Genomic DNA, 72089 nt, shown 5'->3' on the forward strand with positions numbered 1-72089 from the left:
CTTTGTAAACTTGGGGCAGTGAAGACAATTTCTCAACAGGAAATGGATAAAATTGAGCCACGTATTTCAAAAAATCGAAGTGATTTTGCAATAATAAAGGACAGTCGTTATCGTCTTAAAGGTGGGGTCTCCAATGTTTGAGAAATGCTTTAGAAAACTGAGTCAGGACGACAAACTAAATAAAAATCAAAACAAACATGTAGCCAATGAGCAGAAAGGGGCGTGTCTTGTCAATATGGGCAGAGAGAGTGTTCAGTGCGCATGAGTGACATCAGCAGAAAGCGATTTTAACATTGACATGGAGGATAAAAACAAAGAAAGAAAGCGAAGAAAGTCTTACGATAAGACAAGAAGTAGGACGTGTTAATATAGGATCAGCTTTCCAGCGCTGGAGAGAACTGAAGGAGCAGGAAGTTGGTCACATATTCACAGATTTGAGTTTCCAGAGTCAATAACTCCTGAGCTAAACGCTGTTACTACACAAATAACACCTCTTTTCTATTGTAGTAATGTAGAGACACAGCTACAACCGCGTTTTGCTAGTAACAGTGTTTAGCTCAGGAGTTATTGACTCGGGAAATTCAACTTTACTTAAGACGCCGAGGTGTTTTTTCCTTCTCGATAGGTGAGTAACGTTGATTTTGCTTTGTTACACAGAACTAATATATGCCGTCCTTTGCATGATTATGCTTGTGTGTCATTTTTGCTTGTTTGTTTATCTACAATCGTATTGTTCTTCCCTTCAGCTATCATAAAGACATTTCTTTCCATTAGTTGCCTGGGTTATGTATGTATGTGTGGGCGGAGCTATCAATACAGGGGTGGGACCCGTTTGGGTTAGGGGCGTGTTTGTTTTGGTGATTTCAAATGTCAACATTGGCTTTCAAACATCGGAGACCCCACCTTTAATGAACATTTCTTTAAAGGTGTTTGCTCAGGAATATTTCTTTTTGCTAAAAGTGGATACATACTATACACTGGAAGTATTTTAAATAAAAAACAGCAACATCTCAGAAATATATATTTTTTCACCTCACTGTGCATAGATGCTATAATATATTGTGAATAAAAATGTCCTTGTTTTGTGAAACATAAACATATTGGACACAAGTCTTCGGTTTTGTAACAGTGCTTCTGAAGCTGCTCAGTGGAAACATTTTATACTCCTTAGCAACTTATACTACGTCTACATCACTAGACAAGTGTATTACATGACGTGTCCCTGGATTTTTCTTCTTCTTCTCCACATTCCTGAATGCTGATACTTTATAAAGAACCGAACCGTCATTAAATTGTAAACTTTCATCAGATGCAGTCAAACCTCAACAGTAAACTCCTGTGATATAATGAACACCTGAAAAACTGACAATTTCTTTCTGTCTTTTTGTTGCCGTGCTCCATTTAGGTCAACCACATCCTGCACAAAGACAGAAACAGCACGATGTGCTGCAGGAGCACACAACACTCGTTAGTTTTTTTTATATAGGTGTTATAAACGAAGTCGCAGGATTTTTAAACAATATTGAAGTGTTGTTGTGAATATTGTTGTGTAGTGTGTGAGAGAGATTCGTCTTTATTATATCTCACTTCTGATGTGGTCAGTGTGTCGTGTGTTTAAGTTCCCCGAGGAACTTGGTGTCATTGTGAATAATTCACCGAGGTCAAAGTGACAAAGAAATGACTGACACACACACACACACACACACACAGCAAATCAAAGCTTAATATTTTCCATTTCAAGAGCAAACTTCCACTTTACATCTGATTTCCTCGTTGCGTCGTCACTTGATATCTGCAAATTCAACTCATTTAATCTCTTATCAACATTTTATCTGCCATCCATCCATTTCCATCCTGTTCCTATTAACTCTATTAATGTTATTCTCCATTTTGTAATGATACATAGATAGCTGTTTAGCATCTAAGCTCCACTGACAGACAACAGAGTCACTGAACTGCTCAATAAATCAATAAACAATAGACTTTTACTTTATACAATAAATACATGCAACATGTGATATCTTGATCTTACTGGAAGTCCGTTGATTATATTTCACATTTCAGTGTTTAAAACAAAAACACTTGTTTGAAAAAACATACTTGACACCTTGCACTTGCACTTTTTTTTTTTATGTTTTCCGCTATAGACTTCCTGTAGGTCTAATAAGACTGGTGACCCTCAACAGGCTCTTGGATCCTCTTTTTAATACAGAGAACACTGAAGCTTCTTTATATTCATCTATTTGTTCATAAACTCTGCTCTTTCATTCAAACCCAAATTTCAAATGAGCTTTCCACAAGGATTAAAAAAACCTGCCAGTGGTAACCAGATATTTAACACAATTCATGACAACACAACATATTCATAAGAGACCCAAAATTTCAATGATCCACAATCAGACTTTAAAGAGGAGTTTTGGATTGATTTCTTTGTATCCAGTCACTTGTAGTGTTAATGATGCTAGATAAGCTCCCAGTAGGAGATTCTTACATCCAACCTTATTTTATCCAACAGTTAATTACTGGAAATAGATACTTTGCCACTTGATTGTGGTTAATAATACTAATACTAATACTACTACTACTACTACTACTACTACTAATAATAATAATCATGCTTACATATATTTATGCCCATGATACCTGACTACTGGATTTCAATAACCTTTCACCACTTCTGAGAAAGCTCTTTATTTCCCATTATGGTGATGAATAATAAAGGGATTTTCATAATATGTAAAAAACAGGAAATGGTAAAAGGTGAAAACAGAAACAGTTGTTTAAAAAAATATTGAGAAAATTCTGATTTATTAATTTTTATTAATAAATAAAATAATTAATTTATTAGGTTTTTAATGGTAGTGATTTTCTCTATATGACAGTTGACACTTAATGTTTATATCATCATATTTTCTTGTTAAACTGTCAGCTGTATATACTGTAGTTTTGATACGAACGAGGACTGAAGCACATGAATTTTTATCTCTTTACACTTCCGAAATATCTTTAAAAAAAAAAAAAGCTGCTTCATTGTCATTTTCTGTCATCGACTATGACGTTTCCTGTCTGTCTTTCATGATTTAAAAACTCCCCGATAGGATTATTAGTTTCAAATTAAACCAGATGTCGAGTCGAATGAAAGAAAATGTCACTTTCATAATACAGAGAAGAAATCTGTAGTAAAGCATGAAAGCGTGCTGATAAATGCGGAGTTTACATAAGCGAGGCCTTCTTTTACTGGAAGTGGTCTAAAAAAAGTGTGTTTCTGCTTTAACCTGCCTAATGTATTCAAATTTCTGTTAAAAAAAAAAAAAAAACTTGTTCCCTTCCCATATTTGAGCTAAACGAGTGTATTAACTGTTGAGCAGCTTGTCAGAGCTATTCTTAGCTGCAGCTTGGATACAGATTCAAAATGCAAAATAAGACAGGAAGTTCTTTCACTGATCATGCACTGCTTGAGCTTGCATTGCACGCACACACACGCACGCATGCACGCACACACAGACACACACACACAAGCACACACAAAAAACGCACACACACAAGTGCAAACACAAGTACAAAAAAGGAACAAAGAGACAACAAACAGATAGAAGAGTATTAATTACAAAAAAAAAGTTTAACTTGTCCTTAATCTCACCCTTCGGTTGCCTTAACGGTGCGGCCCGTGTCGTCTCCTCCGTCGAGTCATCCATCCCTGAGCCACCAGCAGACATCAGTGTGTATATCTTCACCTCCTCATTACTCCATCAACTTCACAGAGGATGCTGATGATTCTCAGACAGGTTTCCGGACAGATCCGAGATCCAAACTCAGCAGCACCGGGGTCACCCTTCAGATTTGCGCTGACATTTGAGCAGGCCCTGAGGCAGACATGTGACACATTCTCTCATTTGTTCTAAGTGCACTTCTCTTCCTCTAAAGCCGGAGGTTGGCCAACGCGCTTTCACCATCACGTGAAGAGGAAGTGTGTCTCGCTGTCACTCGAAGACACACCTATTACACTGAGCTAGTGTGTGTTCAGCACAGAGCTGAGTGTGCAGTAGGCAACACTCATGGTCTCAGCAGTTATTAATACACCAATGGTTAGTGGATGTGGTTTGTGTGTGACTTTTAAAGCTGGAATTGATATACAACATCGACGTCACTTCTATCTTCGGTTCATTTTACAAGAGAATCTTTCCGTTCTCTGGAAGCTGGAGGAGTTGCAGTTTAATTTTTCTTGCTATCATTCGTTCATGTGTCTCTGTGGTTTCCACTCTGATATAAAGTAGAAGAGAGTTGAGTTGGAACAGAGGTCAGGTCATCAACAGACATCGCTTTCTCCAATCATCAAGGTGCAGTGGTGTTAATTACTCTGCACATGCTCAGTAGAGTCATCTGTCTGTCTGCTAAAGGACAGCAACTAACATTTATCACAACTGTAACGTGTTCAGAGGATGTCTATCACACCCGTATGTGCATCTTCCCTAAACTGTTACTATAAAATTTACAAGCACAGAAGTATTTAGAATGTGTTTGAATGTTTTAGTATTAAAATTTATCTTCACTGGAACTAAGAGGCTCAAACACTGTACACAGCTCCTTGAAGACATGGTGTGGAGGTGAAGGTTGGAGTGGAAGAACTCGTGTGTCCTGCACTGAGCCCTGACTCTGACTCAACCCCACTGAACACCTCTGAGATAAACTGGAACTGGAACCTGATCTCACTAATACTCTTGTAGGTGAATGAACACTAATCCCCACAGCCACGGTCTAACGTCTACTGCAAAGCCTTCACAGAAGAGTGAATCTGATTAGAACAACAAAAATGAGACAAATGTTGATGGGTATCAGGTAATAATTATATCAGTAAATCAGAGTTTGTTTTAAAAGTAATTTTACACATTGACACGAGTGAGCTAACATTTCAGATGACAAGATTTTTGGCAGTTTGACATTAATACTGTTACTATTTCAAGCATTTTACAAGCATTACAAGATGTTTAAAGGATTTGACTTAACTGAAATTTTCTTTCCTGCAAAACCTCAAGGCAAGGATAAAGCTCAAATACAATACACCATTATACAGTCATATTCAAAAGTTTAGGAACCCCTGACAATTTCCATGATTTTCATTTATAAATATTTGGGTGCTTGGATCAGCAATTTCATTTTGATCTATCAAGTAACTGAAGGACACAGTAATATTTCAGTAGTGAAATGAGGTTTATTAGATTAACAGAAAATGTGCAATATGCATCAAAACGAAATTAGACAGGTGCATAAATTTGGGCACCCTTGCCATTTTGTTGATTTGAATACCTGTAACTACTTAGCACTGATTAATTGGAACACACAATTGGTTTGGTGGCTCATTAAGCCTTGAACTTCATAGACAGGTGCATCAAATCATGAGAAAAAGTATTTAAGGTGGCCAATTGCAAGTTGTTCTCTTTGACTCTTCTCTGAAGAGTGGCAACATGGAGGCCTCAAAACAACTCTCAAATGACCTGAAAACAAAGATTGTTCAACATTATGGTTTAGGGAAAGACTACAAAAAGTTATCGCAGAGATATAAGCTGTCAGTGTCCACTGTGAGGAACATAGTGAGGAAATGGAAGACCACAGGCACAGTTCTTGTTAAGGCCAGAAGTGGCAGGCCACGTAAAATATTGGAGAAGTGAAGGATGGTGAGAACGGTCAAAAACAGCCCCACAGACCACCTCCAAAGACCTACAACATCAGCTTGCTGCAGATGGTGTCACTGCATCGTTCAACAATTCAGCACACTTTGCACAAGGTGAAGCTGTATGGGAGAGTGATGCGAAAGAAAACTTTTCTGCACACACGCCACAAACGGAGTCGCTTGAGGTCTGCAAACACACATTTGGACAAGCCAGCTTCATTTTGGAATAAGGTGCTGTGGAGCGATGAAACAAAGATTGAGTTATTTAATCATAACAAGGGGCGTTATGCATGGTGGCAAAAGAACACAACATTCCAAGAAAAACACTTGCTACACACAGTAACATTTGGTGGAGGTTTGGTGTGGCCAGTGCCGGTACTGGGAATCTGGGTAAAGTTGAGGGTTGCATGGATTCCACTCAATATCAGCAGATTCTTGAGAATAATGTTGAGGAATCAGTCACAAAGTTGACGTTACGCCGGGGCTGGATATTTCAACAAGACAACGACCCAAAACACTGCTCAAAATCGACTGCTCAAAACACTGCTCAAAATCGACTGCTCAAAACACTGCTCAAAATCGTAAGTTTCCATTCACAAACTATACCAACCTCTTCAGGGTTGTCTGACTTGTTAATGTGTTTTGGGATTTGTTAATTTGTTTTGGGATTTGTTAATGTGTTTTGGGATTTCTTAATGTGTTTTCGGATTTGTTAATTTGTTTTCTAATTTGTTAATGTGTTTTCGGATTTGTTAGTGTTTTGCACTTCCCGGCCACCGTAGAATTGGCTGTCCATGCTTGGCAACCATCAAACCTAACTGAACTGGAGATGTTTTGTAAGGAGGAATAAACCAAAATACATTCATCCAGAATCCAGACACTGATTACAGGCTATAGGAAGCGTCTAGAGGCTGTTATTTCTGCTAAAGGAGACTCTACTTAATATTGATGTGATTTTTCTGTTGGGGTGCCCAAATTTATGCACCTGTCTAATTTTGTTTTGATGCATATTGCACATTTTCTGTTAATCCAATAAACCTCATTTCACTACTGAAATATTACTGAAGTGTCCTTCAGTTATTTGATAGATCAAAATGAAATTGCTGATTGAAACACCCAAATATTTCTAAATGAAAATCATGGAAATTGTCAGGGGTTCATAAACTTTTGCATACAACTGTATATACACTACTCTCACTCACTCATCTTCTACCGCTTATCCGAACTTCTCGGGTCACGGGGAGCCTGTGCCTATCTCAGGTGTCATCGGGCATCAAGGCAGGATACACCCTGGACGGAGTGCCAACCCATCACAGGGCACACACACACTCTCATTCACTCACGCGATCAGATACTGACAATTTTCCAGAGATGCCAATCAACCTACCATGCATGTCTTTGGACCAGGGGAGGAAACCGGAGTACCCGGAGGAAACCCCTGAGGCACGGGGAGAACATGCAAACTCCACACACACAAGGTGGAGGCGGGAATCGAACCCCAAACCACGGAGGTGTGAGGTGAACGTGCTAACCACTAAGCCACCGGGCCCCTGTACTGTATATACACTACATAAACCATTATTTATATGACTGATGTACACTATTTGTGTGAGATGTGATGCCCAATATGTCTGCAATTATATTTTAGCAAAGAAACTGTACCAACACTGTACTGCATAAGTATTCTTTTATTAATAATTTCAATTCATTTTTATAGCACTTTAACAATAGACATTGCCTTGAAGCAGATTTACAGAAGCATAGACGAAGTATAATATTTGTCATTATTTTTATAAGGTTATTTTAATTGTTACATTCATCTACCATTAATAAAATATTAATACATAAATATATATTTCTACAAAATGTAAAACATTTTGATACTTGGCATTTTGATACTTGACCCTTTCATGCCCTCTAGTGGCCAATACGGATATTACACATTTAGAGAACGTTAAAGAATCTTAAACCAAAAGCCACCCTGTTCATGTAATCCACCGGAATTACTGATATTGTAGGCTAATACTATTAGATGATATAACAGTTAGACAGCCAGACAAATTATAAATTCGTCCACTGTGTTCATCTCTGAGGAAATTTATAGATTACAAAATATAAAAAATGGGACTGACCAACAGGTGATCTATCTTAATACTTAGTTGTCAAAATACAGTTAATATCTCTACAGGTGAACCCTCAAAAACACATTAGGAAGACACCATGTATTCTACAATACCAAAGACAAATACACAGTTGGCTTACACTTTTTAAAATGGATGAGATAGAGTTCAGATGTTGAAATGTCAAAAAAAAAAAAACAGAAACAAACACTCACACAAAATAAAAAAAAGGCAATAACTAGCAGTAACAATACAGTTTAAACATTCTGAATATTAATTGAAATTCAGAAGCTTTCAGTCTTCCATTGTTATATTTTGTAATCATCTTGGTGGTTTTGTGAGTTTTACTTTTCAATATAAATGTAAAAGTTGCAGAGACAAGCTTTGTTTTATCAACTGAGAAAAAACACAGAGAGTAACATGGGCAGATTAGTGTACTGTCCTAAAAATGAAAATTACTGGTAGCCCTGTTACTGTGTTATTGTATGAGTTTAAATGTACAATTTAGAAATCTCAAAAATCTAATTCCAATTTAAAATCTCCAAGACTCCACTTTTTTTGGAATAAACATTTTGGTATTTGGAAGCATTTTAAATTAGACTGTTAAGTGTATAATCTCTGGAAAATTGTCCCTAGTGTGTGATTGCGTGAGTGAATGAATGAGTGTGTGTGTGTGTGTGTGCCCTGCGATGGGTTGGCACTCCGTCCAGGGTGTATCCTGCCTTGATGCCCGATGACGCCTGAGATAGGCACAGGCTCCCCGTGACCCGAGGTAGTTCGGATAAGCGGTAGAAGATGAATGAATGAATGAATGAATGAATGTTAAGTGTATAAGTATAAATGTAGAGAGTTTGCTATGTTGTCTGGACTCCTGGAAAAAATATACACAAAAATAAACATGATCACTTCTGAACTGTGATTCAGTTTTACTAAAGAACCAGAATATATTTAATACATAATCACAATGTAAAAGTCTCTTACTCTCTCAGTTCAGAAGATAGTCAGACTTCTTCTTGTGGATTTTCTTCAGAGGCTGTAAATGATCCAAAGTTAATATCTGGAGTAAACATTAAAAATAAACAATTACATTTTATTGTTGACTGATCAAAGGCTCACTCACGGCTCATGTTTTGTGGAACTTGTTTGAAGTCTGAAAGAGAGATGATGGACAAACTATTATTATAAAAATGTGCATGCTGTATTTGATCTGAATAAGATTCACTATACTGTAGATAACATCAGATTAGTGTTTAGACTGAAATCCAAACATTTCTAAATGTGTAATCTGAAAACACAACTTCTGCCTTCTCTTACCAGACTTGTTCTTCCAGAGGAGAAATCCAACAAAAGCAACAAAAACCACAAAAACCAAGACTGCAGCAAGAAAACCAATACGCAGTGCAGCAGATCCTCCATCTGTTAAATCACCAGAGACTGTATTATTTAAGATCTTCACTATCTCCTTGTCCAGGCTGCTGTGCTGAACCACACAGGTGTAGTTGTGTTTCTGCAGATCCTCAGGTGAGACTCTCAGTATGCTTCTTTTCTGGAAGCTTCCATCCTGGTTTGGTAACGTCTCTCTGAGCTCCACATTCTCATGCATGACCTCTCCATCCCTCTGCCAGGTGATATTTACTTCTTTAGGGTAGAAACCTGTAGCGTGACACACCACAGACGAGTGTTTGTGGAAGACAGATACCTCAGGACGAGCTGTAGAGACACACAGGGACACTGGTGTTAACACAATGAGTTAGTGTAATGAGGACGTTAATGTGTAAATATCAGTGTGTGTTGTAGTGAAGTTGTGTGTTTGTGTGAGCAGCAGTTGCAGCTAATGTAACATCACAGACTTTACCTTTCCTCTCCAGAGTCTCTCTGCCGTAGGTCACATACTTCTGTAACCACTTAATACAGATGTTCTCCAGATAGAATTTTTGAAAAGGAGCAGCTCCTGTAGTATTCAGTTTGTTTTTGGTGATAAGAGCCTGAGGTTTATCTGCAGTCCAGGTGACATGTTCCAGATCCAGACTGATGAAATCTTCTCCATCATAAGCTAACTGCTCATAACCTCTAACAGTCCCATCATCATGGAGCTCACATCCATATATTCTCTGTAGTGTGTGAACCCCTGTAGACACACACACAAACACACATGGTTCAGTCTCATTCTACACATTCTTACTTCCTTATTTCAGCCAAATAAAGACAAGTAAACATATTTGTTTTTACCAAACAATCGCACTTGAAAATGTCTAGGTATCACACCCAGAATCTCACCCAAGTAGGATTTCTCTACATTCAAACAGGTAAATCAGAGCCATATCCATTTGAATGTAGAAAAACCTACTTGGGCTTTTTATAGTGCATTAATGTTATTATGCAGTTTGGAAGGACCGAGGTGCAATTTTAATGTGCCACACAAGGGGGCAGGAGTGTGCAGGTTACAGTTCAAGCAGCGTGGAAAAGCACAAGAAAATGTGAGAAATGACATTTCACTAGTTTGAGGTTAAAAATGAAGATAAACAGAGAAACTCAAGTGCAAGGGGACTTTCTCTAAGTGTCTACATGCAAAGGTTGCTAAGATATATTTTGGCTGTAATTTATTGTGTTCAAAGACAAATAGAACATTAGTGTAAATACACAGTAGAGTTAAAATATGTGTGTTTCAGTCTCACCTTCAGTCTGATTAAAACGCCTCATTAGTGTAAACACATTTTCTTTGTAGATCTCCTGTGCATCATTCTGAGTCTGTGTCCCACTGCTCCAGGAGTCTGGATCATCATCAGTGATCTTCTTTATCCACTCAGTTTTTGGGATGTATTTCTTTATGTTACTGTCATAGTACACAAATGGCTCTCCATCAACCAGACCAACATCAGTGTATTCTGGTAAATCTATTCCTGGTGTAACTGCAGTTTGGATGTACTGCAGTGTGTGTGAGACTGTAACAGAGAATGGGGGGTGGGGGTGGGATAAACAAAATATAAAAATGTTACAGTATATATATACACAGATGTGATAAACCACAGTTATGTTATGTTTGAAGAGGGGGCAAACAATTTTTCACACCACTGTATCTCTCTCTTTTTTCTCTCTCTCTTCTGGAATATGTTGAGAGACATATAGATTTTGAACCATCATCTTTAAGGACATGTAATCTGGAGTTATGAATCACACTTCAATATCTCTCAGTCTAATGGACGGATATTAATTGTTTATTTCTTTTGTATCGGTTGTTCTTGTTGAGCAAATATTCAATTTTATTCTAAAAAAATATATTACATATAGTAATTAAGGTGGGCACTTTAACATGTCTAGTGTCTACCATTCCAGTCGAACAGAAAAAGTAAGGGGTGATTTAACAGAGGAAGTGATAATCCTAATCTTTTTTTATTTAATGAATAAAAAGTCAAAAGATATTATTTACATAAATTTGAAGGGGGAAAAAAGTGCTATAATATTATAATTTATTAGTCTGAGAGCGCCTTTGTTACGACCCCAAATGGTGTTTAGGGGTATGGTTGGGATGTAACAATATGAAATGATTATAAAGTTAGATTTCTGGTGTGCATGTGGCAATCAACGACAAGGACAACAAATAGTGGGCAAAACCTGTCTCTATTATCATACAAATGGTGGTGACAAAAGTGGTAATATGTATGATATCTACCGAAACAAGATAACAAAAAACACAAAGGGGAAAAGAGCCATGAGCGGTGCCAAAACAAAGAAATTAGCAAAACAAAACTGTGCTAGCTTGAACATAACCCTCTAACCTGAACTACAAAGAAAAGTAATAAAAACAAATCTTCAGCGTCGATGACGCCCTAACTAACCTATACTTCCTATAAAAACAAAAGATACAGAGGGTGGCACGCGCTCCTAACCTAGTGTGTCTAATACAGAAAAGCTTACCTACGTGTTGCACAATGTATGTCACGTGACGTACTCACCTGTCCAGTTTTCCCCAAAATAAACAAAGTTATATCCACAAAGCGAAGAACACAGGCATCCAGATGCAGAACGAGTGACCCGCAAGTCACATACACAAAGTGACCCTCAAGTCACATACACAAAGTGACCCTCAAGTCACATACACAAAGTGACCCTCAAGTCACATACACAAAGTGACCCTCAAGTCACATACACAAAGTGACCCTCAAGTCACATACACAAAGTGACCCGCAAGTCACATACACAAAGTGACCCGCAAGTCACATACACAAAGTGACCCTCAAGTCACATACACAAAGTGATCCGCAAGTCACATACACAAAGTGACCCTCAAGTCACGTACACAAAGTGACCCTCAAGTCACGTACACAAAGTGACCCTCAAGTCACGTACACAAAGTGACCCTCAAGTCACATACACAAAGTGACCCTCAAGTCACATACACAAAGTGACCCTCAAGTCACATACACAAAGTGACCCTCAAGTCACATACACAAAGTGACCCTCAAGTCACATACACAAAGTGACCCTCAAGTCACATACACAAAGTGACCCTCAAGTCACATACACAAAGTGACCCGCAAGTCACATACACAAAGTGACCCGCAAGTCACATACACAAAGTGACCCTCAAGTCACATACACAAAGTGACCCTCAAGTCACATACACAAAGTGACCATCAAGTCACAAACACAAAGTGACCCGCAAGTCACATACACAAAGTGACCCGCAAGTCACATACACAAAGTGACCCGCAAGTCACATACACAAAGTGACCCGCAAGTCACATACACAAAATAACTAACAAATTGGGATACATGAACAGTCTGACATACTAAAACCGAATGAACAACAATAGAGCCCTCTAACTAATTAGCAGACATCTTCTCTCTCCTTCTGTTTCTGTCTCTGTTTCTGATTCTAATCCTGATTCTGATTGATTGGTGGTTCGACGGGTGATGTCACACAGGATAATGAAGATTGACAGGAGATGTCCAATGGTAGGATCTGAAAAGATAGTGGAGCAAAGAGAGAGAGACAGAGAACAAAAACAAGCAAAACAGCGAACCCACAAACATAGTTCGTAACTACAGTATTAATAACTATTAATACTGTAGGTGTTGAAGGTGTTTGCTATGGATTTTTATAACTTAAGGAAGCTCATAAAGACAAATTGCTCTCAGATGCTTAATTTTACCCAGTCATAGGACAGTACCATTGCTACAAGTGAAGTTTTTTATCTTGTTGGATCTGCCCCCGGACTGTAAAAGCCATTAATGTGAGCTCAGAGCTGCATAATACTGTTGTGCATAAATAAATATAAATAATAATAAATATTACACATAGTAATTAAAGTGGGCATGTTAACATGTCTAGTGTCTACCGATCTAGGCGAGCAGAAAAAGTAAGGGGTGATTTAACAGAGGAAGTGTTAATACTGAGCAAAACAAAATCACTTGGGTGTATTTTTATTACTCTTTTCAAAGCAGCCTTACATTATCAAGATTGTTAACATTAACACATTCTCTTTAAAAACACAGATCAGTCTACATCCCCACCTAAAACCACACCTTTGTCTTGCAAATAGACATTTATTTTATTCTTTTCATTATCAAGATTGTTAATGTTACTGAACTCACCTGCATGAGACAGATGAACAGAAAATGAATTCCAGAGCAGAACATGGAGTAAAGTCCAGTGAACCATTGTGTCTCTAACCCCGTTACAGACTGATAATAAGCCGCAATTATTTAAATGACAGGCGAAAGCGAAGTTGTGGTGTTAGCATTTGCCCGTTGCTCGGCTTACAGTATAGCTGTGTGGTGTGGCGGGGTGACTCTGATTACGTCACGCCCAAAGAGCTATAAAAAAGAGGAGCATGCGGTTACGATGTGTCACTTGTGGTTACTTGCTTCCGGAACGGCGTTTGCCGTGAAAGATTCCATTGGCTTTCTATAAAACGTTGATGTCTGCGATTGGTAGGCATTTAGGCACACATGTATTAGAATGGAGAACATATCTAACAGAGTAACAGTCTCCCTTTGTTTATAGGTGTTGTAACGGCTCGTAATTATTCCAGTCGGCGTGCTCCGCGTTTGTATGACTGCAGTGCTGTCCTGTTTCCAACCGGGTTTCCAGATCTGTTTAAAAACCTGCTTTCAAGTTTATCTTTTGTTTTTCTTTTTGTGGCTGTTCCATATTTGGTCTTTTTTAGTTTTACAATATATTATTTTTGAAGTATTTCATTTGAAATTGATTTGATTCTTTGGCTTGTTGTTCTTCAGTTGCATTTGATTTTGTATTGCTTCTGGGGTTTGAACAGTTAATCTGGATGTCGTGATTTCTTGTTTAAGTTACTTTTTATTTTAACTATTGGATTTAGTTTCTATTTATATAATTTGGTTACAAAGTTTATTTCCTTTTTTTATATTTTGTAGAAGTTGATTTATTGGAGCAACTATTTACTGGTTGTGAGAATTTATTTACTTTTGTTTTCTTGAGTTGACTCAGTCTTTAATGTGACTGTGGTTGGTGTATGTTATCTTTTTTTGGCAGGGCCTGAGCACTAGGGGCAAAGGACTGGCTTTTGTGTGTTGTGACTATCTCACTGTGTGTGTGAGTGTGTGTAAACAGTGAAGTGCAGTGATTCACCTATGAGTGTGGCCTTTTGCTCTGTTTTCCTGTGCTGGTAAGCTTTAGTCCCTGTCCCTTAATTCGTTCAAGAAAGATCTGTAGCTCGGTTGGCTGAGGAAGGTTTCTTTATTTATTTTAATGTTTTAATGAAAAGGTCAATAAAGAGAACTTTGTATCGTGACCTATGTCTCTGACTCTAATTGGTGATACGAACTTGTGTATGCCAGTTGTAGGTGTCCCTTTCAAATTCTTTGGGTGAAATTGCCAAGGCGGCGTAGTCGAAACCGATATCTATCTTGTTTGTATTTTAGTAATTGTTTTAGAACCCTTTACCCCCCTCCCGCCGCCGCCACACAGAGTCTTTCCACTGTTCAATGGCCTTCCCAGATGCTGGACAGTACCATTTTACCTTTAATTTGAGTATGGCCAGTAAGTTTGTTCTTTGACTGACCACATAATTTACAATGGTAGCCTTCTTTTGACAGAAGCTTTTTTGGTGGCTCCCCTATTGCCACAAGATCTGCCTTTCACAGTCTTCATGCGCGTTGTCGGTTCTGAGACTGTGGAACTGGAGCTGTTGGCTGAGGATCTGGCAAAATGATAAAGAACCCTGAGACGAAGGTGCTGGCACTGATGGGTGATGACCCTGCCGATTTGAAAATCCAGGCCAGTTAACCCACACAGGATCATGCTTGACATTAGGCCAGAAAGAAGATTCACATGCCACATGAGTCAGGCTGGTGCCAGGTGCAACTACATCTGCATGTGATACCGCAGTCTCAGTTCTAGCATGTTTGCAGTGGCGAATTACTGCCTCACCCTTAAAATTTTCAGGCTCCTGGAACTCGATAACAGCATGTCCATGTTCCATGGGTGCTCTTGGAAGACCTAATGGGTTTGGCAGTGAATGCTTTGCCACACTGATCTTCTGGGGAAGCTACGCTCCTTGCAGCAAAGTGTCCCAGTCAGTTTTCTTTTGCCGGTCAAGCAGCCTGACAAAACAAATCCATTTTAGAATAAAACAACTGCACACAATTTTTAAAAATACTTAAAAAAAAAAAAGTGAATATTTATTTACTTTTTAAAAAAAGTATTTTAAAAATCATATATTTATATGATAAACATATATTTTTTTTTATTGTTAATAAAACCAACTTAGTCCTGTCCATCAGTTCTCTACAGTCTTCAAACAGCTGATTGATGTGACTGTATGTCATCACAACTGACACAAATTCATAAACAGTCTGTGGATAAACAGATGCATTGTTTGTATAATGAATGATCAGAAGTTCAGTAGTTTCAATAACAGCATCAACAAAATTATTCTAAATATTAATTCAGAAAATGCCAATAACACACTACCTTTTTTATTTTAGTTTTCACAAAAATACAATGTTTGTCAATTCTCAAATAAAAAATCAGTTATAATAAAATAATATAAAGGTGTAATTACAGTTACAACCTGTCATACTGATACAAACCCGATTCCAAAAAAGTTGGGACACTACAAATTGTGAATAAAAACAGAATGCAATGATGTGGAAGTACAACACAGATGACATATCAAATGTTTAAACTGAGAAAATGTATCATTTTAAGGGAAAAATAAGTTGATTTTAAATTTCATGGCATTAACACATCTCAAAAAAGTTGGGACCACTGTGTGGTATCCCTTCTTCTTATTATAACAGTCTGCAAACATCTGGGGACTGAGGAGACAAGCTGCTCAAGTTTAGGAATAGGAATGTTGTCCCATTCTTGTCTAATACAGGTTTCTAGTTGATCAAATGTCTTAGGTCTTCTTTGTAGCATCTTCCTCTTTATGATGTGTCAAATGTTTTCTATGGGTGAAAGATCTGGACTGCAGGCTGCCATTTCAGTACCCGGATCCTTCTTCTACACAGCCATGATTTTGTAATTGATGCAGTATGTGATCTGGCATTGTCATGTTGGAAAATGCAAGGTCTTCCCTGAAAGAGACGACGTCTGGATGGGAGCATATGTTGTTCTAGAACTTGGATATACCTTTCAGCATTGATGGTGCCTTTCCAGATGTGTAAGCTGTCCATGCCACACACACTCATGCAACCCCATACCATCAAAGATGCAGGCTTCTGAACTGAGCACTGATAACAACTTGGGTTGTCCTTGTCCTCTTTAGTCTGGATGGCATGGTGTCCCAGTTTGCCAAAATGAACTTAGAATTTTGATTCGTCTGACCACAGAACAGTTTTCCACTTTGCCACAGTCCATTTTAAATGAGCCGTTAACAGAGAAAACGCCTGCGCTTCTGGATCATGTTTAGATATGGCTTCTTTTTTGACCTATAGAGTTTTAGCCGGCGACGGCGAATGGCACGGTGGATTGTGTTCGCTGACAATGTTTTCTGGAAGTATTCCTGAGCCCATGTTGTGATTTCCATTACAGTAGCATTCCTGTATGTGATGCAGTGCCGTCTAAGGGCCCGAAGATCACGGGCATCCAGTATGGTTTTCCGGCCTTGACCCTTACGCACAGAGATTGTTCAAGATTTTCTGAATCTTTGGATGATATTATGCACTGTAGATGATGATAACTTCAAACTCTTTACAATTTTTCCCTGAGAAACTCCTTTCTGATTTTGCTCCACTATTTTTTGCCGCAGCATTGGGGGAATTAGTGATACTCTGAGAGGCCGAATTTGACCGAATAAGTTGAAAATTGGTCCTCCAGCTGTTCCTTATATGTGCATTTAACTTTTCCGGCCTCTTATTGCTACCTGTTCCAACTTTTTTGCAATGTGTAGCTCTCATGAAATCCAAAATGAGCCAATATTTGGCATGACATTTCAAAATGTCTCACTTTCAACATTTGATATGTTATCAATATTCTATTGTGAATAAAATATAAGTTTATAAGATTTGTAAATTATTGCATTCCTTTTTATTCACAATTTGTACAGTGTCCCAACTTTTTTGGAATCGGGTTTGTATATTTACACAAAATGTATAATTACAGTTACAACCTGTCATACTGATATATTTACACTTATAAACAATATAAAGGTGTAATTACAGTTACAACCTGTAATAATGATATATTTACACTTATACACCGTCTCCTACAGTATGGAGCCTCCCTAAATGGCATCACAAATCCCTCTGCATTAGCATTTTTGGACAAGGACAAAACTGTCACATAAACAATCTTACTCAGTAATGAAATATTGTTGTTTATTTTTTCATTTACAACCGATTGTTCGCGCCAAGTGACTAAGACAATGTTTTGGCCAATTGACTGTTTTGTGTTGCAATATTAGAGGTGCAATATTAATGTGCTCCACAAGGGGGCAGGAGTGTGCAGGTTACAGTTCGAACGCAGTGAAAAAGCACAACAAAAAGTGAGAAATGACATTTAACTAGTTTGTTGTTGAACATGAAGATAAACAGGGAAACTCAAGTGCATGAAAGTGTCTACATACATCAGTTGCTGTTGAGATATTTTGGCTGTAATTTACTGTGTTCATAGACAAATAGAACATTAGTGTAAATACACCGTAGAGTTAAAATCTGAGTGTGTTTCAGTCTCACCTTCAGTCTGATTAAAGCGCCTCATTAGTGTAATCACATCATCTTTGTAGATCTTCTGTGCATTATTCTGATTCTGTGTCCCACTGCTCCAGTAGTCTGGATCATCATCAGTGATCTTCTTTATCCACTCAGTTTTTGGGATGTATTTTTTTATGTTACTGTCATAGTACACAAATGGCTCTCCATCAACCAGACCAACATCAGTGTATTCTGGTAAATTTATTCCTGGTGTGACTGCAGTGTGGATGTACTGCATATTGACTGCTTATATTATTGAAATGGGAAGTGAGAGTCTGCACAGTAGAGTCACTGTAAACAGAACATGCTCTGTAGATACTTTACAGAGTGTCTACTTCTTACCACACCCATTTAAATGAGTCTTTTCTTTTGAAAGAACATTTGATTCTGCATGGTATTACCTGAAAAGTTTAGAGCTTTTAGTCAGATCTGACTGAAGTACTATTCGCTAGACAGCTGACATTAGTCATATTTTAATCAAAATAATGTAAATATATAGCTAATGTAAGGTAATAACTTACTGGTAATCAGTCAGGATTTGAACAACACAACATATTAAAAAAAAAATCTAATTCAAGATTTATAACATGTAAAGCATGCTTGAGATTGTTGAAAGGTGCTATATAAAATAAACTTAATAATAATAATATTATTATAACAAATCGCTGCTATCCAAGATTTTCACCTGGCTCTGTTTTTTTCCTATATTATTTTTGTCTTCTTCTGTTTACTTGCTATACTGTATGTGGTGCCAACAGCAGGAATTTCCCTTGCTGCATAATCTACGTATATTTGCATACAAAAACCTACACAATGACCTTTCAATGATTTGAAAGGCCATACAAAGCATGTGGTAGGTGACTGTGATAAACACCCCGACAGAAAGGTCCTAATTTTAAAATCTTTGATGCACAAGCTCTGGATCTTTGTTTCAGATCCCTTCTAATGCACAACATGGGTCTAAAATATGACCCATATTCATTTCCTATGCCATTTCTTTCTTGGCTGTGTTTTTTTTTTTTTGCTTCATCTTTTGAAATCAGTTAGTTTCAAAGTTAAATATTCCCTGATCTATTAATTCCATGATACATGAATAATCAGTGTATTTAATTTCACTGCCCACAAATTAACATTTTATTTTTTGTCGTAGGTTTTGTGTTACTACATCAAGGTTGCACAGATGTGTCAAAAATGACCTATCGATGCATACAGGATAAACAAAAGAATAAAGACATTTATTTTAACATTTAGTTACATTCAGCACCTTTAACATTTTAAATATGTTTATTTGCCACTTTGTCACACACAACATACACATCACTGATAACAATGAATTTGAACTGTATTGAAATCGAACTGTATTACTGTATATAAGACAGTGGATCCAAGTGGAAGTAAAGATTTTATTAAACAAAACACAAAGTAATCCTGGGAAAGGCAATGACAAACCAGGATGAGAAACATGAACACACGCAACAGCCATAAAGGAACAACAACCAAGAACATGGGAAAGGGTTAAATACTGTACATACAGGGAAACAATGACCAATGGAAACAGGAACACATGACTACAGTACATCAACCAATAAGAACATGACACAAACACAAGGCAGGAGAACATGAGGGCAAGGGAGGCAAAACACAAGAATCAGGTTACAAAATAAACAACATTAAATACAAAAAAAAACAAGACAAGACACCAAACCTATGTTACACCTGAGTAGGGGGGATGCTCGATCCAGTAGGACCCCAGAAATCCTTTCTTAAGCAAAAAAACCTGACTGTATTTACACATTTATGCAGCAATCTAACTAGAAAGAAGTCCAGTTGACACGACTTAACTTCTTGATGATGTTCTCTCTTTTTTCATTTTATTTTCCTTTGTTACATTTTCAGTGCTTGTGTCTGATCTTTTGAATTTTCTGAAAAACACCTTTATTTAATTTGCCTTGGATTTTTTTTATTTGCATAATCAGTTTCTGAATTTGCATAATTTCTGAAAAAAACTACCTGCTTCTGTTTCATGTAACATAAAACAACTACAACTTTGTTCTGCTGTGAGGTTTATAGGTTTATGTGAGGAGATTGTGTTGCATTAGATATGTTCATATGTTTCATAGGTTTTATTTTGTAAACATATTTTGTAATCATATAAGTTGCTGAAGTTTAAAAGAGTCATTTGTACAGTGTACAGTGTATAGGGTAAAGTGTGTAGAATCAATCTTGAATGTCATATGTATGTGAGTAGCTTTATTTCATTACCCCATATACCAGTATTTGTTTTTTTAATCATGTTCCCATCCAGAAAACACGGCTATTCATTACACATGAATCAAGAAAAAAAAAAGAAAACAAAAATCAAATTCAAGATTTATAAACAAATCGCTGCTCTCCAAGATTTTCACCTGGTTCTGTTTTATTTTTCTATATTATTTCTGCCTTTTTCTGTTTACTAGCTATACTGTATATAGTGCCAACAGCAGGCATTTCCCTGCCAAACCCTTGCAAATCTTTATTTGCACATACAAAGACAATATTTGCATATACGCAATACCTTTTGATGATTTGAAAGGCCATATAAAGCATGTGGTAGGTCACTGTTTTACACAATGACAGAAAGGTCCTAATTTTAAAATCTTTGATGCACAAGCTCTGGATCTTTGATTCAGATCCCTTCTAAAGCACACCATGGGTCTAAAATGACCCATATTTATATTCTGTCATTTCTTGCTTGGCTGTGTATTTTTTGCTTCATCTTTGTTTCAGCGTTAAATATTCCCTGATCTATGAATTCCATGATACATGAATAATCAATGTATTTAATTTCACTGTCCACAAATTAACATTTTATTTTTTGTCCTAGGTTTTGTGTTACTACATCAAGGTTGCACAGATGTGTAGAATCAATCTTGAATGTCATATGTATGTGAGTAGCTTTACTTCATTACCCCATATACCAGTATTTGTTTTTTTTATCATGTTCCTATTCATGTCCCCTATTCATTACACAGCAATCCAGTCACCAACACACAATTGTAATGGTTTAAGCATTACGTAGATAATTGTTTGTGTTTAATAGAAAATAAGCAGGTGTGTACTTTTCAACATCATAGACATTTATTTTTCATGTATTTGTGTAGCAACTAGCTGACTAGCACTTATTAATACGCATTTTCTAACACGATACTGTTCCTAAATGAACAGAACATTTACAGCATTTGGCAGATACACTTATCCAGAACTATTACACGTTTATCTCATTTTACACAACTAGCAATTGAATAGCATGTACACACTAACGTAGTACTGAAGAAGGCACATCAACACCTCTTCTTCTTGAGACTGCTGAGGAAGTTTGGAATGAGCCCCAGCATCCTCAGAACATTCTACACCTGCACTATAGAGAGCATCCTGACGGGCTGCATCACTGCCTGGTTTGGAAACAGCACCGCTGGCAACCGTAAAGTCGTGCGAAATGCCAGCCACATTGTTGGAGGTGAGCTTCGCTCCCTCCAGGACATCTACACTAGGCGGTGTATAAGGAAAGCCCGGAGGATCATCAGTGACTCCAGCCACCCGTCCCACAGACTGCTCTTTCTGCTTCACTCAGGAAGACACCTCCGTAGCATCCGATCCCGCACTAGCCGACTGAGGGATAGCTTTTTCCCTCAGGCTATCAGACTAATTAACAGTCACAACTAATACACCCTACAGCATACTTCCACAATATGGCATGCCACACACTGCACCTTAACTTCAAAAGTTCAACACTGGACTATATATACACACTGCATTTAATACAATAATCTATCTGTTACCACTGGATACCATCCGATGCACATCACTTCTGCATCCGTACAATCTGTTGCACCTTAACATATTATGTATATACTGTGTATATATATATGTATATATATATATATATATATATATATATACATATATATATATATATACAGGGAGTGCAGAATTATTAGGGAAGTTGTATTTTTGAGGATTAATTTTATTATTGAACAACAACCATGTTCTCAATGAACCCAAAAAACTCATTAATAGCAAAGCTGAATATTTTTGGAAGTAGTTTTTAGTTTGTTTGTAGTTTTAGCTATTTTAGGAGGATATCTGTGTGTGCAGGTGACTATTACTGTGCATAATTATTAGGCAACTTAACAAAAAACAATTATATACCCATTTCAATTATTTATTTTCACCAGTGAAACCAATATTACATCTCAACCTTCACAAATATACATTTCTGACATTCAAAAACAAAACAAAAACAAATCAGTGACCAATATAGCCACCTTTCTTTGCAAGGACACTCAAAAGCCTGCCATCCATGGATTCTGTCAGTGTTTTGATCTGTTCACCGTCAACATTGCGTGCAGCAGCAACCACAGCCTCCCAGACACTCTTCAGAGAGGTGTACTGTTTTCCCTCCTTGTAAATCTCACATTTGATGATGGACCACAGGTTCTCTATGGGGTTCAGATCAGGTGAACAAGGAGGCCATGTCATTAGTTTTTCTTCTTTTAGACCCTTTCTTGCCAGCCACGCTGTGGAGTACTTGGACGCGTGTGATGGAGCATTGTCCTGCATGAAAATCATGTTTTTCTTGAAGGATGCAGACTTCTTCCTGTACCACTGCTTGAAGAAGGTGTCTTCCAGAAACTGGCAGTAGGACTGGGAGTTGAGCTTGACCCCATCCTCAACCCGAAAAGGCCCCACAAGCTCATCTTTGATGATACCAGCCCAAACCAGTACTCCACCTCCACCTTGCTGGCGTCTCAGTACCGATCCAGCCACGAGCCCATCCATCTGGCCCATCAAGACTCACTCTCATTTCATCAGTCCATAAAACCTTAGAAAAATCAGTCTTCAGATATTTCTTGGCCCAGTCTTGACGTTTCAGCTTGTGTGTCTTGTTCAGTGGTGGTCGTTTTTCAGCCTTTCTTACCTTGGCCATGTCTCTGAGTATTGCACACCTTGTGCTTTTGGGCACTCCAGTGATGTTGCAGCTCTGAAATATGGCAAAACTGGTGGCAAGTGGCATCTTGGCAGCTGCACGCTTGACTTTTCTCAGTTCATGGGCAGTTATTTTGCGCCTTGGTTTTTCCACACGCTTCTTGCGACCCTGTTGACTATTTTGAATGAAACGCTTGATTGTTCGATGATCACGCTTCAGAAGCTTGGCAATTTTAAGAGTGCTGCATCCCTCTGCAAGATATCTCACTATTTTTGACTTTTCGGAGCCTGTCAAGTCCTTCTTTTGACCCATTTTGCCAAAGGAAAGGAAGTTGCCTAATAATTATGCACACCTGATATAGGGTGTAGATGTCATTAGACCACACCCCTTCTCATTACAGAGATGCACATCACCTAATATGCTTAATTGGTTGTAGGCTTTCGAGCCTATACAGCTTGGAGTAAGACAACATGCATAAAGAGGATGATGTGGTCAAAATACTCATTTGCCTAATAATTCTGCACTCCCTGTATATATATACACACACACACACACACATTATATATACATATATACACATGTACATATTGCATATAATGTGTAGTGCTATTGTACGTATGTCCAATAGTACACTGTGTGTACTGACTATGTATGAGCATATTGCAAATTTTCACATTTGCACATTTTCACCTGTATGTAAATTGTTTCCACAATTTCTGGACCACGCGCCCAACAATTTCACTCACCAGGGCACATGTGCTGTGGTGATGTGACAGTAAAAGTGACTTGACCTGTTTAAGGGCCTTGCTTAAGGACCCAGCAGTTGACACTTGGTGGACATTGATTTGATGACATTACCATTAGTTGTCCAACGGCTTAACCACTAAGCTGCTCGTGACATTCAATATGCTCACTACAATCTACTAACACTGCTTGATGGGTCCCACTATCTGACAGGGTAAAAAGATAGGCACACAGCAAGACTTTTTCTGTTTCTGTTCCATCTAGCTTGTAGCACTTAGGCATGTGTGACTCAGGTGTGTTTTGTATTTACAGTGATACAGTGGAACTGGTTTTACTAGACATGTCAGAAGATAAAGATGCTTTCTGACTTCTCGGAAAGGGCTTGTTCAAAAACATAGTTGACGTGACAAAAGGAGGGTAAGTCTGTAATTAGATATGTGTCATTTCTTTTTAAGCAGGAACATTAAAAGGATGCTTGTCACAAAAACTGAAAGTACATAGATTATGAAAAGTAAAATTATTTCCAGTAAACTTTGCTGCTTTGTATTTAACAAAAAGCAACTGGCATTATCATCATTTAAGCATCATACATACATGATTGTACGTAATTAGAAGCCGAGTTAACATACATAGTGTGTGCTTGCTCAGTGTATTTGACAGACAGGTTGTTCTTAAAGCTAGATTTTAGTTAACTAGACGCTAATGTTTAAGAAAGAGGAAAAATATGTCAAAAACTCAAGATAAAACTTTGTTTTTATTGATTTTTTTTCTTTTTTACAATAAATAATACTACAAAAATAGACTTTGATTATTGTAATAATTATATTATTCCACAATGTAGAGATATGCGGTGTGTAATTATAAGTAAATATCATTTTCCAGTAATGTAATATAAGTTTATAAAAATCTGACAGTTTAATAGGCAATTTAGAAATCTTAAAAATTAAATTCCAAAACAAAATCTCAAGATTTTTTTGGAATAAACATTTTGGTTTTTGGAAACATTTTAAATTAGACTGTGCTGAATAGGTTTTTATCCAATTCAGTTTAAAAATTCTGATTATTAATTCATATTCAGGGGGGCACGGTGGCTTAGTGGTTAGCACGTTCGCTTCACACCTCCAGGGTTGGGGGTTCGATTCCTGCCTCCACCTTGTGTGTGTGGAGTTTGCATGTTCTCCCCGTGCCTCGGGGGTTTCCTCCGGGTACTCCGGTTTCCTCCCCCGGTCCAAAGACATGCATGGTAAGTCGATTGGCATCTCTGGAAAATTGTCCGTAGTGTGTGATTGTGTGAGTGAATGAGAGTGTGTGTGTGCCCTGCGATGGGTTGGCACTCTGTCCAGGGTGTATCCTGCCTTGATGCCCGATGACGCCTGAGATAGGCACAGGCTCCCTGTGACCCGAGGTAGTTCGGATAAGCGGTAGAAAATGAATGAATGAATGAATTCATTTTCAGCAGCTTTCAATCTTCCATTGTTATAATTTTTAATCATCTGGGTGGTTCTGTGAGTTTTATATATAAATGTAAAAGTTGCGGAGACAAGCTTTGTTTTATCTACTGAGAAGAAACACAGAGAGTAACATGGGCAGATTGGTGTATATGTATACATTACTCGTAGCCTTGTAGAGTTCACTATGTTGTCTGGACTCCTGGAAAAAATATACATCAAAATAAACATGATCTCTTCTGAACTGTGATTCAGTTTTACTAAAGAACCAGAATATATTTAATACATAAACACAATGTAAAAGTCTCTTACTCTCTCAGTTCAGAAGATAGTCAGTCTTGTTGTGGTTTTTCTTCAGAGGCTGTAAATGATCCAAAGTTAATATTTGGAGTAAACATTAAAAATAAACAATTACATTTTATTGTTTTCTGATCAAAGGCTCACTCACGGCTCATGTTTTGTGGAACTTGTTTGAAGTCTGAAAGAGAGATGATGGACAAACAATTATTATAAAAACGTGTATACTGTATTTGATCTGAATAAGATCTGAGCTACAATTCACTATAGATGACATCAGATTAGTGTTTAAACTGAAATCCAAACATTTCTAAATGTGTAATCTGAAAACACAACTTCTGCCTTCTCTTACCAGACTTTTTCTTCCAGATGAGAAATCCAACAAAAGCAACAAAAACCAAGACTGCAGCAGGAAAACCAATATGCAGTGCAGCAGATCCTCCATCTGTTAAATCACCAGACTCTTTATTATTTAATGTATTGATACACCAGATTTCACACTATAAAAGTGATATATAGTAAAATGTTTCTTCTACCTCTCAGGAAGATCTTCACTATCTCCTTGTCCAGGCTGCTGTGCTGAACCACACAGGTGTAGTTGTGTTTCTGCAGATCCTCAGGTGAGACTCTCAGTATGCTTCTCTTCTGGAAGCTTCCATCCTGGTTTGGTAACGTCTCTCTGAGCTCCACATTCTCATACATTACCTCTCCATCCCTCTGCCAGGTGATCGTTACTTCTTCAGGGTAGAAACCTGTAGTGTGACACACCACATCTGGAGACGAGTGTTTGTGGAAGACGGATACCTCAGGACGATCTGTAGAGACACACAGGGACATCGATGTTAACACTATGAGTTAGTGTAAAGGAGGATGTTAATGTGTAAATATCAGTGTGTGTTGTAGTGAAGGAGTGTGTCATTAGTGTGCACACTATCTGTGTGTGTGTTGTAGTGAAGTTGTGTGTGTTTGTGTGAGCAGTAGTTGCAGCTACACGAACAGTGAACATCACAGACTTTACCTTTCCTCTCCAGAGTCTCTCTGCAGTAGGTCACATACTTCTGTAACCACTTAATACAGATGTTCTCCAGATAGAATTTTTCAAAAGGAGCAGCTCCTTCAGTATTCAGTTTGTTTTTGGTGATAAGAGCCTGAGGTTTAACTGCAGTCCAGGTGACATGTTCCAGATCCAGACTGATGAAATCTTCTCCATCATAAGCTAACTGCTCATAACCTTTAACAGTCCCATCATCATGGAGCTCACATCCATATATTCTCTGTAGTATGTGAACCCCTGTAGAGACACGCGCACACACACATGGTTCAGTCTCCTACACATTCTTACTTCCTTATTTCAGCCAAATAAAGACAAGTAAACATATCTGTTTTAACCAAACAATCGCACTTGAAAATGTCTAGGTATCACACCCAGAATCTCGCCCAAGTAGGATTTTTCTACTTTCAAACAGGTAAATCAGAGCCATACACATTTGAATGTAGAAAAAGATATATTATGTAGATTAAGATATATATGTTGAGATATATTTTGGCTGTATTTTGTTACTGTGTTCATAGACAAATAGAACATTAGTGTACTGTAGATACACTTTAGAGCTAAAAATCTGAGTGTGTTTCAGTCTCACCTTCAGTCAGATTAAAGCGCATCATTAGTGTAATCACATCATCTTTGTAGATCTTCTGTGCATAATTCTGAATCTGTGTCCCACTGCTCCAGTAGTCTGGATCATCATCAGTGATCCTCTTTATCCACTCAGTTTTTGGGATGTATTTCATTATGTTACTGTCATAGTACACAAATGGCTCTCCATCAACCAGACCAACATCAGTGTATTCTGGTAAATTTATTCCTGGTGTGACTGCAGTGTGAATGTACTGCAGTGTGTGTGAGACTGTAACAGTGGGGAAAAAAATATATTTTGACTGTTTATATTATTGAAATGGGAAGTGAAAGTCTACACAGTAGAGTCATTGTAAACAGAACATGCTCTGTAGATACGGTACAGAGTGTCCGCTTCTTACGACACCCATTTAGTCATGGAACTACCAGAAATGTACTTGTAGATTTTTTGCAGGTATAATGGTTTTATAATTGTCAGGATTTTAGAGCTTTAAGTCAGATCTGACTGAAGTAACATTCGCTAGATAGGTGACATTAGTCATTATTTTAATCAAAGTAATGTAAATATATAGCTAATGTTACGTAACAAACTAAAATCTATACTGGTAATCAGCCAGGATTTGAACAACACAACATAATAAAAAAAGAAAATTAAAGATTTATAAACAGATCGCTGAAGATTTTCACCAAGTTCTGACAGCTGGTTACATACCGGTAAGGTATAAAAAAGATCATAAACGCCTTTCGATATCTACAAAAGCAGCTTTTCCAGAAGAAAGGGAAGAAGCTCCCCTCTAAGAATACAAAGACAATTTACACCTAAACAAAACATAATTCTAAAACCAAGTGACATATTATTCACACTGCATGCAAACAGAGGCTCCTACATACGTCACTGTGTATCATACACATCACTTTCTTTCTGAATTTATGTCACACAGTTGTTCAGTAATATGTAATTTGGAGTTATGAATCATTCTTCACTATGTTCTTCACAGTTGTTCTTATTGATGTTACAGATATGTCTATGAAGATCCTCAGTCATCCAGTTGCAGTTATCTGAAAGGTGAGTCATGTCAATTGGAAAAAAGTTCGGTTGACACGACTTAACTTCCAGAAGATGTTACACATCCGCATGTTTACATGGGCATAGTAGTGTCTATAAAACTATTCGAGCAGAAAAAATAAGGGCTGATTTAACAGAGGAAGTGATAACACTAAGCAAATCAGAAGTTCTTTTTCCTTTATATCCTTATAACTGAACTCACCTGTGTAAGACAGACGAATAGAGAATGAAATCCAGAGCAGAACATATATTAAAAAGCAGGGAATCATCACAAAATTGTAGAGAAAAATAATAAACACAAAAAAATCTAAAAAAAATAAACTGTAATAATTTATACTCTTTGATCCTTCTACTCCTCTTTTTTTGTTTTTATCGTTGATCTTCTTTTTCCTTTTATTTTTCCTTTGTTACATTTTCAGTGCTTGTGTCTGAACCTGTATGTAAATTGTAGAGCTCAGTCTCTTCCTCCCTTTTAAACCACACCTTCAATTTGCCTTTTATGCCTTTTGCATAAAGGAAGTTTCCCCTTTCTCATTTCTAAGTTCTACTTTAATTTTTGTAAAGAACGCACATTGTTCCCTTACGCAACAAAAATATATTTCTCAATATATTATGTGACAATATATTTCATGCGTCTCCATATATTGTGACATTTACATATATAATATATCATAATATATTACTAATAATATATTATATATGTAAGTGATATATTGCAATATATCGGAAAATACTGCAATTATTGCCGTTTTCATATATTGAATAAATACACAATATACTATTTAATATATTGTTATGTATATTGAAATATGTCCCAAAATCTATGAAATTATATATTGAGCCATTGTATATGTATGTAAATATATATGTAAAATTATATGTGATAATATACCTTAATGTACAAGATAATGTAATCGGATTTATATGGGAACATATATCTTAAATATATTGATTTATATTACATAATATATTATATATAATTATCATATTATATATTGTATACATGGTAAATATGAAATAATCTAATGTACAATGTCTGTCATATATTTTAAAATATAATAGATTGAATAAGACATCAATATAGTTCACAGTAACTGAATGAGGTTTATTTCAAAAGCAGCAGCTGAAGGGACAGTGACCTGAGAGCAAACAGAATGAAAGGCATGTCACCATGGTTCCATCTAAGGCTTATGTACACATAATGTACATAATGTGCTCGGCAAATGGCTGGTTTGCTGGTAGTGATATGCCATATATGCCAGATCATAATTAGTTCAAGGCTATAAAATCTTTTTTTTTTTCCCTTCTTTTAAACGTGATATTTTTTATGTGATCCAATAGATGGCAACAACTATAAATGAACAAAAATACTCAAAAGAATTAATAAAACATTTCCGAAAGTACAACTGTTCTTCATTGTAACAAAAAAAAACACAGTCTTCAGTGCAACAAAAACAGAACAATCCCTCAGTGGAAAAAACAGGACAATCCTTTAGTGCAGTGTTATGGATCCCGCATGCTAACTTATCAAGACCCACTCTGATTGGCCAGCCTTGGCCAGTCTTTCAGTTGTCCATTGACTTTTTCTTCTCCTGGTGTCTTAACTCACAGATCCTTTTTGTTATGGCCGTTTGTATATCTGGAATCTTCGCTCCTGGGTGTTGCTGAACAACTGCATCTGTAAAAGAAAATAAAATAAGAAAGACATCCAATGTTGATTGTTGCAAAAGATGAGGTGGATCCTAATACTGGTAATATTTTTCTTATATGCCTAGTCCTTGCTTTTTCGGGGGTTACCTGTAAATAGTTCAGTCTGAAATCAGAATTGGCATCTCAAGGAACCAAGGAAGGAGTTGGAAGGTTCTCCAAGGGGCTTTTAGAGCGAGGAGGTTACACTACTGTATCCACTTTGTTTTCCAGGAAGTATTGTGGTCAGTGAAAGCAACTGTAGCTACTTTGCCGCAGCGAAGCGTATGCCTATGGGAGGTGAATTGGTGCTGGTGCTGGGATTTTAAACCTGCTACAGGGGATCTATTTTAATGCTAAAAAATGTTTGTTGTATTCTGACTAGATAGAGAAATCGCTTTATATCTAAAAGAATATCAAAGCTGTTAAAGCTTTTTATTCGTCTATCTGTTTCGCTATTAGTTGTCTACATTTCAGTCCTAAAGTGTTTGTTATCCTTTACCATTTACAATAACTTTGCAAAATATATTAATCCATTAAAAATAAATTCTTGTCTTACTGAGTAAAGCTGTAAGCTTCTTGGGGTCCAGAGGTTGGCGTATCTCTGCAGATGGATCGATCTTGTTGACCCCTCCCGTCAGGTTGGACTTCAGTAGGACATCAATGCTGAACAGGCCCAGCAGGAGGGTTCAGGCCATTCCTTTCGCTGTAGGTTGTGCTTCTGCAGTCTCCCAACAATGGGCAAACACTCTGGTGGAGTCATCATTCTCTAGTGGCGCCTAATTAATTGTAAGAAGGAAAGACAAACCAGAATAAAAACAAATAAAATCACCACAGAATGTTTTATGTTTTTAATTGACCATTACAAAAATGTACTTACTGATGTTGGTTTGAGAGATGTGGGTTGAGGAGGTGATGGTAGAGCAACAGTGGCCTCATATTCGGTTTCATCTCCATTGCTTGAGCTCTCTGTGATCTTGTCCGAAATGAGGGTCCTCACAGCTGCTAAGAGTGATGGAATTTCCGGAAAATATGGCCCACCGAATTTACCACAACAGGACTCCAAACAAGTTGTAAATACATAACATGTAAAAAACAAAATACACCTCTGCTCATTTTTTTGGTGTCTCAAAGTGTAGCAAAATGTGTTAGTAAGGGGTTCTGAAAGCATTACAGCGTTTCTGCCAGACCAATTTTGCCTCAGTGGCGCTACAGTGTTTAGCCCTAGGCTAATTTTTTCCTACAGGAAACCCTATACTACATCAGTAGATATCCCCTAAAAATGTAGTCACAGATACATCTCTAACAATAACACCAAAAATAAGGAGACATGATTTATTCAATCTGAAAGAATCACTATTTTAATCTACAAGAGATAGTTGCCTTTGAATGCCATTTTGCACAGCCTGGTGTTCTCCTTATGTAAAGCCTTGACTTGGGTCTCAAGATCTTTACTGGCTGCAGAAGATCCTACACTCTGCTGGTCCTGCAGTGTTTCATTGTCTTCCCTGAGGGTCCTGATCTCCTCCTCAAGTGCCTCTAAAGCAGTCCCCACTGGGCTGAGGTTAGGTTCTTCTTGGGGACTTGCAGCTATGAGTCTGTAGTTTTTCTAATGGGTAAAAATGATAAAATCAATTATGTATGAAACAATACACACAAATGTTAGAAAAATTAAACCAAAAACTATAGACCCAATATAGTCCGGCAATGATTAACACTTCTAGGCAAAATAACCTTGAATTTGGTTACATGTCGCTTCTGCCAAAATAACTTGCAAGATGATTCCATAATGTATGTTGCGTACATAATGTACAACAGGAAATGTATGTTAGTTGATCTGCCACATTATGCCAACCTTTATGCATGTACAGTATACCTCCACGTTGCAGTGTGCAGGACTGAAATGTCATGTTGATGATGAAATGTCATGTGGAGGAATAAAATGTGGACTCAAAAAAAATAAAAATGTTGTAATTGCTGCTGTTAATGATAAATTAATTTATAATACTCTCATATCCATTTTACAATATACAGTATGAATGAATACATAGCCATATATGGTCCATCCATATGGCTATATAATGTAAAATATAATGAATGTCATGCAAAATATGATTTGGACCATTGTTAATCAACCTCTCTGTAATCCTATGCATGAGCTTGCTTAACTCATAAAAAAATTACTTTGTTTCAATAAACATACATGCAATAATGTAATACAGTTTTGTTTGTATATCAATGTATTTTAATATATGAATCAATATATAGCAATAGGTTGTCTGTCCATATATTGCTATATATTTTCAAATATATGGGGAAGTTTCTGATACATTGAAATATATTTTCTAATGTATTGCAATATAAATTCTAGTATATTGCAATATATTTTTGTTTCGTAAGGGTTCCCACAAACAAAATCTAGGGGAAAGCCTTCAGAGAAGACTGGATGTTGTTATAGCCACAAAAGGACAGGATTAACATCATATTAATGATCAAGGTTTTGTACAGAAATGTCCATCAGGCTCATTTATTTGTAGTGATTAGTTGTCCGTGTACCTTTGGCCATATAGTGCATGTCAGAATGCTTTTCCCTGAATTCAGCTCTATCTTCAATACAGTAACCCCACAGAAACTGGTCAAATGATTTCTGGACTACCTGACAACTTCTGACTGTTTGGATTAGATGCAACACCAGCACCATTCCATGCAACACAGGCAGATCCCAGCCAGTTGACCGAACCTCATCTCACAATAACATGTACATAAAGAAAATAACCCGTCGGTATCTGCACTTTCTATAACAGCTTAGGAGAGACAGGACACATCAACATTATTGAACAGGAACATATTACCTTACATGTTACATATTGTCTTTGACCTTGCTAACACCAACTGTATCGCACATGGTGAAAGAAGTGTGTTGAATCAGATACTGTATATCACACCTACCTTTTTTCATACATTTCATTTTGTAAACATATATTTGTTTATGAATGCATACTTTTATGAATCCATACAGGTTCAAACCTGTCACATACTTTCGAACATTGAAAGATGCCAGTGTTGATTACATTTACATTTACAGCATTTGGCAGACGCCCTTATCCAGAGTGACTACAGAAGTGCTTAAGTCTCTGTCATTGGATACATTAACTCTGGTTCATTAGGTACTTAAGATACCGTAAGTTTAAAACATTGTTCAAAGTTTTTTTTAATGCAACAAACAGGGAAAGACATCAGCCCAATCATGTTTGTGAAGGGAACTTCTTCACAAAAACAGGAAGTACATAGCACAGGCAAGGTAAAATTCTTAGTGCAAGATCGTAGATAGCTAGATGCTAATGGTCGAAAAAAGATTAAAAATGTGTCACAAAAACTCAAGGTAAAACTTTATTGGTTTTATTGTGGATTTGTTATTATATGCTCTTTCAGATCGCAAACCATTTCTACTCCTGGTTTTTAGTTTCTATGCCCACAAAAACATACACCTGTTTCCCTGTTATCATTGCAGTTCACTGATTTTTCTGCAAGACTTGGCTTTATCTTCTTCTTGTTGTTTAGGGAGTTACCCAGTAAAACTTCTGTCTGTGTGTATACCCTGATGTGTATAAAGGGCCAATCCCCGGTGGCTGAAGGCTCTGTATGTAAAATTTAAAAAATCATGAGACATAAGACCGTGCTCTGATTTCCTTCCGTCGCTTCGGCCAACCTGAAGGCGATAGAGAGCTACTTAGCTGCAGCCCATAACATTCATTCATTCATCTTCTACCGCTTATCCGAACTACCTCGGGTCACGGGGAGCCTGTGCCTATCTCAGGCCTCACCGGGCATCAAGGCAGGATACACCCTGGACGGAGTGCCAACCCATCACAGGGCACACACACACACACACACTCTCATTCACTCACGCAATCACACACTAGGGACAATTTTCCAGAGATGCCAATCAACCTACCATGCATGTCTTTGGACCGGGGGAGGAAACCGGAGTACCCGGAGAAAACCCCCGAGGCACGGGGAGAACATGCAAACTCCACACACACAAGGCGGAGGCAGGAATCGACCCCGACCCTGGAGGAGTGAGGCGAACGTGCTAACCACTAAGCCACCGTGCCCCCGCAGCCCATAACAAATCGTGTTATTTGAGAGACCCCTTGTGTCAGAATTCTGTATTGCAGTCAAAACATAGGTTTAAGGCAAATACACCATACAGAGATTTTATACCTGTACTTACACATTTAACGTGATCACACACTGTTGTGTGTGTCACATATACAGTGAGGGGAAATAAGTATTTTACACTTATTTTTGTTATGTAATATTCTTCCAGCACATTTCCACTTCACATGTAACATCTTCACTTTATATTTATAATTTAGAACAAAAATGAATGTATTCAAAAACATAAACATGTTGAAAAATAATTCCATACTACATTTAATGTATGTAATGATAAAATGAATAAAAAAGAGTTCAAAACAGTGTCAAAGTGTCATGTATAGTCCGATGGTAAGTAAATAAATACAGCTTAAGTTACATAAATGCTTACATTCAGTGTATTTCAGTTCATTGAATTTATTTATTACAAATACTGAAATCATCACAGAGCATTTATATCTGAAATTTAGTTTTGAAATGAAGCCCATTTAATTCAAGTGGCCAGTCAAACACATTAATAACCAATGTTGTGCTAGTTACTAAAAAATAGTAACTAGTTACAGTTATTAGTTACTTCATTCAAAAAGTAACTCAATTACTTTGTTGATTACTTACACCAAAAAGTAATGCATTACTGTTAAAAGTGTGACAGACTTAATCTGTAATTAAGTCTGTAGTTTCTGTACACAGAAACTCTCACAACTTAATTTCCATTTAGAGGGATGTACTGTTACTAGTAGCTCGACAGTGAAAGACCTGGGTGTTATATTAGACAGTAACTTGTCTTTTGAAAATCACGTCGCCCAAACCACAAAAACAGCCTTCTTCCACCTCAGAAATATTGCCAAGCTGAGAAACATCCTGTCTGTATCTGATGCTGAGAAGCTAGTTCACACTTTCATGACCTCTAGACTGGACTATTGTAATGCATTACTAGGTGGTTGTCTTGCATCTTTAATAAATAGGCTACAGTTAGTCCAAAATGCAGCGGCCAGAGTTCTCACTAGGACAAGAAAATATGACCATATAACCCCAATTTTATCATCTCTACACTGGCTACCTGTTAAGTTTAGAATTGATTACAAACTGCTGCTACTTACGTACAAGGCTCTTAATGGTTTAGCTCCCATGTATCTAACTAGTCTTCTAACACGTTACAATCCTTCACGCTCTCTGAGATCACAAAACTCAGGACTCCTGGTAGTCCCCAGAATATCTAAGTCTACTAAAGGCGGAAGAGCGTTCTCTTATTTAGCTCCCAAACTTTGGAATAGTCTTCCTGATAGTGTTCGGGGCTCAGACACACTTTCACAGTTTAAATGTAGATTGAAAACTCATCTCTTTAGTCAGGCGTACACATAATACATCCCATAAATATTGTGCACTATCACACTAGACTTGCACATTCTTATGAACAGCAGATATGTTAATCCCTCTGCACTGCTCTTCTCTTCTCTTTTTCTACCCATGCTGAGACACCCATGCTAAGATCGTCTTCCGTGCGTTGAAATTTCTGGACCTCCACTGAGACAAGGCTGACTCTGTGAGAACCCTGAGACATCTACAGATCTACCGGCTCCAGTTGGACTCTGTGATACTTGTATATTTGTAACCACACCATCTAGTGTCACCCATATGAGGATGGGTTCCCCTTGAGTCTGGTTCCTCTCAAGGTTTCTTCCTTTACCAATCTAAGGGAGTTTTTCCTTGCCACTGTTGCCTGAGCCCTCAGACATGCTCATTGGGGACAAATACACATACACACATACATACATACATACACACTGTGAACTGTATATATCTTGAATTTTTATTATATTAATTCTTTATACTTCTCCTTATGTTTATCTTTTGTTTTATGTTTATGTTCTGTAAATCTGCTTTGTGACAATGTCCATTGTAAAAAGCGCTATACAAATAAACTTGAATTGAATTGAATTGAATTAATTTGGAGTACAATTGGAGTACTCGCCGTAGATGGCCGGTGGGCATGCGTACAGGAGGGCAGTGCGTTCTGGGAGTTCCAGGTGGAGCACCATGTTGGTGCGACGCCATGAAGAATAAAGAAAGAGTTCATGACCAAACGATGTTCTTATTTTGTTATATTTCAGTTTAGGCGAACCCTATGTTAAACGCTCGGTTACAAAAGTAACTTTTTAGTTACATTTTTAAAGAACGTTCTTTAATGTTCCCATTAATGCCCTTTTTTGCGTTATGGTCTATATGTAACGGGATAAATATTACAGAGGGTTCTTTAAATAAATCCTGCTGTAATGTGATCACGCATCCTATTGGCCGCGCGGTGGCGCTGTTGCGCGCTGAGTTTGAACTATCTGCAGCATAGTTAGATAGAACTGCTGTGGGTGAGTCGTTTCTTTTGCAGCTCCGTGCTAAAAGTTATAAAATATTGGTTTCATGTCCGAATATTAGACAATGCATGTAAGGGATTGCACACAGTGGACATTGGTTGATTTTTGGAGTGTTTTCTGTATATATTTCTTGGAATTTTGATAATTCTATTTCCGTTTGCATCAATGCACTAATATTTTAATGTGCGCCATTGTCCCATGTGCTCTCTAACCACGTGAAATGTTTTCTTGAGTAGACGGAGCTGTATCCCAACTGAAAAGACTCACTATTCTCTCCTTTTTACTGCTCTGTGTGCAGAAAATAAACTGTAATATCATCCACATTCTGAGTGTGTGTGCTGGTGAAGAGTGGGTCAGACTGGGCCAGATTAGACCTCCTCTTCTTCTTCTTTCGGCTTTTCCCTTCAGGGGTCGCCACAGCGAATCATCTCTCTCCACCTAACCCTATCTTCTGCATCCTCAACACTTGCACCCACTAGCTTCAAATCCTCATTAATTACATCCATATACCTCCTCTTTGGCCTTCCTCTTTGCCTCCTGCCTGGCAGCTCCATGTCCAACATTCTCCTACCAATATACTCACTCTCCCTCCTCTGAACGTGTCCAAACCATCTTAATCTCGCCTCCCTAACTTTGTCCCCCAAACGTCCAAAATGGGCTGTCCCTCTGATGTACTCGTTCCTAATCCTGTCCAATCTTGTCACACCCAAAGAGAACCTCAACATCTTCAGTTCGGCTACCTCAAGCTCTGACTCCTGTCTCTTCTTCAGTGTCACTGTCTCTAAACCATACAGCACGGCCGGTCTCACCACTGTCCTGTACACCTTCCCCTTGATTCTTGCTGATATTTTCCTATCACACAGAACTCCTGACACCTTTCTCCACCCACTCCAACCTGCCTGCACTCGCTTCTTTACTTCTTTCCCACTCTCTCCATTACTCTGGACTGTTGACCCCAAGTACTTAAACTCCTGTACCTTCTTCACCTCTTCACCCTGTAACCTTACTGTTCCACTTCCCTCCCTTTCATTCACACACATGTACTCAGTCTTACTACGACTGACTTTCATTCCTCTTCTCTCCAGCACAAACCTCCACCTCTCCAGGTGGAGGTCTACACTGGGCCAGATTAGACCAAAGGTCACATATACAAACACAAATCTGTTTGTTGATCTGTCCCTGGCTAACAGTCCGGTTAAAATCTAGTCACTGTTGTTTGGCTGGAGGGGCTTGACTCACTTCGAGTGTGTCCACTGACACCGGGTTAGATTCTAGCTTCGTCGTGGCATGTAGTTTCTGGAGGTGCTTCGACAGATTGGAGTTGCTGTTTATCGAACCAGAAAGACACAGCTTACATTTGACTAAAAGGTTTTTGTCTTTATGCTCAACTAAAGTGAAATAATGAGAATATTTCCACTTTGAGAAACTCATCTTGCTCTCACTTTGACTCGCCATTACTGCCGCACATACTAGAATAAACAGAAACACGCCCACTGTGTGGCGTCTTCGTGTTTACAGGTTGGCATCCACCAATCCTACAATGCGTCACTGCTGTAAACAGGTTAGTCTGTAGGCTACACTTAAGCCTAAATGAATTAATTTAAAAAAGTAACGGACAAACGTACCATATGGTAACGGCGTTACTTTATTTAAAAAGTAATGCTTTAGAGTATTAGTTACTGTCAGAACCAAAAGTAACTGTGTTACAGTAACGCATTACCGCCCAACACTGAATAACTATAGGACTTCAATCATAAATAGGAACTTTGATAAGTTATAATTTTGATCACTGGTATAAAACAAGTACATAAAAAAAAATTATATATATATATTAGAGAGAGAGAGAGAGTTCACCTTCTGACAGAAGAATACAGAACATTTGGATTTTCCTGTGTATCATGTTTCCTTTTCCTCTTGCTTTTCTTATTAGAGAGCTGTAGAGCAGCGTAATTCAGTGATTCAGACTCCTGATCCTGCAATGAGACATTAGACCCATCAGATATGTACTGTTATATATTTTCTCCTCTCACATCAATCTGTATTTTTACCAATGTAGAGTGGGGTCTATTTTACAGTAAAACATCTGTTATGTCGGATTATTGGGGAAAGAAAATTTAAGAAACAAACTGTTATAAGAGCTTCACTCTATGTAACCTGTACCATTGTAACAGAGGTCTAATTCCTGAAAACAGTAAGCGCCTTAATAATGTTACAAAACACACACAATAATAGAATGCTAGTTCTCTCTGTTTTGTATGACAGGTCCTGTCCTTGGTGGCCAGACTATTATTTTGTCATGCCAAATATCGTGAACATTAATTTACTGAAAATAATCTGTTTTGTTTGACTCACATTTGTACCATATAATATGATTGCTTTATTGCTGGGCCATTTTAATCATGGTGTGGAAAAATAAATAAATAACTACTTGTTCATTAGAGAGGATTTGTTCAATACAATGTACGTGTTAAAGGCTACTGTTGAAGGACAATGTACATGTTACAATCTACTGTTAAAGGCTTGGACTGACTAACATGAAAAAAATGTTAGCTTCTGTGAATGTGCCATTTCACAAAAGAACTTAATACCTCAGAATTTATATTGTTAATCAGGCCATTAGTCAGAGATTATGTCTATTTTAATGTCTATTACATTTCAAGACTTACCTCATAAACGTCTGTATTAGCACCTAAAGTAAAATCAGAAAAGAAACAAACATGTTGATGAGGTATTAATTTTCCATTATAAGGAAGTCTATTGTATATTTATCAGTAAAATCTTACCTGCTAGTTTTTTTCTGTGCTTCAGTATGATGAAGATCAGGATCGTGAGAATACTCATACTCACTGCACCACACACTACAGTCTATATGAAGAACACGTTCGAGCAACTGCAGTCTTGGAGAAAACATATTGAGGAACACATATTAACAATCAATGTATATAAGCAATTTTAATCAAATGACGCTCCACATGAACATATGTGGATTCCTAAAAATAGAGACACAACAAACCTGCTGCTTTGTTCGGCATTTGTGAGTGTTTCATTTCCCTCTGAAAAATTACAAGTATTACAACCTTTATTATTTCAATTGATGTATAAATGCAGATATTTGGTTTGTATAAATTTACCTTTCACTTGTAAATAGACTGATTGACAAAATTTGATTTCGGCAAATTTAATAAAGCTGCAGTAATACAGTCCTGTATCAGAGACAGTTACAGCAGTGATGGTGAGAGAGGTTTTCTTGCCATGAACTGACATCTTTATTCTCTCACTGTCATTAAAGAAGTAGCATTTTTGTGTTTCACCCGATCTTTTAACCTGCTTGCACCCAAGAAGAAGTGGAGCTGAATCAACTGTGTGCTTGAACCAGAAGATGTAACCCGTAGTAACCGCTTCGTCCTCAATACAAATGGTGACATTTCCTCCTGGTTTTGCCTCCAAAGCTGAAGAGCAGATAATATCAAAGAGCGAAGCTGCAACAACAAAAATCTCATTCATTACATGTCAGATAAAGCTTTAATAGATTTAATAGTTAATAGATTAGTTTCTAAATGGATCTGATCATTCGAATATTTGTTTTATTTTAAAATAATGAATTAGATGAAAGTTTATTATAGTAGTATGTAAATTCTCAGTAAAAAAATATTAAATATCAAAAGAATCTAAATAGCAGATTTAAACAGCTGCTGGGAAACTGGTACAGTACATATTATACAGTATGTATTATATTTAGTTTGAGCTTAAAAAGGACATGACCACAAAAAAGGTTAGATGTCAGTCATGTGGAAAATATTGAGACAAATCGAATGATCCATTTAGTAAATGAATAAATAATGTTCTTGCTTTACTTACTCAGGGCACAAAGAAACAAAGGCATGAGCACAAATGAACCCATCGCTGCTGTGAGTCTGACAAGAGAAGAAAAGGAAACTGTTTATTAAGTGAAAAATGATGGTTTATGTCTGAGGCAGAGGGAGGTGTGGTATGTGCTGTAAAGCAATAAAGGGGACCTGAATTTAGTTTTGTTCCTTGTTACACCATGAAATGTGTTATTTAACTAATGATATAATGAAGAATAAATTTAAAACAATGTTTCTAGATAAAAAAATGGACTTTATATTGTTCACTAAATAACCAGTGCAGCATAAAAGATTCAGTGAGAGATTTAATATCAGGACATCCTCCACACCAAGCTGAATTTCTGTATGCTAAGAATCAGTTAGATCTAAATATCAAACAAAAGACTTATGTTCATGAATCAAGGGACTTTGTCTGTAATATTTACTGCAGAATACAGTACAAATCAGAGATGGGGACTGATTTGTACTGACTTGACTTTGACTTGACCTTCATTACTTGAGACTTGACTCGGATTTGAGTTAAATGACTCGAAATAACTTGTTTTTGTTTTTTTGTTTTATCTTTTTTGTCTATTTTGTTTTTAAATCTGTTTTTAAACGCACACAAGATCGTAATCTAATCACGTGACGCAGGAGACAAGCAGAGGGAGCGCGCGCACTAACTAATAAACCTTAACAGTCGTGATGAAACATAGAAGGCGCTACAGCAAAAATAATTAAGTTCAGGTACCGGGATTTTGTGCAAGATGAGAAGAGAAGAACAGCAGAATGTGACCACATCACTCACAATTGAGTGACAAAGTTTTACCAAATTAAATTTTTTGCAAGCGCAATGTAGTGTAAATGTTTGGTCACTGTTTATGTGGAAATTTCAGGTGTTTTGCAATAACACTTATAATTGGTCTTCAGTGTTAGGCTTTGGGTGAAAAGCGTATGGATCGTTTATGGGGATGTACATATATATAAATAACATAAATATAAAAATAAAAAACTTCAGAGTTGCAAGCACAGCCATATTCTTGTCTCGAATGCACACGCACACACATTCAATTTAAAGGGACAGTTCACCCAAAAATAAAAAAATTCTTTTATAATTTTCTCTACGTGGGAAAATTATAATCTACGTGTGTGTTCATCAAAACAAAGAAATTTATACAGGTTTGTAACATCATTAGGGTGAGAAAATGATGACAGAATTTTCATTTTTAGGTGAACTAACCCTTTAATTAATAAATTACACTCATTTCAATCATCTCTTTTTATATATACTTTTCCATGGCCTTCTGCCATGTTTGAGGCATATTGAAACTTTTCATGCTTTTATGTTGGCCTTATTTCAGTTACATTTTTACATTCAGTTACATCTTATTCTTGGTAGTTTTGATTTTTATTCATTTTTAGATTTTTATTGTATTTACAACTCACCTGTATGTGGACACCTTTTAAAAATAAATGCATATAATCATTTTTGTTTCAAATAAAACTCTCATAGTCCATAAATACAGTAGATTTAACTTTGTTTAATATATATACATTTAGTTAAATCATCAAACATATGTATGACTTGCCAGTGACTTGCTTGACTCAAGCTACGACTTGACTTGCTTGACATAAAGCAGTGACTTGACTTGACTTGACTTGACTTGACTCTCACAAAAATGACTCGGACTTGCTTGAGACTTGAAAGTTAAGACTTGAGACTTACTTGTGACTTGCACATGTGTGACTTACTCCCACCTCTGGTACAAATAGACAGACATGCAGATAAATGAATGAGATTTCAACATTGAATCATTTAAATTGTTTCAAAGAGGCCAAAAAAAAGTGCTCCTGTTTCATTGTGTCCATGTCCATGTTGATGATTAAACGTCTTTGTCATGTCTCACTACACAGTGGTGTTAATATGATGCCTGTATTAAAGTAGACACTCAGGAATTTAAGAATTTGTAGTGTTTCATCAGGATTCCAATTTTTCTCTACAATACAATGGGCGATCTATTCATTATCTTCAAAATAAATAATGATATCAAACCCATTCCTGAGTAATTTTTATCAGCCAGAAAATGATTCATTTGTTGACACTGATTTATAATTAGATTAATAAAATGGTCATGAGCAGGTGGCCTTGAATAACTAGAGAAAATGAGTATGTTCTTATGACAATGGAAATTAGAGCGTGTCTGTGTGGTTTTGATGCAGCGTGTTGGGTAGACAGGGTTAACATTAGTGGTGGTACAGTTTTGTGATTGGAAAACATTTGAAGCACTACATACATCATCTGAAATGGTCAAACGTCTCCAATGAATGTGTACAACATTTGACTGTATAAAGGTGACTTAAAATAAAATGTTTAGAATCAGTCACTAAAAATTATTGTCTTTACCCATATACGTTATAACTATAACTATATACTATATATTATATACATGTGTGTTTACATGTTCCTTTAATTATGTTTTTATTTATAGGGGTCTAAATAATAATTGTCATTTTTACTCACACAAATAACACGAGATGACAAAATTAATTAAATATATGTAGTATATCTAAATGTAGTAATATAACAGCAGTATGAATATAAATATGAATACATTTTTTCACATGCATGGTAGATTGATTGGCATCTCTGGAAAATTGTCCGTAGTGTGTGAGTGTGTGAGTGAATGAGAGTGTGTGTGTGTGCCCTGCGATGGGTTGGCACTCCGTCCAGGGTGTATCCTGCCTTGATGCCTGATGACGCCTGAGAAAGGCACAGGCTCCCCGTGACCCGAGGTAGTTCGGATAAGAGGTAGAAAATAAATGAATTAATCAATTATTCAGATATCAATTTACTGACATGTTTATGATCATTGTCCTGTGTCCTGTTTCATGACTTAAGCTGGTGGACAGATGGCTTTACATTTATTACAAGAATATTCTATAGTCTTACTGAAATATTTATGACTATAAATACAGGAAAAAAACACAGACACAAACAGACAGACAAACAGATACACAAGATTTGAGCACTGAATTGTTCCATAATAAACAGGTTTTTAGCAGGTGACCTTAACTTACTGTCAGCACACTACAGAAAACAATTGTTTTATGACAACAGAAATGTTAACGTGTGTCCGTGTGGTTTCGTTGCAGTGTGTGAGCTGGACAGGGTAAACATTAGTGGTGCAAATGAAATGGCAGTTCTGTGGTTGGAAACCTTCAAAGCACTACATACTACATACACCTGCTTCTAAAATAGACAAATGTTGCAAGTATTTGAAAAAAATAATTGTGGTGCACTTGTGGACTTGTTTGTCCAGCACATCCCTCAGATGCTTGATCAGATCGATCTGGGGATATTGGAGGCCAACACCCTGATCCTAAAACCACTCCTGAGCAACATTTGCAGTCTAACAGGCTGCCCACAGCTCTATGTTGTTCTATGTAGCCCATTGTTGTAGAAACACTGTTTTATTTCACTGTGTACTGTAGTACTTTACTGTGTAGTTATTATTTTTTATGCTGTTATCTACATTGTTTTACTGTAAAAAATCTGGGCTAGATCCTGACACCATTGTGTGTAGTAGAGATGGGAAGTTCGGTTCTTTTCCACAAACCGGTTCTTTCGGACAGTTCGTTTTAATGAACCAGTTCAATAATCCAGTTCACCAGTTCTTTTATGTCCTGATGTAATGATGTAATTCACAATGACGTCATGACGTAAATTCCTTCATCCTGCCACTGCCGGCAGATATTAATACAATCAATTTAACACATTTGAAAAGTTCTTTGTAATCATAACTTTAGTTGAATACGTTTCTTACATTTAAGTTTTGCAACTAAAACACCTAGTACAGGCATTGATGTGCAAACGTGGGTGTTTTAGGTGTCTTAAAGATATAAAGTTAATAAACTAATCTTCATCAACTTACAAAAACGTACAAAAAAAAGCACAATTTTGAAATGTTTCTTTCACTCCATCAGTTGTTTCAAAAACTAATGCAACTGAGTTAAACACTCATACGTTGATAAGACATCAAATCATAACCACTTACATTTGTTACTGTATCAGTTCAGTGATTTACGCAGTAACAACAGCTCATCGGTTCTCAGTATGTTGGACGTGTCCGAAAGAAACAGTTCTCAGTTCAGTGTACTGTACTGATGATTCGCTGTATCAGTTCAGTTATTCAAGCATGCGCAGTATCAACAGCTCATCGGTTCTCGGACGCGTCTGAAAGAAACAGTTCTCAGATCTGTACTGATGATTCGCTGTATCAGTTCAGTGATTCACGCATGCGCAGTATCAACAGCTCGAGCTCACAGTTCTCTCAGCACAATAGTGTTAATTTCGTCACCTATTTTTAATTTAGTCTTAGTCTTGTGCCAAATGTCCTTGTTAGTTTTAGTCATATTTAGTCATTCACATATCTTTTTTGTTAGTCTTTGTTTTAGTCGACTAAAAGTCTCGTTATTTTAGTCTAGTTTTAGTCAAAAGAAAACTCAAGGTATCTTAGTCAAGTTTTAGTCGACTAAAAGTCTTTTAATTTTAGTCTAGTTTTAGTCAAAAAATTGTAGCTTGACCACATCTGGAATCTATTGTAAGAATAAATACAACGAGGCCTCATTAAATGCAAAGATATCAGGAACACAAGTGTTATAGTGGAAATAAATAACTTAATGAAAAGCCTAAGATCAAAACTGTAGGTATATATATATATATATATATATTTTTTTTTTTTTCTGTCACCACTTTTGAATAAGAAACAATATCAAGGCTATAAAACCTGTCAAAACTCCGCGAATCACAAAAGTATCAGTGAGAAGTTGAGAACACTCCTTTAAACAGTGCATACACTCGAACTTGACTGCACATCACTTTTTTTACTTTAATGTTACTGCTTTTAATCATAATGCAAAGACCGGTCATCGGGACATAAGCTGTCATGTACAATAAAAGAGCCTGCGCAGTGACGGGAAATATAATTTAACACAAAAAGCCTAGACGGTGGACTTGCGCTCAGGATTTTTTATTTATTTATTTATTTATTTATTTATTTATTTATTTGAGCGGCGTGTGGACGAATTCTTTCTACGCACACACTATTTTATTTCTTGATAACAGACCGCTGCAACTATAACACACCGTTGCCATGAAAAACAGAGCGTTGCCATGGACACACAGGATTCTACGGAGCCCGCCTGGTCACCCCTTGGAGAAAAGAAAACAACACCCGCAAATCCGTGATCACGGTTTTGTAATTCGTCCCCTCAGTTTATAAACCATACTCACGGATAATTAAACTGTTCCCTCAGTTTCTAAATCGTACTCACGGATTAATAAACCGTACGCACGAGCTAACAATCCGTGCTCTCAGATTTGTAAACCGTACCGTCAGTTTTTGTAATCCGTACCCACAAATTCATAAACCGTGCGCACGCTTTCGCAATCCGTACCCACGGTTTTGCAAACTGTACTCACGGATTTGTAGCCCCTCCCTCATTTTAGACAACTGTAGTTCACAAGCACTACAACAGAACAAGATTCCGGGTACGTTGTTAATATTATCTGGTTATTCTATACTAATCAATGTATATTCAATACATTCAATTGTTTCAACTGCATGCTTAAATTCGCCATTGTAACGGATAATAGACAACATTTTGGTGTGTGTCATAATCATATGTTTATGATATATATATGTATATATGTGAGTGTTTATGAATGTTTATTTTAAATAGATTGTACAGAATACTGCCCAACTGTGTTAAGACAAAGAAAGAAACAGTCTTCACATACTGTCTGACCACCTAGGAGAAACACAACAGACAGATATAGATAAATATTAGGTAAGTAGGCTATAATTAATGAATATAACAGACCAATTCTCTCTCTCTCTCTCTCTCTCTCTCTCTCTCTCTCTCTCTCTCTGTGTCTCTCTGTGTCTCTCTGTCTCTCTCTGTTTACCCTTAGGTGTTTAAAGCTGGCCTCCATCAACATTGACATCAGATTATTCCTGGGATAGGATGGACAGATTATTTTATTAGTATTACTTTGACCTGGGTCTACATTATAAAGAAATCCTTAAATTTTTAAGTGTTAAACACGGAATTACTATCAGCATGAAGACACTTAAAAAAATCCTAAATAGAAATGGACTATTTCGAAGAAAAAATTTTGACAACTTATTTAATGTTATTCAGTTTGTAATTGAGGAGCTCCAAGGCTCAGGACCATTGCATGGATATAGATGGATGTATAGTAAATGCAAGGAAAGAGGATTTCATGTGCGCAAAGAAGACATCCGCCTGATTCTCTCAACTCTTGATCCATTGGGCACAGAAATGCGAAGAAAAAGAAGACTGCACAGTGTACTTTTCAAAAGGCCCCAATTTTGTGTGGCATGTTGACTCTTACGACAAATTGAAGCCATTTGGCATATGTATCAATGAGGCTATTGATGGATTCTCAAGGAGAATACTATGGCTGAATGCATACTGCACAAGCAGTGACCCTAAAGTCATACAGTAGGAGGTTACTTCCTTGAAACAGTAAGAACTTTTGGTGGCTCTCCTCAAATCCTGAGAGCAGACATGGGAACAGAAAATAGTGTTATTATGGATGTTCAAAGGTACTTGCGACGTGGTGAGGCCGATCAACTTGCTGGAGAAAGAAGCTTCATCTATGGCAAAAGTACAGCCAACCAAAGAATTGAGAGCTGGTGGGGTATTCTTAGAAAAGAATGTGTGGATTTATGGCTTGAATATTTTCACCAGATTAAAGATGAAGGCTACTTCAATGGCAGCTTTCTGGACAAGAACCTTGTGTTATTCTGTTTCCTGGGTTTGATCCAGGTAAATATTGAACACACACGGTGCATTTTTAAATACTTTTACGTTTTTAAATACACATCATTTTGTTTAATACACAATACTCTTTATGGCTTTTACAGGAAGAGCTGGATTCGACCAAAGACACGTGGAACAGCCACCTGATTCGGCCATTAAGAAATAGCCTTGTACCCCATGGTCGGCCGGATGTCATGTACACCCTTCCTGAATTATATGAGACAGAAGACTACATAAGCCAAGTGACAGTGGAAGACTGTGACACCTGTGAAGATCAATGTATCCATCGCTCTGACATCCCTTGTGATGAGGACATTTTCACCCTGTGTTCACACATCATGGCACAACATCAGCTTCGTATTCCCAAGGAAAGGTTTACAGCACTTAATATGTATCTTGCACTAAGACAAGAGCTTACCTCTCTTGTGTTAAATATTGTGAGATAAAGACATGTTAAAAAGCCATTAGCACTAAAAAGTTGTTATGGACAGTTTAACAGACAGTTCTTTCATTAAATTATTATTATTAGAGTACCATTCATTTCACAGGTTCATATATGTCTTAAATGTTATTGATGAAGTCTTGTATACTTCATATGCATATTTTAATAAAAGGAGACAGATTTTTTTTTAGGTCATTTTCTTTATTTTTGAAAACTGTAGTAAGTTGAATAGTATTAATTTATGAACTCCTAATGAATAACATTTCAACATTTTAAACATGAAACTTTTTCTTACAATATACTGTATTGTAGGAATACTATTTAGACAGTATAAATTCTGAAAACATAAGTACATTTAAACTGAATGTGAACCTGTATGCGCTTTGTAACACATATATCACATTGTAACACTGTTGTAAGAACATCTCAGCTTTTATGAAACATTATCTTGTGCAGGATAAAAAGTTTGTCAGGAAACTGTGTGTGAGATAGAGACTGTGAATGATACAAAGAAACAGTCATATCCTGCTGCATATACTGTCTGATCACCTAGGATAAACACAGACAGATATAGATAAATGTATGTCTAATTAAGGAATATAACAGACCTATTCTTTGATATTATTGGCATCTTTACCTTTACACAATATCCATCACCCATATGTTTGCATCAAGGATGTTTATGAACTCCTCTGCAAGCTCATGGTATGAAGTATAATTGTTTGGAACTTCTAACACACATCCACAGGTGTGGGACTGGGGAGATCTTGTGAAGGACGTTTGTGGCTGCACAAATCGTACATGAATAAACCTTGCAACAAGGAGGTCAGCTCCTCCCAAGAAAAAATGGATTAACAATTTCAAATGTATACATACAATTTAACAGTGCACAACAGCAAAAATGCATAACAGTTTATTAAAGTATATGATTTTACAGTTGTATGTGATATAAAACTATAGATTTAATAAATATAATGAAAGAAACAAAACGCAGAAATTTCCTGAGCCGAACATCACTACAGTTCTTGATGAACCTCTTAAGATAATCCATGACCTGGCATTCTCTGTTATTAAGTGTTTCATGTTGTAATATGGCTATAACTTTTCTTGCTGTTGGAGTAAGGCTCATCATCAATTCATTTAGTCCCCCTGGAGGTAGTTTCAGTTTTTTCAACACCGGACTCCAACATTCTGCTATGTAAGCTGGATCTTGCACAATTTCTTTGTGTGCCACATCAAGTAAGATCTGCTTGGCATTTTTCTCAGTGATAAGAAGTTTCACATCATGAGCTTCCAAGAATTCAACCCATTCTTCTCGTTCAGAGACAGATGTAAAGTCTCTTATTGCTTCTTCAACAAGCTGCTTTTCCTCTTGAGAAACTATCTCCAGAAATGCTGTTAAGAGCTCATCCTCATCAATGTTAAGTCTAAGACAATAACACAGAAAAGGCTTGGCCAGCACAATGGGAAAGTATTGAACAGTGTTATAACCAAGAACCATCACTTTAGCTACATTTTCCCATTCATCTTTCATATCATGCCTTGTCATGGGTACTTTTAGTATGTTTCCTGATGTACATTTCATGATAAATGTACCCCAGTATTCACTCAATGCATCTCTAAAAATTCCACCATTTTCTTCTCCTTTCTCTGTGCTACCATTAGGTAGGACCATCTCAATTTCTATAAGACAATCATTGACAGATACTAAGCCATCTGTAAAAGCTGCATTAAGATCTTGGAAAATGTTTCCCCTGCGAAGTCTTAACTTTGTGGTTTGTAACTGGTCTTGCACTATTTCAGTGGGTTCCATTGGTAGAGTGTCATCAAGCATACCGTCTTCTAAAACTGCATATCCAAACTGAATTTCTTCATCAACTGAAATTGAGCTATGTATTACATTCATAGTGCCTGGTTCTATCAACACTACACTGTTGTCTGACAAAAAAGGTGAATCAGCAATGGAACTGTTGTCCTCAGTTATGACAACAAGTTCTTCCTCACATTCACATGCCTCAGCAGAGGTAGAAGGACCTTGTTCAACTGCAAATTCATCTACTGTGTTAATGCTTGTACTTGGAGTTGTGTCTATCCTCTTGCAAGATAGATACAGTCTCAGCATCTTTACCTTCCTCATATTGTTCATATTGTTCATATTGTTCACCTAATGTTGTCTGTGAATTTAGTTCTTCTTCTGTGAAGTCTCTCAATTTCAACTCAAATTCAGTTATATCTCCTAGCTTATTTTTCCCATTTGGAAAGAACAGCTCCTTGCCACACTCTAACAGTTCTGCCATGGTAGCACTCTTCAAAGCTTTTAAATGCCTTGTTCCACCACCACGCTTTTCTTTGATCTGGACAAAGGAGTCACGGATCTCTTCAAACAGTCCCATTTGGTAACTTTGCTCTGTTTTTTGCGCATTTGAGTTTCCACTGAGCTTTTCTGAACGATTATCACCATTCTTCCTCTTGCAGGCCCACTTTTCTTGCAATTTTGACATGAGGTTTTCTGTTGCTTTAGAAAATCTAGTGCTATTTCCTTCTAATGCAGCTACTTCTCTTCTGCAGTACTGTCTTATTGCTATCCGGTCTCCAAATCTGGGGACATATGTCAAAAGCTGTTCATCTGACATACTATTGACTGCAAAGTCAAATCTAAAAGAAAGAGGAAAAAATAACTTAATATTTAATTTTTGCAAGATAATCGGCCAGCAAAAGCTTTATATAAGTTTTAAAGGGTTAATGACCCTCATGTTGTTTAAAACCTGTAGCCTAATTGACTTTCTTCTGTGGAACACAAAAGAAGATATTTTAAGAAATAATATTTAGGTAATATTTTAATCAGATGCTACTTTCATTCGTGCATTTAAAAGTAGCATGCAATTAAATAGTTATGCAATTTTATATAATTATTTAAAGACTTATTTGGTTAATATGTTATTATTAAATAACTATATACAATTGTATTCAGCCAAATAATCTGTGCATTATTCGTATTGTATTGGTTTTTACCTTCTCCTCTTGAAAAGTTGACACAGTACGGTCATCCAACTCTCTATCATATTTTAAAAAATTAAGGAAATTCTCCATTTTAAAAAAATGAAGTTTAAACACATTGCGTTTGGAGCTGTTGTAGTGCTTGTGAACTACAGTTGTCTAAAATGAGGGAGGGGCTACAAATCCGTGAGTACAGTTTGCAAAACCGTGGGTACGGATTGCGAAAGCGTGCGCACGATTTATGAATTTGTGGGTACGGATTACAAAAACTGACGGTACGGTTTACAAATCTGAGAGCACGGATTGTTAACTCGTGCGTACGGTTTATTAATCCGTGAGTACGATTTATAAACTGAGGGAACAGTTTAATAATCCGTGAGTATCACGGATTTGCGGGTGTTGTTTTCTTTTCTCCAAGGGGTGACCAGGCGGGCTCCGTAGGATTCTAACCGTAGAGATTCTAACCGTAAGTAATTGTACACATTGACACGAGTGAGCTAGCATTTCAGATGACAAGATTTTTGTCAGTTTGACATTAATACTGTTACTATTGCAAGGATTTTACAAGTATTAAAAGATATTTGAAGGATTTGACTCAACTGAAAATTTCTTTCCTGCAAATCCTCAAGGCAAGGATAAAGCTCAAATACAATACAATATTATATAATAACTATATATATATACAATTATTTATATGACTGATGTACACTATTTGTGCGAGATGTGATACCCATTACGCCCAATTTTAGCAAAGAAACTGTACCAACACTGTACTTTTATTAATAATTTCAATTCATTTCATTTTTATAGCACTTTAACATTGCCTCAAAATAGCTTTACAGAAGCATAGGAAAAGTATACAAATTATACTACATATAAAACATAAACATACAATATAAAACACATATTTACATTTATGATACTTGGCAAACGCAATTATTCTGAGCGACTAACAATAGAAATTTCAAAAGAAAATATTACAGGAGTCCGAACAATAGATTATTCTTTGGGTATAAAAAAATCAATACAGATATTACACATTTAGAGAACGTTAAAGAATCTTAAACCAAAAGCTACCCTGTAATCCACCGGAATTGCTAACCTTGTAGGCTAATATTATTAGGTGATATAACAATTAGACTACCAGACAAATTATAAATTCGTCCACTGTGTTCATCTCTGAGGAAGTTTATGGATTACAAAATATAAAAAATGGTTACTGATTAACAAGTGATCTTTCTTAATAATTAGTTGTCAAAATACAGTAAATATGTCTACAGGTGAACCCTCAAAAACTCATTAGGAATATTAGAATTATTCTACCATACCACAGACAAATTGTCATGTTCACGAAACAGAGCGGACCCAAACGCAGGATAGCATAAATCAAAACAGGGTTTAATAACTGAAAACATGAAACAGGACGCAGACTAAAGACAGGACAAACCACAGTAGATACACAGTTAAATACACAAGTTAGCAAGAAGTTATATGCTTAATAATATATATATATATATATATATATATATCTCATTGCTGGGTTCAATCCCTGGATAGGGAGCTAACCCAGCTAACTGAGAGCTAACTCTCAGTGCCGGTCTCAAGCCCGGATATAAATGGCAGGGCTTTTCATTCTTCCTATTTTCCACACTCTCTCAGCTCCTCCTTTGTGTTTGTGTTTGATATGGGCAAAGAGGCAGTATGCTGCTGTCCTGGTGCTCCAGGTGGCCAGTCCGCTCCTGAGTGCTGTGTACTTGTCCAGTCTGTGGTTTGGCTTGACCTCACAGTTTACATACTGTATACTTACACAGACTCATACTCTCAAGAAAAACAGCAAAGAAGAAGAAGAAAAAGAATAATAAGAAGAAGAACAACAACATTATTTAATAGAAATTAAGGAGAGTTTAATATTATTCCATTCGTTTATATATATATATATATATATATATATATATATATATGTGTGTGTATATATATTTACTATATAATACTACAAAAATAGATTTTCTGTTTGTTGTAATAATTATATTATTCCACAATGTAGAGATATGCGGTGTGTAATTATAGGTAAATATAATTTTCCAGTAATGTAATATGTTTATAAAAATCTGACAGCTTAATAGTCAATTTAGAAATCTCAAAAATTAAATTCCAAAACATAATCTCAAAATCTTTTTTGGAAGAAACATTTTGGTTTTTGGAAGCATTTTAAATTAGACTGCGCTGAATAGGTTTTTATACAATTCAGTTTAAGCATTCTGATTATTAATTCAAATTCAACAGCTTTCTACAGAAGCATATTGCATTCACTTGAGGAAAAAAAATCTACTCTGTTTTTCTGAATTAACGAGTTAATTATCTCAGAATGATGAGATCATTTTTCATGAATAAAAAGTTTTTTGCTCTGTTTTTCTGAAATAACGACTTAATTATCTCAAAATTATGAGATAAATTTTTTTTTAAAAACATTTTTTTCACTCTTTTTATGAATGAATGAGTTAATTATCTCAGAATTATGAGATTATTTTTCATAAAAAAAAAAAAAATTAATTGTTCTGTTTTTCTGAAATAATGAGATCCCTCAAAACCCTGCCAGGAGCTCTATTTTAGGTGGATTGCATGGAAGTAAACATGTCCCACCTTTCAAGTTTAATCCGGTTTTATTTTACTTTGGGTTTGAGACATTGGGAGATACTTCTGTCTTTAAGTAATATAAATGGTATTGTTATTAGTGCGTTAACTTTGCGCAAACACCTCAAGACTTTGCGCCAGTTCAGACGAAAAGAACATTCTGATCTGCTTGACGTTGCTGTGTTTAGATCAGTTGAACCGATATGGTATGCTTCACGGTAGCCATATCACCATTCGTGAAAACCCGTCGATTGCACCATTGATGCAGATCCCATATGGTTTGAGTTTGTCATATGAATCAACATGCCATAAAAAGTTCGGGACTGGATTATGATACAAACGTCGCCGAAGATGATTCCGGCACCTCGGTTGCACTCCAAGTCAGTTGCACTCAGATTGTCTCTTGTGTCACCACATAGCCAGCCTGAATGCATTTCAGATGCATCATCTTATATCCGTGAAGCATACCATATTGGTTCAACTGATCCTGGAGAAACACAGCAAGATTCAGTGTTACTAAAGAACCAGAATATATTTAATACATAATCACAATGTAAAAGTCTCTTACTCTCTCAGTTCAGAAGATAGTCAGACTTCTTGTTGTGTTTTTTCTTCAGAGGCTGTAAATGATCCAAAGTTAATATTCGGAGTAAACATTAAAAAATAAACAATTACATTTCATTGTTTGCTGATCAAAGGCTCACTCACGGCTCATGTTTTGTGGAACTTGTTTGAAGCCTGAAAGAGAGATGATGGACAAACAATTATTATAAAAACGTGTATACTGTATTTGATCTGAATAAGATCTGAGCTACAATTCACTATAGATAACATCAGATTAGTGTTTAGACTGAAATCCAAAACACAACTTCTGCCTTCTCTTACCAGACTTTTTCTTCCAGATGAGAAATCCAACAAAAGCAACAACAACCAAGACTGCAGCAAGAAAACCAATACGCAGTGCAGCAGATCCTCCATCTGTTAAATCACCAGACTCTTTATTATTTAATGTATTGATACACCAGCTTTCACACTATAAAAGTGATATATAGTAAAATGTTTCTTCTACCTCTCAGGAAGATCTCCACTATCTCCTTGTCCAGGCTGCTGTGCTGAACCACACAGGTGTAGTTGTGTTTCTGCAGATCCTCAGGTGAGACTCTCAGTATGCTTCTCTTCTGGAAGCTTCCATCCTGGTTTGGTAACGTCTCTCTGAGCTCTACATTCTCATACATTACCTCTCCATCCCTCTGCCAGGTGATCATCACTTCTTTAGGGTAGAAACCTGTAGCGTGACACACCACATCTGGAGACGGGTGTTTGTAGAGGACGGATACCTCAGGACGATCTGTAGAGACACACAGGGACATCGATGTTAACACTATGAGTTAGTGTAAAGGAGGATGTTAATGTGTAAATATCAGTGTGTGTTGTAGTGAAGGAGTGTGTCATTAATGTGCACACTATCTGTGTGTTAGTGAAGTTGTGTGTGTTTGTGTGAGCAGAAGTTGCAGCTAATGTAACAGTGAACATCACAGACTTTACCTTTCCTCTCCAGAGTCTCTCTGCTGTAGGTCACATACTTCTGTAACCACTTAATACAGATGTTCTCCAGATAGAATTTTTCAAAAGGAGCAGCTCCTTCAGTATTCAGTTTGTTTTTGGTGTTAAGAGCCTGAGGTTTAACTGCAGTCCAGGTGACATGTTCCAGATCCAGACTGATGAAATCTTCTCCATCATAAGCTAACTGCTCATAACCTCTAACAGTCCCATCATCATGGAGCTCACATCCATATATTCTCTGTAGTGTGTGAACCCCTGTAGAGACACACACACCCACGCACACGCACACACACGGTTCAGTCTCCTTATAGACATTCTTACTTCCTTATTTCTGTCAAATAAAGACAAGTAAACATTTGTTTTTACCAAACAATCGCACCTGAAAATGTCTAGGTATCACACCCAGAATCTCACCCAAATAGGATTTCTCTACATTCAAACGGGTAAATCAGAGCCATACACATTTGAATGTAGAAAAAACTTAATTGGCTTCTTACAGTACATTAATGTTATTATGTAGTTTGTAAATACAACAAGAATATGTTTAAATGTAGGAAAAAATGTGCTCAGGATTGACTCAGGAAACTCGAATATGTGAATATGTGACCAACTTTACTTAAGACGCCGAGGCGCTTTTTCCTTCTCGATAGGTGAGTAACGTTGGTTTTGCTTTGTTACACAGAACTAATATATGCCTTTGTCCTTTACATGATTATGCTTGTGTGTCATTTTTGCTTGTTTGTTTATCTGCAATCGTATTGTTCTTCCCTTCAGCTATGATAAAGACACATTTCTTTCCATTAGTTGCCTGGGTTACGTATGTATGTGTGGGCGGAGCTATCGATACAGGGGTGGGACCCATTTGGGTTTAGGGGCGTGTTTGTTTTGGTGATTTCAAATGCCAACATTGGCTTTCAAACAATGGACACCCCACCTTTAAATTAAAACATCCATCTGAACAAGTTTATCCAAACAAACTGGTTCTAGCTGTTTACCCTGATAGTATCTGAAGAGCTACGACGTGATGGGAAAAAACAGAAACAGATTACAACAACAAAAAACTGGGAACAAACCTTTTCAGCCAGGCCCTTTACTCTGCTCTCACTTGGCTCTCACATGTCCCTTGAAGTACACTAAATACTATGGACCTATGGATTTATTTGTTTGTAGATTCCAACACATTAATAATTTAATTAATTAATTTTATTAACATTAATAATTTAATTAATAAAGAAATTAAAAATTGACCCATGCTTTTTTGCTTAAAAGTGAAGACCCAACTTTATGTATGTTTTGTAAGATTCCCTTATCTGTCAAACATAATTTATTAGATTGTCCTGGACTTAACACAAGCAGAATTAGTTGATTCTTAACATCACACAGCTTTGTTTCCATTTAAAGGTGGGGTCTCCGTTGTTTGAAAGCCAATGTTGACTTTTGAAATCACCAAAACAAACACGCCCCTAAACCAAATGGGTCCCACCCCTGTATCGATAGCTCCGCCCACACATACATACGTAACCCAGGCAACTAATGGAAAGAAATGTGTCTTTATCATAGCTGAAGGGAAGAACAATATGATTGCAGATAAACAAACAAGCAAAAATGACACACAAGCATAATCATGCAAAGGACGGCATATATTAGTTCTGTGTAACAAAGCAAAACCAACGTTACTCACCTATCGAGAAGGAAAAAAGCGCCTCGGCGACTTAAAGGTGGGGTCTCCGTTGTTTGAGAAATGCTGCAGAAAACTGTGTTGCGACACCACACAAAACAAAAACAAAACTAACGTGTAGCCAATGAGCAGAAAGGGGCGTGTCTTGTCAATATGGGCGGATGTTCAGTGCGCATGTGTGACATTAACAGAAAGCGGTTTTAACATTGACATGGAGGATAAAAATAAAGAAAAAGAGCGAAGAAAGGCTTACGATAAGGCAAGAAGTAGGACCGTGTTAATATAGGATCAGCTTTCCAGCGCTGGAGAGAACTGAAGGAGTAGGAAAGCCTGCGATGGGATGCCGAGTTGGCCGCATATTTACAGATTCGAATTTCCCGAGTCAATAACTCCTGAGCTAAACTCTGTTACTAGCAAAACGTGGTTGTATCTGCCAATTGTATCTATTCTATCTACGATAGAAAAGAAGTGTTATTTGTGTAGTAACAGCGTTTAGCTCAGTTTTCTGAAGCATTTCTCAAACAACGGAGACCCCACCTTTAACTAGTCTGTGGTTGAAAATGAAGATAATCAGAGAAACTCTAGTGCATGAAAGTGTCAACATACAGCAGTTGCTGTTGAGATATATTTTGTCTGTAATTTATTGTGTTAAAAAAAAAATAGAACATTAGTGTAAATACACACTAGAGTTAAAATCTGAGTGTGTTTCAGTCTCACCTTCAGTCTGATTAAAGCGCCTCATTAGTGTAATCACATTTTCTTTGTAGATCTCCTGTTCATAATTCTGATTCTGTGTCCCACTGCTCCAGTAGTCTGGATCATCATCAGTGATCTTCTTTATCCACTCAGTTTTTGGGATGTATTTCTTTATGTTATTGTCATAGTACACAAATGGCTCTCCATCAACCAGACCAACATCAGTGTATTCTGGAAAATGTATTCCTGGTGTGACTGAAGTGCGGATGTACTGCAGTGTGTGTGTGACTGTAACAGTGGAAAAAAATATATTATTTTGACACAATGACTGTTTATATTATTGAAATGAGAAGTGAGAGTCTGCACAGTAGAGTCATTGTAAACAGAACATGCTCTGTAGATACAGTACAGAGTGTCTGCTTCTTACCACACCCATTTAAATGAGGAAAACATTTGAGAGTCTACCTGAAATGTAGCTGTAGATTTTATGCAGGTATTATGGTTTTATGAGTGTTAGGATTTTAGATCTGACTGAAGTAACATTCGCTAGACAGGTGACATTAGTCATTATTTTAATCAAAGTAATGTAAAAATAAAGCTAATGTTAGGTACCAACTTAAAACCTACTGGTAATCAACAGTCAACATTTGAAGAACACAACATATAAAAAAAAAGAAAATTAAAGATTTATAAACAGATCGCTGAAGATTTTCACCAGGTTCTGACAGCTGGTTACATACAGGTAAGTTATAAAAAAGATCATAAACGCCTTTCTGTATCTACAAAAGAAGCTTACCAGAAGAAAGGGAAGAAGCTCCCCTCTAAGAATACAAAGACAATTTACACTTAAACAAAACATAATTCTAAAACCAAGTGACATATTAAACATGCAAACAGAGGCTCCTACATACGTCACTGTGTATCATACACATCACTTTCTTTCTGAATTTATGTCACACAGTTGTTCAGTAATATGTAATTTGGAGTTATGAATCATTATTCACTATGTTCTTCACAGTTGTTCTTATTGATGTTACAGATATGTCTATGAAGATCCTCAGTCATCCAGTTGCAGTTATCTGAAAGGTGAGTCATGTTAACTGGAAAAAAGTTCGGTTGACACGACTTAACTTCCAGAAGATGTTACACATCCGCATGTTTACATGGGCATAGTAGTGTCTATAAAACTATTCGATCAGAAACAATAAGGGCTGATTTAACAGAGGAAGTGATAACACTAAGCAAATTAGAAGTTCTTTATCCTTAATATCTTTACATTATCAAGATTAAGTTAACACCACTGAACTCACCTGTGTAAGACGGACAAATAGAGAATGATATCCAGATTAGAACATATATTAAAGTGCAGGGAATCATCATGAAATAGTAGAGAAAAATAATAAACACAAAAAAATTCTAACAAAATAAACTCTAATAATTTATACACTGTGATACTTCTACTCCTGTTTTTATTGTTCTCTCTTGTTACAGTACATTTTCAGTGCTTGTGTCTGAACCTATATCTGAATTTAAGAGCTGTCTCTTCCTCCCCTTTTAAACCACACCTTCAATTTGCCTTTAAAAATTTTATATGCATAAGCAGTGTAGTGGAGATGTGAATAATGCCTTGTCCTCTAATTTTCTATGCTTCCCATGACTGGTAGTTATAATGAATAGAGAACAGCAGAACACAATAAACGGTGAAACCTTTTTACTCTTGCCCGTGTCTACCGGTGTGATACTTTACACTTTAATTCTCTTAAACCTCAAAACTTCCATGACAGCAGTTTCCCCTTCTACTGAAAGTTCTACTTTCATTTATGGAAAAAACCACATACTTTTGTTTCTGTTTCATGTAATATACAACAACTACAACTTAGTTCTGTTGTGAGGTTTATAAGTTTATGGGAGGAATTACAGTGACCTACGTAAAGCCCTTGGCACAAAAGATTTCAATTCAGTTGGATTTATATAACAAATTTAACAATGCACATTAAAATGCCAAATTCCCAAAAACACCCCAAAATCTAGGGGAAAGCCTTCAGAGAAGACTGGATGCTGTTATAGCCACAAAATGACAGGATTAACATCATACTAATGATCAAGGTTTTGTACAGAAATGTCCATCAGGCTCATTTATTTGCAGTGATTAGTTGTCCGTGTACCTTTGGCCATATAATGCATGTCAGAATGATTTTCCCTGAATTCAGCTCTATCTTCAATACAGTAACCCTACAGAAACTGGTCAAATGATTTCTGCACTACCTGACAACTTCTGACTGTTTGGATTAGATGCAACACCAGCATCATTCCATGCAGCACAGTTGTACAGTGTAACCTGTACAGTGTATAGCACTTTGGAGATGGATGTGTGGATGTAGAAGCAGTCTTGAATGTCATGTGTATGTAAGTAGCTTTATTTCATTACCCCATGTACCAGTATTTGTTTTTTATCGTGTTCCCATCCAGAAAACACGGGTATTCATTAAACAATAATCCAGTCACCAACACACAATTGTAATGGTTTAAGCATTACATAGATAATTGTTTGTGTTTAATAGAAAATAAGCAAGTGTGTACTTTTCAACATAATAGATATTTAGTTTTGATATATTTGTGTAGCTGCCCTGCGATGGGTTGGCACTCCGTCCAGGGTGTATCCTGCCTTGATGCCTGATGACGCCTGAGATAGGCACAGGCTCCCCGTGACCCGAGGTAGTTCGGATAAGCAGTAGAAAATGAATGAATGAATGAATGAATGAATGAATATTTGTGTAGCATCTAGCTGACTAGCACTTCAGTAATTGCTCTTTCTCCATTTCATATCGTTTCTTCAGCAGTAGCTTTTGCCCAAAAGTGTATGATTTTGAGTACATGATTTTTAACACAGTGATTTGAATTCTCAAATCAGTAATTTCAGCAGCTATAACAGCAGATCTAACAATAGATTTGGCTGTAATGTAAATCTTATATTAATAAACATTTTCTAACACATTACTGTGTAAGAGAACTGAACAGAACATTGTGTTTTCTTTATGTGTATACAAAAAACATAATGGCCAATTGCCATGAATGTAAATGTACCACACCCAAAAAACCAGTGGAACAGTAGAAACAAGGAACTGGTTTTGCTAAAAATGTCAGAATGAGGTCATATAATTAAACCTCTGGGAATGTGTGTGTTGAATAGTTGAAATGACAAAAAATAAGGCAACTCTGCAGTAAGACAAGTGTAATTTCCTTTTAAGCAGTCATTTCGATACTTTACCTTTGACCTTAAATGGTCTATTTTTATTATTTAGTACAGGTAGAAATTAGAAAAAAAAATTATTTAGTCTATATGCCCTGATTGTACCGGGTAAAATAAAACTGCAGTGATGTTTGTAAAGGGATCTTCTTCACAAAAACAGGAAGTACATAGCACAGGCAAGGTAAAATTCTTAGTGCAAGATGGTAGATAGCTAGATGCTAATGGTTGAGAAAGATTACAAATGACTGGTAGTTATTGTGAATAGAGAACAGCAGAACACAATAAACTGTGAAACCTTTTTACTCTTGCCCGTGCCTACTGGTGTGATACTTTACACTTTAATTCACTTAAACCTCCAAACTTCCATGACAGCAGTTTCCCCTTCTACCGAAAGTTCTACTTTCATTTATGGAAAAAAAACACATACTTTTGTTTCTGTTTCATGTAATATACAACAACTACAACTTAGTTCTGTTGTGAGGTTTATAGGTTTATGGGAGGAATTACTGTACAGTGACCGACGTAAAGCCCTTGGCACAAAAGATTTCAATTCAGTTGGATTTATATAACAAATTTAACAATGCACATTAAAATGCCAAATTCCCAAAAACACCCCAAAATCTAGGGGAAAATCTGATCAAGGTTTTGTACAGAAATGTCCATCAGGCTCATTTATTTGTAGTGAATAGTTGTCTGTGTACCTTTGGCCATATAGTGCATGTCAGAATGCTTTTCCCTGAATTCAGCTCTACCTTCAATAAAGTAACCCCACAGAAACTGGTCAAATGATTTCTGGACTACCTGACAACTTCTGACTGTTTGGATTAGATGCAACACCAGCACCATTCCATGCAACACAGGCAGATCCCAGCTCAGTTGACCGAACCTCATCTCACAATAATATGTACATAAACAAAATAACCCGTCGGTATCTGCACTTTCTATAACAGCTTAGGAGAGACAGGACACATCAACATTATTGAACAGGAACATATTACCTTACATGTTACATATTGTCTTTGACCTTGCTAACACCAACTGTATCGCACCTGGTGAAAGAAGTGTGTTGTGTTGTTTTTTCATACATTTAATTTTGTGAACATATATTTGTTTAAGCTTATGAAAGCATACTTTTATAAATGCATACAGGTTCAAACCTGTCACTAAATCAGAAGTATAATTTGGACCAATAAAAATTCAGGATTCAGGAGAGTCTTCAGTTGCTAAAGTTTCAGTGCACTCCATGCACTGAAAAGAAGAACTCAACCTGGACTTGGACAGATCAGTGTCAGCAAGCATTTGACCTTATCAAACAAGACTTAACACAAGCTCCCGTACTGTTGTCTCCAGATTTTAACCAAACTTTCCGAGTTCAAACCGATGCCAGTGAAATTGGATTGAGAGAGGTTCTTACACAAGAATCTGCAGGAGGAGAACATGTCATAGCATATGCATCCAGACTATTGAGAGGGGCGGAAAAGTCCTACTCTGTAGCAGAGAAGGAATGTTTGGCAGTGTTGTGGGCAGTAAAGTGGAGGCCATATCTAGAAGGGCGACCGTTTGAAGTAGTAACTGATCATGCAGCACTGACTTGGGCTTTTCAGCATCCAAAACCATCATCACGCCTCGTCCGGTGGACTATACGACTGCAAGGGTTTCATTTCACAGTCAAATATAGAAAAGGTCAGTGTAATGTTGTACCTGATGTACTATTTGGATGTACTACCCTGCACACCCAAATGTTCAAGTAATTCACAGTTAAAAGCCCACAAAGTCAGATCCTTGTACTCGGGATACCGATCATCCTCAATGCAAAAGTAACACTAGTGCTTCATTGGGAAATGTTCTTGACATCCATGAAAGTAGAGCCATTTTTCATTTAGAGCCATTTTTCATGTAGAGCCATGTATAGCTACCTGCCTCTGTAGGGGGCGGGGGTTATAAACTATGTGCTCGTTTCTACTTACTGCTCATCATCAGTGGAGTTTGTTAGATGCAGACCATTTTATTTACCACGGGAATTTACTACTGTTTTCATTGTCGGAGTTTACATTCCTCCTAGCGCTAATGCTAAAGAAGCGCTAAGTGAGTTATACGGAGCTATTAGTGATCTGCAGAATGTTCACCCCGATGGACTGTTTATCATAGCCGGAGATTTCAACCATGCAAATCTCAAGTCAGTGCTCCCTAGATTCCAACAACATGTGGACTTTGCTACGAGAGGTGAAAACACGCTGGATCTTGTTTATACAAACATTCCCGGCACGTACCGTGCGGAGCCCCACCCCCACCTCGGCTACTCAGACCACAACACTGTTATGCTAATTCCAGCATACAGACCACTCGTTAGACGCTCAAAACCGGGTCTGAAGCAGGTGCTGCTGAGCTGCTGAGGACTAGAGACCTAGCCTTCAGAACAGGGGATAGGGCGGCCCTAAGAACAGCAAGGGCCAAACTGTCCCGAGCCATCAGAGAGGCAAAGCGCACACACGCCCAGACAATCCACAGCCACTTCCAAGACAGCGGGGACACCCGGCACATGTGGCAGGGCATACAGGCGATCACGAACTACAAGACAGCTTCACCTGCTTGTGATAGTGACGCCACCCTCCCAGACGTGCTGAACGACTTCTACGCTCGGTTCGAGGTACAGAACAACGTAACGCCAAGGAAGACCATCCCTCCCCCGAACGACCAGATACTCTGTCTATCCACGGCCGATGTGAGGAGATCTCTATGGAGTTAACCCACAGAAGGCTGATGGACCAGACAACATTCCTGGCAGGGTGCTCAGAGAAATGTGCAGAACAGCTAGCGGATGTCTTTACGGACATCTTTAACATTTCCCTGAGCAGTGCCGTTGTTCCTACGTGCCTCCAGACTACCACCATTGTCCCCGTTCCAAAGAAGTCTACAGTGTCCTGCCTCAATGACTATCGTCCCATCGCACTCACACCCATAGTTATGAAGTGCTTCGAGAAGCTCATCATGAGGAACATCAAGACCCAGCTACCACCCTCACCGGACCCCTTACAGTTTGTGTATCGTCCAAACCGCTCCACAGACGATGCCATTGCCACAGCCCTCCATTTAGCCCTCACCCATCTGGACAATAAAGACATGTATGTATGAATGCTGTTCAAAGACTTTAGTTCAGTATTCAACACAATCATCCCTCAGCACCTAATTGGGAAGCTGAGCATTCTGGGACTAAACACCTCCCTCTGCAACTGGATCCTGGACTTTCTGACTGGGAAACCTCAGTCCACTGCTGTTCACTCTGCTGACTCACGACTGTGCAGCAATGCACAGATCAAACCATATTATCAAGTCCGTTGATGACACGACAGTGGTGGGTCTCATCAGCAAGAACGACGACTCCGCATACATTTACATTTACAGCATTTGGCAGACGCCCTTATTCAGAGCGACGTACATAAGTGCTTAAATCTCTAACATTGAATACATTAATGCTGGATCACTAAGTTACATACTTAAGATACCATGAGTTTAAAACATGTGTTCAGAGTTCCAATGAAAAAGTGTCAAAGGTGTTTTTTTTTTGTTTTTTAAATGCAAAAGATAAGGAAAGAAGTGCTAGTTGAAGTGTTTCCTGAATAAGTAGGTCTTCAACCGCCGCTTGAAAATAGCCAGTGACTCAGCTGTCCGGACCTCTAGGGGAAGTTCGTTCCACCACCTTGGGGCCAGTACAGAGAAGAGTCTTGTAGTATACTTGCCTCTTACCCTGAGAGATGGTGGAACCAGTCGAGCAGTGCTGGTAGATCGGAGGGTGCGGGGTGCAGTGCGAGGAGTGATGAGGGCTTTGAGGTAAGAGGGAGCTGGTCCATTTTTGGCTTTGTAGGCATACAGAGAGGAGGTGCAACAGCTAACTACCTGGTGTTGAACCAACAACCTGCCTCTGAATGTTGATAAAACTAAAGAGATGGTTGTTGAATTCAGAAGAGTACAGAGTGACCACTCTCTACTGAACTCTCTCTGACGGAAAATTGGTAGAGATCGTCAAGAGCACCAAATTTCTTGGTGTTCATCTAGCGGAGAACCTCACCTGGTCACTCAACACCAGCTCCATCACCAAGAAAGCCCAGCAGTGTCTCTACTTCCTTCGAAGGCTGAGAAAGGCACATCTCCCTCCCCACATCCTGACCATGTTCTACAGAGGGACCATTGCAAGCATTCTGAGCAGCTGCATCACTGTCTGGTTTCGGACCTGCACCATCTCGGATCGCAAGACCCTGCAGCGGATAGTGAGGACAGCTGAGAAGATCATTGGAGTCTCTCTTCCCTCTATTATGGACACTTACACCACACGCTGCATCTGCAAAGCTAACAGCATTGTGGATGACCCCACACACCCCTCACACACACTCTTCACCATACTGCCATCTGGAAAAATACTTGCTCATACTGTACAATATTTCAGTTGTTGCTGTTTTTTGCACAGTCTTATACACTATCTCAGGGGCCTCGAAAGAAACTGTGTTCATTCGAGTATTACTGCACGGAATATTGTCTGAACACCATTTACATACAGTATTGACACTGGTCGGTCGGCGCTGTTTTTTGTTTACTGTCTTTTGTGTACTGTCTTTTTTGTATTTTGTGTATTGTCTTGTAACCTTTTGTCTGCACTGTCTTGTCTGTCTTGTTTGTATTGTCCTCCACTGTCTTGTCTGTCCTGTCTTGCACTGTTTGCACCAGGTTGCACAGTTGCACTTTATGTGGCTAAGACTACTTACTAAGTCCTAGCCCTGTCTTTGTTTTATGTAGCACCTTGATCCTGGAGAAACGTTGTCCTATTTCACTATGTACTGCAACAGCTATATATGGTTGAAATGACAATAAAAGCTTCTTGACTTGACTTGACTTGACTTGACTTGACTCCTTGCACGCTCCCTCAAACCTACCAGCACTGTTCGTCTGGTCTAACAACTCTCAGGGTAACAGTTACTGTAAGTATACAGCAGGACTCTTCTCTGTTTTGGCTGTATTCTTACTGTATGAACTGGCTGTCTTCAAACGAACGCTGAAGACCTACCTCTTCCTGAAATACATAAACTAGCCCTTATCTTCCCTGTTTTCTTTATGTGTATACAAAAACATTCTGCCAATTGCCATGAATGTAAATGTACCACACCCAAAAAACTGTGAAACAGTGGAAACCAGTGGAACTGGTTTTCCTAAAAATGTCAGAATGAGGTCATGTAATTAGACCTCTGGGAATGTGTGTGTTGAATAGTTGAGATGACAAAAAATAAGAAAATAACTCTGTAGTAATCCTGGATCCGAACAACCTCCAAGACCCCAACCAGTCTGGCTTTAAAGCAGCTCATTCCACAGAGACAGCCCTTTTGGATGTCTCTGAGAAACTACATGCTGCTAGATCAGCCAAACTGTCATCTGTCCTTATCCTCCTTGACCTTTCAGCAGCATTTGATACGGTCAACCACGAGACTCTCTTATCCACCCTCAGGAGTCTTGGGATTTGCGGCTCAGCTTGGGAATGGTTTGCTTCCTACCTGGAAGGACGCTCATATCAGGTAACATGGAAGGGAGTGACATCTGCTCCATGCAGACTCTCCACTGGCATCCCACAGGGCTCAGTACTTGGTCCTCTTCTTTTCTTCCTGTATACTCACTCTTTTGGGGAAGTTATTTCCTCACATGGGTTCTCTTACCACTGCTATGCTGATGATACACAACTTATCTTCTCTTTCCCACCCTCAGATGCCACAGCTTCTGACCGGATCTCAGCATGTCTGGCAGAAATTTCATCATGGATGACTGCTCATCAGTTAAAGCTCAATCCTAGCAAAACTGAACTGCTGTTCATCCCAGGTGACTCATCCCCAGGTCATGACCTTGCTATATCCTTGCACAACGATCTGATCTCCCCTTCAGCCACAGCTCGCAACCTTGGGGTAACCATGGACAATCAGCTGTCCTTTTCCTCTCATGCTGCTAATGTGACTCGCTCATGTTGGTTTCTTCTCTACAACATTAGAAGGATTCGGCCATTTCTGTCCACACAGGCTGCTCAGGTACTTGTTCAGTCTCTTGTCATCTCTAGACTGGATTACTGCAATGCACTGCTGGCAGGTCTACCTATGAACGCAATCCGTCCTCTGCAAATGATCCAAAATGCAGCTGCCCGGCTTGTTTTCAACCTGCCAAAGTTCTCGCATACCACCCCGCTGCTGCGATCCCTCCACTGGCTTCCGGTAGCTGCACGCATCAGATTCAAAACACTGATGCTGGCCTACAAAGCCAAAAATGGACCAGCTTACTTCAAAGCCCTCATCACTCCGCGCACTGCACCCCGCACCCTCCGATCTACCAGCACCTCACGACTGGTTCCACCATCTCTCAGGGTAAGAGGCAAGCATACTACAAGACTCTTCTCTGTACTGGCACCAAGGTGGTGGAATGAACTTCCCCTAGAGGTCCGGACAGCTGAGTCACTGGCTATTTTCAAGCGGCGGTTGAAGACCTACTTCTTCAGGAAACACTTCAACTAGCACTTCTTTCCTTATCTTCTGCTTTAAAAAAAAAAAAAAAAAAAAACACCCTTTGACACTTTTTCATTGTAACTTTGAACAAATGTTTTAAACTCATGGTATCTTAAGTATGTAACTTAGTGAGCCAGCATAAATGTATCCAATGTTAGAGATTTAAGCACTTATGTACGTCGCTCTGGATAAGGGCGTCTGCCAAATGCTGTAAATGTAAATGTAAATGTAGTAAGATAAGTGTAATTTCCTTTTAAGCCTTTTGACCTTAAATGGTCTATTTTTTATTATTTAGTAAAGGTGGAAAAAAAACTTTAGGCAGGGCTGACAACTTTTGAATTCAGCTTAGAGTGAGATTTGGGGGTGAGGCTTTGGTTATGGGGAGGGGCGTATGGAGGGGCGTGACTTGGTGTGGACATGTCCCCCGCACTTTTTATAAAAAGTAAATTCGTCCCCCTCACTTTTTTATTGGAGAGTTGTGTTCACCACATGTTGAGGTTTTAATGGAGCAATGTATATAAATGCAGAGTGATTTAAAATTCAAAGAGACAAGAAAGTTTAAGATAGTCTATACATGACGTTCACGGCAATCAGTCACTCACTTGTCACGTCATCATCACGCACCCCCAGTACTGTAGCTCGAGTCGCACCCAGCATTCGGTTACGATGAGCTCAAAGCGGCAAAAACGCTTCACTCCTTTTTTATAAAAATGTCAAGCAGTGTAAGTTGGCATATGGTATCCAAATTGTGTTGCACAATGTTTAGTAACTCTGCCTGCTGCTCTTGTTGAATAATTAGCAAGTTTTAATTTAAATAATTATAAGGAAAAAATAGCTGCTTTGACAAACGTTATATAAACTCTTTTATAACATCTTTTGTTTTAACAAGTGTGTTATCAAAACCCTTCAAATAAGAATAAAGATAATGTTGAACTGAGATTTTACAGCATGTTTAACTCTGCCAATTCTACATAATATCAAGTATGTGTCACTGTATGTACACGACAGAGACGAGGAAGACGAATAGTGACATTTTAAAAAAGATGTCATTTTAATAATAAGGAGCAGGTAAATCACACATACATACAACGTAGTAAAGACGATAACCGACAATGAGTGAAGACAGTGGTGATGAGTATAAATAGAGTCCGGGTGAACAGACAGGTGAAGACAGGAAAAAAAACATGGTGGATGACGGGGTGCAAAGGATGATGGGTAATGTAAAAAATGTAAATAAGGTACAAAGATGTCCGTTTAAAGGTACTGTCCCAGTGGCAAGCTGTTCTATTTCTTTCTTTCTGTTTTATAATCATATATAATCATAACGCATATAAAGCATGATTAAAAAAATCATGATTAAAAATAAAACCTGTCATTTACACAAGGGTTAACTGAAGAAAAAAAAACAGATAACACTGGACATTTCACCCCCCCCCCCCCCACACACACACACACACACACACACTTTTTAAATGATGGCTACGCCCCTGCATTACAGAAGTGTATTAAGTATATATTGATTGTCAAAGTATTTGGTATCTGTACAGAATTTCTTGGGAGATTTACATTACATTTCATTTTCACAAACATTTTACAGAAATAGGATTAACATGTGATTAACATGTTCACAGATTAACATGTGCTCTATTGTAAATGCTGATGGCTGATTTTGTAGCCTTAATCATTGATTTCGATGGCTCCATGTCTGCCATCTTGATTGTCATTAGAGATGACAGTGTTCCCTCCAGGGCCAGGCTGTTTCTAGTTTTTGTTTTGTTTGATCCCACCAGCGAAAATATCCATACCGACACCACCACCAGTCAAATATCTGGACATGATTGATGAGTTGTGATTGATATAAATAAAATCATTTTAATATGGGATGCCATTGACTTGACATTCTGTTCTTAGGAAACAATAATTAACATTAACTACTAGGCATGTCCAGATCTTTGTCATCTGGAAATGCTTTTGTACTGTTTTTTTATGATAAAGTTATGTAAAACAACTGCTCAGTGCTGCAAAACAAACAACTCTGCTAATGCTAACTTAATTCTATATAAACTATATAACACATAGGCCTATTAGTTACTAGCCTAAACTGGACGGAGACACGGAGCGCCCTGTAACACACTGACCTGCCTGCGTTCACAATGCACACGGTGCAGATGGGAGGGAGAACGGCTGACTACACAGTTTATGGGAATAAACTGTGTATTTCCCTCACAATTGTCACAAAAAACTCACTACACTGTCTGTCTGGTCTCTCTGCGCGTTGCTTTGCGAGATCATGCGGCGCGATTTGTTTTTCCTCACTGCTGCACGAGTCTGCGTGAGAATATGGGGGTGTTGCGTGAGAGCGTGAGATTTGGGTCAATTGCGTGAAGTTGGCAGCCTTGCTTTAGTCTATATGCCCTGATTGTACTAAGTAAAATGAAGTGATGATCTTAGTGATGCTTGTGGTATCAGATCAGACCAATCATGTTTGTGAAGGGAACTTCTTCACAAAAACAGGAAGTACATAGCACAGGCAAGGTACAAGTGCACGTTTGTAGATAGCATCTAGCCGTCGCTTCGGCCAACCTAAAAGCGATAGAGAGCTACTTAGCTGCAGCCCATAACAAACCGTGTTATTTTGGAGATCCCTTGTGGCCGAATTCTGTATTGCAGTCAAAAAATAAGTTTAAACCAAATACTGTACATCATACAGGGCTTTTATACCTGTACTTACACATTTAACGTGATCACACACTGTTGTGTGTGGCACACATACAGTGAGGGGAAATAAGTATTTTACATTTATTTTTGTTATGTAATATTCTTCCAGCACATTTCCACTTCAAATGTAACATCCTCACTTAGAATTGTTACATTAACAATTGTGAACAAAATTGAATATATTCATGAACATAAATATGTTGAAAAAAAATTCCATACTACATTTAATGTATGTAATGATAACATGAATCAAAAAAGAGTTTAAAACAGTGTCAAAGTGTCATGTATAGTCGAATGGTAAGTAAATACAGCTTTAGAAACATAAATGCTTACATTCAGTGTGTTTTAGTTCATTGTATTTATTACAAATACTGTAATCATCACAGTGCATTTATATCTGAAATTAAGTTTTGAAGTAAGTCCATCATTTCAAGTGGCTGTCAAACACATTAATAACTATAGGACCTCAATCATAAATAGGAACTTTGATAATGGTGTGCGTGTGTGTGTGTGTGTGTGTGTGAGAGAGAGAGAGAGAGAGAGAGAGAGAGAGAGAGTTCACCTTCTGACAGAAGAATACAGAACATTTGGATTTTCCTGTGTATCATGTTTCCTTTTCCTCTTGCTTTTGTTATTAGAGAGCTGTAGAGCAGCGTAATTCAGTGATTCAGACTCCTGATCCTGCAATGAGACATTAGACCCATCAGATATGTACTGTTATATTATATATTTTCTCCTCTCACATGAATCTGTATTTTTACTAATGTAGAGTGGGGTCTATTTTACAGTAAAACATCTGTTATGTCGGAAGAAAATTCAAGAAACAAACGGTTATAAGAGCTTCACTCTATGTAACCTGTACCATTGTAACAGAGGTCTAATTCCTGAAAACAGTAACAGCTTTAATACTGTTACAAAACACACACACAATAATAGAATGCTAGTTCTCTCTGTTTTGTATGACAGGTCCTGTCCTTGGTGGCCAGACTGTTATTAGTGTCTCATTAATTAGTGTCTCAGAACATTAATTTACTGAAAATAATCTCTTTTGTTTGACACATACATTTGTACCATATATTATGATGTTATTTGCGTTATTGCTGGGCCATTTTAATCATGGTGTGGTGAAATAAATAAATAACTACTTGTTCATTAGAAAGGATTTGTACAATACAATGTACGTGTCTACTGTTAAAGGCTTGGACTGACTAATGTGAAAAAAATATTTGCTGAATTTTTTTTTTCGTGTGGAGCCATGTACTTCACCATACCTAGTCTGTGATTGTGCCATTTCTCAAAGCAACTTAATACCTTAATAACTTATATCTTAACACTTAATACCTTAACTTATATCGTCAGACCATTAGTCAGAGATTGTATGTCTACTTTAATATTTAAAAAATTACATTTCAAGACTTACCTCATAAACTTCAGTATTAGCACCTAAAGTAAAATCAGAAAGTAATCAGACTGTTGATGTATTCATTTTCCATTAGAAGTAAGGTAAATGAACATTTATCAGTAGAATCTTACCTGTTAGTTTTTTTCTGTGCTTCAATATGATGAAGATCAGGATCGTGAGAAGACTCATACTCACTGCACCAAACACTACAGTCAATATGAACACGTTTGAGCAACTGCAGTCTTGGAGAAAACATATTGAGGAACACATATTAACAATCAATGAATGTAAGCAATTTTAATCAAATGAAGCTCCACATGAACATATGTGGATTCCTAAAAATAGACACACAACAAACCTGTTGCTTTGTTCAAGTCCTTTGTGAGTGTTTCATTTCCCTCTGAAAAATGACAAGTATTACAACCTCTATCATTTCAATTGATGTATAAATGTAGATATTTGGTTTGTATAAATTTACCTTTCACTTGTAAATAGACTGATTTACAAAACTTGATTTCGGCAAATTTAATAAAGCTGCAGTAATACAGTCCTGTATCAGAGACAGTTACAGCAGTGATGGTGAGAGAGGTTTTATTGCCATGAACTGACATCCTTATTCTCTCACTTTCATTAAAGAAGTAGCATTTTTGTGTTTCGCCCGATCTTTCAACCTGCTTGCACCCAAGAAGAAGTGGAGCTGAATCCACTGTGTGCTTAAACCAGAAGATGTAACCCGTAGTAACCGCTTCGTCCTCAATACAAATGGTGACATTTTCTCCTGGTTTTGCCTCCAAAGCTGAAGAGCAGATAATATCAAAGAGCGAATCTGCAACAACAACAATCTCATTCATTACATATCAGATACAGCTTTAAAATGGTTTCTAAATGGATCTGATCATTCGAATATTTGTTTTATTTTAAATAAATAATTTTTTAAAATATGAATGAAATAAAAGTTTATTACAAAGAATGTAAATTCTCAGTAATAATGATTAGATATCAAAATGATTAGATATCAAAAAATCTAAATAGCAGAATTAAACAGCTGCTGGGAAACTGGTAAGTATTATACAATATGTATTATATTTTGTTTTAGCTTAAAAAGGACATGACCACAAAAAAGGTTATAAGAAAATATTGAGACAAATCTAATGATC

The 72089-nt window shown here is 37.4% G+C and overlaps 5 protein-coding genes across 9 annotated transcripts in view; 1 reads left to right on the forward strand and 4 right to left on the reverse strand.

Annotated features, from left to right (window-relative positions):
• The window catches only part of gmip (GEM interacting protein), a 20793-nt gene extending 16874 nt beyond the window's left edge, over nt 1-3919 (reverse strand). For both annotated transcript variants that reach the window (XM_060897296.1, XM_060897295.1), the window contains exon 1: nt 3641-3919. In XM_060897296.1, the coding sequence (XP_060753279.1) occupies nt 3641-3716 (76 nt within the window). In that variant the 5' untranslated portion in view covers nt 3717-3919. The remainder of the gene's footprint in view (nt 1-3640) is intronic.
• Nucleotides 3920-7341: 3422 nt separating this feature from the next.
• On the reverse strand, nt 7342-18253 carry LOC132864074 (class I histocompatibility antigen, F10 alpha chain-like). Of its 3 annotated transcripts, XM_060897305.1 has the most exons (7): nt 13384-13741; nt 10464-10730; nt 9644-9916; nt 9103-9498; nt 8909-8938; nt 8770-8821; nt 7342-8659 (listed from the first exon to the last, which is right to left on the reverse strand). In XM_060897305.1, exons 1-6 carry the CDS (start codon nt 13448-13450, stop codon nt 8790-8792), a joined length of 1065 nt encoding a protein of 354 aa, XP_060753288.1. In that variant the 5' UTR covers nt 13451-13741; the 3' UTR covers nt 7342-8659; nt 8770-8789. The 3 variants fall into 3 exon arrangements, with proteins under 3 accessions (XP_060753288.1, XP_060753287.1, XP_060753289.1); XM_060897304.1 differs by having other exon boundaries at nt 7342-8821; XM_060897306.1 differs by lacking the exons at nt 10464-10730; nt 13384-13741 and adding an exon at nt 17947-18253 and having other exon boundaries at nt 7342-8821.
• Nucleotides 18254-24409: 6156 nt separating this feature from the next.
• On the reverse strand, nt 24410-28548 carry LOC132864076 (class I histocompatibility antigen, Non-RT1.A alpha-1 chain-like). The gene is made up of 8 exons (XM_060897310.1): nt 28324-28548; nt 27060-27326; nt 26438-26710; nt 25956-26234; nt 25772-25864; nt 25571-25600; nt 25435-25483; nt 24410-25324 (listed from the first exon to the last, which is right to left on the reverse strand). The coding sequence occupies exons 1-7, from the start codon at nt 28388-28390 to the stop codon at nt 25455-25457; spliced, it is 1038 nt and encodes a 345-aa protein (XP_060753293.1). The 5' UTR covers nt 28391-28548; the 3' UTR covers nt 24410-25324; nt 25435-25454.
• Nucleotides 28549-46773: 18225 nt separating this feature from the next.
• LOC132837645 (uncharacterized) lies at nt 46774-47474 on the forward strand. The gene is made up of 2 exons (XM_060857415.1): nt 46774-47034; nt 47133-47474. Exons 1-2 carry the CDS (start codon nt 46774-46776, stop codon nt 47472-47474), a joined length of 603 nt encoding a protein of 200 aa, XP_060713398.1.
• Nucleotides 47475-51210: 3736 nt separating this feature from the next.
• On the reverse strand, nt 51211-58539 carry LOC132864075 (class I histocompatibility antigen, F10 alpha chain-like). Of its 2 annotated transcripts, none has more exons than XM_060897309.1 (8): nt 58346-58539; nt 57057-57323; nt 54644-54916; nt 54168-54446; nt 53984-54076; nt 53807-53836; nt 53667-53718; nt 51211-52285 (listed from the first exon to the last, which is right to left on the reverse strand). In XM_060897309.1, exons 1-7 carry the CDS (start codon nt 58413-58415, stop codon nt 53687-53689), a joined length of 1044 nt encoding a protein of 347 aa, XP_060753292.1. In that variant the 5' UTR covers nt 58416-58539; the 3' UTR covers nt 51211-52285; nt 53667-53686. The 2 variants fall into 2 exon arrangements, with proteins under 2 accessions (XP_060753292.1, XP_060753291.1); XM_060897308.1 differs by lacking the exon at nt 51211-52285 and adding an exon at nt 52993-53585.
• Nucleotides 58540-72089: the final 13550 nt, after the last annotated feature.

This window comes from Tachysurus vachellii, chromosome 21 (assembly GCF_030014155.1).
Source record: "Tachysurus vachellii isolate PV-2020 chromosome 21, HZAU_Pvac_v1, whole genome shotgun sequence".
NCBI classification, from domain to species: domain Eukaryota; kingdom Metazoa; phylum Chordata; class Actinopteri; order Siluriformes; family Bagridae; genus Tachysurus; species Tachysurus vachellii.

Coding starts and splice junctions, on each gene's coding strand:
- LOC132837645 (XM_060857415.1), top strand. CDS start 46,774: ATGGGAACAGAAAATAGTGTTATTATGGATGTTCAAAGGTACTTGCGA. Junction 47,035..47,132: donor GTTTCCTGGGTTTGATCCAG/GTAAATATTGAA, acceptor TGGCTTTTACAG/GAAGAGCTGGATTCGACCAA.
- LOC132864076 (XM_060897310.1), bottom strand. CDS start 28,390: ATGATTCCCTGCTTTTTAATATATGTTCTGCTCTGGATTTCATTCTCT. Junction 27,327..28,323: donor TATTCGTCTGTCTTACACAG/GTGAGTTCAGTT, acceptor CCACTGTTACAG/TCTCACACACACTGCAGTAC. Junction 26,711..27,059: donor GCGCTTTAATCTGACTGAAG/GTGAGACTGAAA, acceptor GTGTCTCTACAG/GGGTTCACATACTACAGAGA.
- LOC132864074 (XM_060897305.1), bottom strand. CDS start 13,450: ATGGTTCACTGGACTTTACTCCATGTTCTGCTCTGGAATTCATTTTCT. Junction 10,731..13,383: donor TGTTCATCTGTCTCATGCAG/GTGAGTTCAGTA, acceptor TCTCTGTTACAG/TCTCACACACACTGCAGTAC. Junction 8,822..8,908: donor AGTTCCACAAAACATGAGCC/GTGAGTGAGCCT, acceptor GATCATTTACAG/CCTCTGAAGAAAATCCACAA.
- LOC132864075 (XM_060897309.1), bottom strand. CDS start 58,415: ATGATGATTCCCTGCACTTTAATATATGTTCTAATCTGGATATCATTC. Junction 57,324..58,345: donor TATTTGTCCGTCTTACACAG/GTGAGTTCAGTG, acceptor CCACTGTTACAG/TCACACACACACTGCAGTAC. Junction 53,837..53,983: donor CATCTGGAAGAAAAAGTCTG/GTAAGAGAAGGC, acceptor TCTCTCTTTCAG/GCTTCAAACAAGTTCCACAA.